We start from the raw sequence: 72,089 nt of genomic DNA on the forward strand, positions 1-72,089 counted from the left end.
CGACAAAAATTTTAAGACCACTTTTGCTTACTGTTGTCTCAGTTTGAACAACAATTGGACTAATAATATTAATGAAGTAGAAAATTGAATTTTTTTTAAAATTGCTCGTCTAAATATAGCATTTTAACGGATTACAATTAAAATCATATGTATATGAAAGTCGATATATTTTAAAAGTAAATAAAAATCGCTCACGCATTAAAACATTGTTGACTGGTGACTAGTTATCACGTCATTGCATTTGCAATGTGTAGTTAACTCGTCAGCAACAAACTGCATTTGGGTATGAAATCAATTTATTAATGTTTTATTTCTCACCATATTCAATGACAAAATGATGGCATGACAAAGTTTCTGTGTCAAATTTCCTGTCAACATGCTAAGACTGTTTTTCTAAGCTCTCTCGATGTGAGAAAAATGCTAAAAAGTGTTTTAGCATTAATATGCTATTTTTAATATGCTATATTTAAGTTCATGTCAGTTTTACATAACCTGTAAGCCTTAATAACGAAGGCTGCTGCTTCGGATTATAAAAATATGCAACATTAAAAAATTTTGAATGAATTTCATCTAGAGGGAGAAATCTCGTTAAATTTGATACCTTTTTAATAGAAAAATCAATTTTTAATATTTTAAATATTTGTTCAGTTTTCCTTTTTTTTTTAACTGGTCAGTTAGTACACATATTTGGAATAAAACTTCACTTTTATGGCATTCAAACATTGGTAAATGTAGCGTTAGGAATAATATGAATAATTAATATGAAGAAATTCTTGATTTGAGAAAGGCCATAAAATATATATACAAAGAAACCTTTTTTGTTTTCATTTATCTGCATTTTTTGAAACCTTTTTGTTAATTTTCATGAAATATTTTAGCGAAGGTTTGCTTTCACTAGTTAAAAATTAAATAAAAAAATATATACATTACCATTCTTTCCGAAACTCGTTGTAATAAGATCGGCTGAATTTTATTACCAAAGCTTGTTTATTTTTTTTCATAATTTATACGTAAGTAAAAAAAAATTGAAATTAAATTGTCACGGAATTTTATGAAACTGAAAAACTGAATTTATTATAAACATCAATAGACATTCGAAAGTATAAAGCAAAAATCTTTCTGTTACAATAACTACACAAAATATAATACAATCTTATCACAAAATTATTCCATAAATGTATGATATATACAATGTTTATTTCTCGTACTAATATATAAGGTTCGAGAAACCTCGCCTCACCCTAGGGGGATACGAAGAGATTTGACTATCGTCGGGATAGGAAGAGAAGGCTCTGACACCCAGTACACGCTCCCAGTCAAAGCCCAGTGAAGCCCCAACCGAAGCGCCAATTAAAATCCCAAATATAATTTATACATCAAATATTTTTTTCAAAATCACTGTAACACAGGCATGATCAATGTAAAAAATTAAAATCAATATTGAAATTGTTTCCAGATGACAATGGTGGCTTTAAATTTAGGTTAATTTTAATATAAATATAACAATCACATTTTCATATCCCTTAATAAATAAGAATGAGGTGTGCAATATTAACAAAACTTCCTGTATAATATTTATAGCAGTAGTTTGCTGAGAGTCACAAGATTCCAACTTTCCCACAAAATAGGTTAGCGAGGAGCAGTTAGAAAAGTTACAGCAGGTGAAATTAAAATGTTCAGTAGGCTGAGGTTGAAACTTAAACAGTAGAATATAATGGGATTAAAAACTTATTCTCGAGATATGGCGAAATATGCAAAAATTAAAACTATCATTGTGGAATGTTAATTAATTAGCATTCTATCTTTGGACCGCTCTACTGACCAAACTATGTGGACCATATTTCCCAGATTTCGGCTACCCTATTTTGGGGATCAGAAATCCAAATCCGTTGAAAAAAAGGTATGTTCATTCAAAGAGTGCACGTGTTTGTGTCTTATTTCGTAACTTAAAATATCGTCTGCACTAATTAATTAGCATATTTGAGACCACCACCTTGAACCATTAAGAATGAGTACTAGAACTTGAAGACCCGATCAAAAGTTATTCTGGGTGATCTGTTTTTTCGGCTTACTATGTGATGAGTAAGGCCCGGATTTTGATGACATTTGAATTTTTTTGCATTTTTTGCATTTTCGGACATATTTTGTCCTTTAGAGCATTTTTTTTAGATTTATAGGGCATTTTTTAAAAATTTTGGGGCGAACTTTGCATTTTACAGCATTTTTTAAGGTTTTTGTTAATTTTTTCCAATTTTTATTATTTTTTGGGGTATTTTTATTACATGAAATTCAAGATTTGTCTCATAATTTTACATTTTATATTGTAACTCTCAAAGAATGCTTCAAAACATTTGCTCCTAGTCAGCAGTCCAAGCTTGCCCCCTAAACCAGTAATCACACGATTGGGTACCTGGTTGGATGCATGCGTATACTATAGTGAAAATTTTAAGATAGTGAAGTCTATCGTAAGTAGTTTTGATTCAGAAGATGCTGCATCAATTAAGATAGCGCTAAACGTGCTACTGATAAAATCGAAGGAAATTTAGCATTTATCAAGTCTAACTTTGCTATTGTGTCCTCGACAATTACAAGCTTGGAGAAACAAGAACTGGAACTTAGCAATGCAATAAATTATATTGATGTAGCTAGTCGAGTGTTGCAAAGAGCAAGGGGGAAAATAGGACAAAGTGTAGCAGCTAAATTAAGCAAAGTTTTGGAGAACACTGACTTCCAAACAATGAAGAAAATCTCTAGGATACTAGCAGGTGAAGCAACAACTTTTCAAATTGAAGAAGAATTGTTAGTAAGTCAGACCGTCTTTTTCAAGTAGACTTTCAGTAGACATTGAAAGAAGCTTCTCCAGGTATAAAAATTTACTTTCAGACAAGAGACGCTCGTTTACATTTCGAAATATCGAAAAACATTTAATAATCCAATGTAATTCTGATATTTAGTGATATTATTAGATGTAAGTTGTTATATTAATTAAAGTTTCTATACAAAATGAAAATGTTTTGTAAAGAATGTAAATGTTGCAATATATTTTCTTTTTTTTTGTTGCTATTTTATGATATAAAACATATTTTTCAAACTTTAATGAACATAGAACAAGTATTGCATTGCTTTATAGTTTTTGAAATGACTTATAATTTTAAAGAGTAAAACATTGTTTTAGTTCGATATTTTTACTTTATTTAAGTCATGTCATAAGGCATTTTTAGCGCAATTTTAGAGCATTTTTAAGGGCATTTTTTGCACATTTTAAGAGCATTTTTTGCATTTTTTAAGGGCATTAGTTAAGATTTTTTAGGTCATCAAAATCCGGGCTCTAGTGATGAGTAAGCAATACTATATGATAAAATGTTGTCATGGTAATTAAAATAAAATTGACTTAATTAAAACTGTATAAGTTTAACATTATAATAAAAATGGCAATTTCCACAATAATCTGAATAGCTTTGGAACGAAAGGCTAAATTAACAGAGATTACATGTGGTGGAATACAGTTCTTGTTATCCAAAAAGAAAAAGCTAAGATTTCAAAGGCTTGAAATTTTCAATACATCGGAAAACAAAAATTCAAATATGATGAAAAAAAATTATTCAGGATTAGCACCTTCCTGAATTTGTAGCCTAGCATAATGTCCTGCGCAAACTAATTGACATGATTAAGGCAATAGAAAAATTAAAGCTGAATCTTATTTAGGCGTGAAAATCTAATCATTTGATGAAAAGTTAAGGGAACATTTTTTTCTCCCTCTTTTTATCCACTGTAACATCGATGATCTATTATCTTCGATCTACTTATATCCTCAAAGGCTATCATTCCTTTAAATCAATTCAGCTGTGAAATGCAGTTTGTCTCCAGAATCCTAATCTAATGCTTTATATCTAAAATTAAAATAATTCAATTTTATTTTATTTATTCCTCTATGTTAAAAAGATTTTCCTTTAAAATTAGAATCAGCACAGTTTTTGCAAGAAACGTCTTAAAATGATATTCAGGGTTAGTACCTATCTGATTTCGTAGTCTAAAATATCGTCTTCGCAAACTAACTGGCATGATTAGAGACGATAGACCAATTAATACTGCATGTTATTTAGGTGTGAAAATCTGATCATTTGAGGAAAAGTTATACAGTGTAAAATTTTTTTTCTTCTTCCTTTTGAGCCTCTGTAACATTATCTTCGATGTACTTTTATCCTCAAAGGTCCATCATTCCTTAATACCAATTCAGCTGTTAAATGCAATTTGTCTCTAGAATCCAAACTCTCTATTCTAAATTTTCGAAGAATGTTGGCCACAACAGTCTTTTCTTCAAGCATTGCAAATCTCTGACCTGAAAAATAGAAATTAATATCTCTCATATCACTATCAAAAATTAAAATAATTTATCTTGATTTTGTTTATCCTTCTTATGTTTAAAATATTTCCTTTAAAATTAGAATCAGCACATTTTTTGTAAGAAACGTCTTAAAATGAAATTTCAAATCTTGCACGACTCATCGACTGTTGTAAGGGGAACCTTGTACCTTGAAAAGTATTTTGATGTGTCTTTTTTCAATTAAAAAGTACTTTAACACAGGAAAATCTCTATTCTTTTCCTGGCATAGAACAATAACGGTATAAAAATGACCTAAAAGCAGATTGTTTAAAATTTGATAAAAATTTCTCACGTTTTCTATTGAAGGTTAGCTTACGACTAAAACGTAAATATTTTTTTTTTCACTATTAAATGAAATAAAATAGATTTAAAATTTAGTAATTCGAATAACTGAAATTTGTACAGAAACTACCTAATTATACTACAGTACCCTTTAGTTTTTATCCCTTATTTACATAAAGTATCTAAATCCATCTATTATTGGAACAGCTCGAATAATAGACGGATTTAGACACTTTATGTAAATAAGAGATAAAATCTCTTGTTAAATATATAAGATTTGAGAGAATTTCAAGCATAAAAATACATTACGATCTATTAATAATTGATTTTTTTATCAAAATAAATTTCACTGCCCTTAACAAAATGCAGCAGAACACTAAACTTTCCATTGAATATGGTTAAAGTCTGACAATTTCATTAATTTATTTGAAACTGTGTAAGATAGACCTAAAGGATTATTAAAGTTGTACAAAATAATACCATGTTTTTCTCCTGTATTTCGTAAAGAAAAATAATGATCTTATAACACCCAGATTTTAAGAGGAATTTAGTAATTACTTTTTTTATACAATATATGAGACGTAATATATGCCAAATATATTATGTCGACGTAATATATGCCGGTATGCAAGTACTTACATAAAATCTACAAATTTTTTAAATTTTAAATAAATATTTAACACATTAATGCTTAAGAATTATCAATATTTTCTTTTTTCAGAATTTAATAGTGAATATGTTCATGTTACGAAACTTGCCTGCCTTTCTCTTTTACAGATTGGCTGAGAATTGTTAATTGTAATTAGAAGAGTATAAATATTTTTTCATTAATAAGTACGCCTAATTTGTAACTTATTTTCAACTAGTATAGTTTTGTTCACTCGATCTTGACATGAAATAATAATAATAATAATTTCCAACAAGAATTTTAAACATTTATTTGAACATAAAAGATTAATATCCTGCGGAGATATTAAGACTTTATTATAAAGTATTGGTGGTAGTGCCATCTATTGTAAAAACAATTAACTATTTTTAATGCTATGATGTTCAGAAACTGCAATTGTTCATTAATTGAAATAGCTACGTTTACATTAATTTTATTTAATTACTCTATCTTATTATTATTAGCTTGCAAGTAACATATCACACATAATATGATTAATTAAAATCTTCTTAGATGCTTGAAAAGTAATGAATTATTAATTTTGAAGCTAAATAAATGTTTTGAAAATTTTCATCACAATTCAAAATTAAGGTCAAAAGAAAGAAAATATATTTACCTATACAGTTTCGTGGACCAGCTGAAAATGGCACATATGCGAAAGGATGCCTACCAGCACAGCTATCAGGTAAGAATCGGTCAGGATCAAAAACTTCTGGATTTGGATATATTTCTGGATTTCGATGAAGCATAAATGTAGCCAGCAAACATGTGGTTCCAGCAGGTATGGTGTGGCCATCTGTTGACGTAATTATGAAACTCTAACTAAAGTTTGGAGAACTAAATTTTTTCGCGTATTTTTCGATATTTTTTCTTTTATTTTAAAAAAGTTTTTAAGTTCAATATTGTTGGCCATCTGTTGACGTAATTATGAAACTCTAACTAAAGTTTAGAGAACTATATTTTTTCGCGTATTTTTCGATATTTTTTCTTTTATTTTAAAAAAGTTTTTAAGTTCACTATTAGAAATCAGCAATCTTCAATAATTGCCTTATTTTTCTTATTAATTAAATAAGTTATATTAATAAAGAAAGGACTTATTTAATAAAATAAGTCCTTTGATTGTTCATAATAGCAAATAACTTTTTATTAATTACTTTAAGTAAATTTATAAGTTGAAAAATGAAAATGCATTTTTTAATAAATAAAAGTATTAAATGTATATTCATATAGAACAGTATATATTTTTTTCTTTCCTAAAAGAAGAAAAAGCGATGTAGAGCGAATATACTCGCAAAACTTCGTATCAAAAATCGAAAAAGAGCTACAAACTTTTTTGAAAAATACTAAAAAATAGATAATTCATTTGGGTATATTGTTTTATTCTTTTAAATTAATTTTTCTGCTTTAAATTTTGTTTATAGCATTTTATAATTATTAATCAAGATCAAGTTATTTTAAAATAAACATGTCATATATTATTATATCAGTTGTTCTCATTTCAATATTTTCCTTTTTTTTAAGTTATTTATAGAGTTAATGATATGTTTTCTGTGATTATCCATGTAAATAATTTTCCGTTAAAAACAAGAATATTTATGAAGAAAAAGAAGTTGAATTATTTACCAATAGAAATATCCTCCTCTAATTCTCTGCCGATAACGGGTAAGGAAGGATAAAGGCGTTGGCTTTCCTAAAAAAAAATATATATATATATTATATGCCATTATTTATTTACTAATACTCTTTATCAGAACAACTAATAGAATTTGTGAGACCTTTTAAATATTCTACTACAGTGGTGTCCCCAGGATCATTTACGGTCTGGATTGTTGCCAACATAATAAAGTAAATATCTTTTATTTCTCGAATTTTATTCCTAAAATCGAAAAACTTGGTATTCTACCTATTTTTTCTTCAGATATTGTAGTGTAGTTTAGTGATTATACTTTACATACCCAACTTTAATGCCTCTTAGAAGTCACAGTGAAATGTTCCTGCTGTGCTTGACTTCCTTTCTTTAAGCCAATTTTTTGACTTTTTTTTAATATATTATAGACTTTTCCCTTTCAAAAAATGTTAGATCTTTGTTAAGTCAAATAAAATGGAAGTTATGATGATATATAAAAAAACATCTATATCGGTTATTAAATTTATAACTGTGTCATTTTTGTCCTTTTTCTCAGAACTAATTTTTCAGTTATTTCTCTTCATCCTAAATGCAACCTCTTAAAATATTTCAGTTCAAATTATTTTACATTTTTCTTGAATGCTATGTTTCTAGGGAATAATAGAATGTAGAAAAGTTGAACAAATTATTATTTTACATTTTAAAGGTAAAATATAAATATTTAACTGTAATTTTCGATCTCTTCGTGAATTTCGATATTTGCTGTAATAAATTGAAATATTAATTGTATGTCTAATGGTTAGTCTATTCTCTAAGGTGAACTTTCATAGGAATAATAGTAAAGCAGGAATAATGAATAAATACAAATTTTTAAAAAAGTTATGTGATTTTCAAAAAAAAGTCCATCTTTGATCTATTTTTAAACCAGTTTTCTCTCTTATTTAAATTTCTTTTCACACTTTTTTTTTAAAAATTAAAAGCATGTTTCAGTGTTTAGTACACACATTGATCTATACATAAAAGAAATTCTTAATTTAAAATTTCAAAACTTTGACTCCGGAGACTTTTGGATACCTTAATTCTCGGAGTACCATGATTCGGTTAATTTGATCCCATATTGAGATTTATAATTTTTTGTTTTTAAATTTAAAAAAAAAACTTACAAAATGTAGTTTTAAATATTCCCTTCTCAACTTGCCTCAATATTACTTTTGCAATTTTGTATAGTGCACAATACTCATGAAATAGCTTTGTTGTATAGTTTTAACCTGTACCGGCAGGCTCTCATCCGCAGTAACTGATTGGTTACATGCATTATGTGACGAAGCAGTTTCCTTATCTTATTTTATTAATGGGGTTGAAAAACCAATGCTGAGTTTATAACAATAAATGTTCAACTCCGTAATCTTGTAATTTTGAACCAAATCCAGAAGACAAGGGAAATCCTGGATCAAGCATTGGGATAACTAGTTTTCGTGGAGGATTTTTTAATGGAAGTAACCCGCATTTGCTTTACGTGGAGAGCAAAACCACTAAAACTTACAACGGTTTGTCCGAAGGCAGAGGGTCTTTAAACAATGATCCGTCTACCACCCAATTGACGTCAGAATTGTGGTCAATGTGAGCCGGGAGCAGAATTCGTAGCAACCAGCCTCCGCTGAGATTTAAACCTGGGCATCCTCATGGAGTGGTCAATGGCTTACACCCTGAGCCACCGCGGCACAAGGGGATTCTAACTCATGAGGTTATTTTAAATCTGCACTGTAGTCGGGGTGAGCCAAGACGTGATTATGTTTCAACCAGGCACCTCTGGGTTTTGACCTTGGGGCACCTCATTGATAGGTGAACGCTCTATCCCCTGAGCCACCGTGGTTCTAAGTTATCTGGATAATATAGCGAAATTTCAATAAACTTTCCTCGAAAAATCAATTTAAATGCAATATAAACTTATCGCAATCAAAACAATCCGTAAAGAGCATATTAGAAAGATATTTCAATTACTGCACTCTAAGAAAGATGGTATTCAGGTAAATAAAGCCATGTTTCTAGCGTAAATATCAATATTTCACACATTTTTCAATAAATTTCTTTCCAAAAAAATATAAAAATAATTCAAATTTAACGTGGTTAAACTTAGCAAATTATTGGCATGTTCGGATTTTTATGGTCCGGTATGCCGATTTTTAAAAAAAATCTACCAAATATATTTAATTTAGGCATATTTCCAGTTTAATTAAGTTATATTTTAATTCACATTCCTTTATATAAGAAGAATTAAATTACGAGATTTTACAATCTACGTGAACAAAATTTCCCCGATGGGCTTCATTTAGTCTAGCTAAATAATGGAATCCAATAATGGTATTTAATAAGTAAGCGTTATTTTTAGATAAAATGCCAGAGAAAAATTACGAAAGATTATTGGAAATTAATATTCCTTTCCGTTGAGCTCAGCTCGGGGTATGATAAGTAATTAGTCTGAATTGCTACAATTCAAACAAATAGCAATTTTGGTAGCAATTTTGTTAACTCAACATCTTAAATGATTAAGATTTTGCTCATTATCGAAAGATACTCTTCTAGTCATTATAAAAAATTCGCAGCACATGTAATCGCTTACAAAATAAATGATGAACAGAAAGTAATTATTACCTAAGGAAATAACTCATTCAAAACTTGCTTAGATAAAAAAGATTATAAATGGGTAAGATTTTAAAATTTTTTTTTTATAAAACAATAAACTGCAAGGAATTAAAAGTGATTTCAATAAATACAATTCTATAAGCATTGTCCTACTCTGTAAAAAATTTCGGATCAAAGTACGGCATAAAGTACCAGCACTTTGGATGCATCATACGTAAAATCTATTTTACTGTTAAATCCATATTTACCGTACAATATCGCACCATAATATTTATCGAGTTATAGTGATTCAGTGATTTTACTGTAATTATTACGGTAAAAACTACGGTATATCAGATTTTTTTGTACCGGTAAAAATGAATTATACTGTTAAAAGTACTGACAACCTGAGTGCTGGCACCTTTTACCGTAATTTGATACGGAGTTTTTTAACATTTTTATTTATATTGTACATTAGGGATGTTTTTAACGGATTAATATATAGACTATATGAATAGACAAATGGATAGACTACAATTAGCTCTTAAGTTATACATAGACTATAATAAGTTATTTTCATAAGAGAGAGAGTATGCTTTAAATGAAATTAAACATAACTGGGGTTTGTCCAGCATTTTAGTACAAGCTCTTGTTTCAGTCAAATTATTAAAAAAATCTACTCAAAATTCACAGAATGTAAACATATCGTTACATCTGTTTTTTTCCGCCTAGGTTCTGTCCATTTTTTTGTGAAAATTTTGAAAAGATAATGAAAAATTTCAAAGCAATATTGTGAAGTTAGTGGAAGACATCTATAGATTACTGTGAAAGGAGTTTTTTCTTATGAAAATATATTTTGTGAAGTGCCCGTAAACAACTTAACAGATATAAATTTCTTTTAATCAGACCCCTGATAAGATAAATGTTGATATTAAAATATAGAAACATCATTAGTAAATGCACATTTCTTAAATGTCTGGTCTTTAATAAATAGTTTTATAACTTTCTACTCTTTTACCTTTTGACGTAGAATTTTTATTAAACGTATTTTTCATACTTTTTTTCATTATTTTGTATTTATCTAGGTCAAAATAGGTGAAGCATTTTATATTTAGCATTTTAATAATTTATGGTTATGAAATTCAGTATGAAACACCGTTGTCTTTTTCTACGTAAAAGGTAAAATCTTTTGAACGTGACTCACTCCCAGTCAATAATTTTTCAAATTTGCTCTTATATGCAGATATTTAGATCTAGAAGAGGAACAGAAATTCAGCATTGAATTTTCTCTAATTTAAAAATAAATTACTGATACATTTTTGAATGTGAATGGAATATTTTTTTTTATTTTATATTTTATTACAAATATAACTCCGATAATCTAACGGAGTTCTAACTCAACACCAGTCTACTTTCTATAATTAAAAAAAATACTGTAATATATTTTTGCTTGCAAATAGAGCGTCATAAAAAATCTCTAAAAGGGACAACGATAACGATAAGGGACACCGATCTACGTCAAAAGTTCAAAATTTTACTAGATTTATGAAAACAATTACTAATGAAAGTATATATTTAGACAATACTAGTGTGTTCAACATTACTTTAAAAATAAACTTACATTACAACAAGCTTGCATTACTTTAAAAATAAATGTTTTTAAGGTTTGTTGCTAAGAAACAATAAGCCTTAGAAATTTAAAGTTCTAACTGAAAGAAACTCGTGACCCAAAAATTCATTTGTCAGCCCCTGGAATCATATAGAATCTACTTATCTGACTTTTTCTTTTTCTTATTTGTCAAATGAATGAATCATATATTTGCTAACATTGAACTTCAATGATACCACTGAGGAATAAGTTTTTATTGCATTTGTCCAAATACTTCATGCCTAATCCGGATATAGGGATTTCAAATTTGAAATCAGTTTTGCTCCTAATCAGTTTCACTACAGATTTTTTTAAATGGCATTTTTAGTCTATTTTTGTCGAAATGTAAAAGTTTAAAAACATTATACGTAACAGGAGGTCACGTAAATGTTGCGACCAGCTTCCAGGAGAGGATTACCAGGATCAAAATTTCATTGGATACGAGCCCATGCCAAGAAATGTCCTCGTACGTGGTTAGGGGCGCTACACTATTATGGCCTGTTCAGAAGCACAAGGAGAAACAGTTCATAATAGGGAAGCACCCCTTAGTGGTGCATGGCGACATTTCCGAGCATGGAATCGCAATTTTAATCCTGATGATGTCCCTCAAACTCTCCTAGAAGTTTATAGTAACATTTACGCGAACCCTCTCTTATATATAACGTTTTTAAACTCGTACATTTCGACAAAAAATAGACTAAAAATGTCATTAAAAAAGAAACTTGGTGAGAAAAATCAATTTCAGATTTGATGTGAAGGAATGGAAAATATCTTAGTTTCATTAAAGAGAAAATCGCATGCTATATATATTGTTCCCCAGTGTAGTTCATAGGCATTATAAGATGGGGCAGATTGAACGACAACTTTTAGGTCGTCCTTGATTTCGGTCAACCACGTAGTTCCTTTGTGAGGTCAAAGTTATCTGTTTGAAATTCGATGAATTTGATTCCATTGGCTTCATAGCAACACCATAGACGAATACATGAATTTTGCGATTCCGTTAATCCGCATAAGAATTCATATCTCATAATATTGCGAATCACCAACAAACATCACATTTTAACAAAGCTATTGTTTTTAGAATTTGTTAGAGCTTATACAAGGATCGAAACAGGCGAGATATGTTACTATCTATCCTTAAAAAAAGAAAAGTAGGATAATAAACCAATGTCAAATAATAAGATGTCGAATTTGAAGATATTATTAACTGAAATTTTCGAACTTGATGAAATTAATTTTAAAATTAATAAAAAATTCAAACTGTAACTTATCGTATTTTTATAATAAATAATTCAAATGCATGTAAAATAATCTAAGAATTAAACAACTTAATAAAAAACTTTCTCAGTAGGAAAACCTTACCTTAAGGACGCATTCCAAATATTTCATTTCCCTTACGTCTTTAGTTGTAATTGGGCGATTTTTATCATCCCCAAATATGCGATCAAGTTCTTCGTGAATTGTGTCTTGGATGTCTTGTCTTAAGCCTATGTTATATAGGGCCCAGCTGATACCCATTGCCGTCGTATCGTGACCCTAGGAAGAAATTTTACTATATATATATTCAATATCTAATGTCACATAGTCATGTCACTAACTTATTTGAGACAATTGAATGCTTTAAAGTTAATGTTTAAAGATAGGCAAACTTATTTTTCCTTGCATGCTTTTACTGTAGAAGGCAAATATAGTATTTTCCTTTTAGTTTAGTACATTTAATTTAGCTGTTTTTTTTATTTCTTAATGTCAAGATACTTCTCAATTACTAAGACTTTGGGTGAGATCTATTATCGCCTACGCTTTGAAAGCGATCTTTATCTTTGGATATAGCTTATTTAATTTTGGGATTTCTTTATTTCTAATTTGATTAGTGATTTCTTAAGCACCTAGACTTTTAATTAAATTTATTATACGAATCAATTAGTAAAATACTAGCCTGCAGCATCTAGAACCGTGCTTTAAAAAATATAGCATGGTCGCTAAAAAGGATCAAACATGAAAATCAAGAATCAATCATAAAGGAAAAATCATGAAAATAAATTTCATTAAAAGAGACAAAATCTCTCGTAAATTTGTCATGTGGGCGAAAAATTGCTGTTTATAATAATTGCGGTTTCGTTCCTAGAGAGTAATTCTGCTCAAAATTTCATCCATGTAATATTTTGCAATATATATGTATACTGTAATGTAATGCATTATTTTGTTTATTATTTACAAATTTTTAACCGTGAACTATAATGGCTACTTTCCATTAACAGAAACAAAATTCTCGGAAAGAAAGCCTATTGTAATCTAAGAAATATCTATAATCAAACTTAGATTTATATTAAATAATATTGTATTAAATATTTTTTAATAATATTGCAGGAATATTTGATAATAAATCAGTAATGTTTAATAACATAATCAGATAAATTAAACTCAAGAAAATAATTTTCTTGCATCGATACTATAATATTTAACTGTTTGAAGATGTTTATCAGTTTAAGCTTCGTATGAAGAAAAAAAATTAAAAATATTTTACAGCATTTTACAATAGTCAAGACTCGTTAGTGGCAAGGAAAATTACAATAGACACATGATAGTTACTAGATCTTATTACATTGGTTGCTTTTGCATATTTTGGAATAGGCAAATCACGTTTCTTCAAATGCAATTAAACACTGGATTCAAACACTGTTTAGTGTAATATATAATGGCTTACTGCAAACATGAATGTGTCCACCTCTTCTCTGATGTCTCTTTCACTTAACATATTTTCTTTGATATGGACGTCTAACAGAAGATCCAAAAATGCTTTTCTTTTCTTGTTTTCGCCAAGATCTTCATCATTAGAAACATCAACATAGCTTTTACTTAGCATTTCTTTTTTTCTATCACGAATTACCTAAAATTAAATTCGTGATTCTATAATGCGTTGGATTAAACTGCTTTCCACCAATAAATTATATCCTTGAAAATATTTCTAAAGCATTTTAACCATTTGACAAAAATATGTTTTCATTAAGACATATTTATTATTAAAACGTAGTTATTATTAGTGCACTATTAGAATTTTCTTTCTGAAATTGCAGTAAAATAACCGGCAGCAGTCTGTCTATGCGATTAATCGTAAAGTTTACGGTAAAGAGCATTTTTTTCATTTACTGTTTTGAAACCGTTTACGACTAGTGTGGCTATAGAACCGTATAAAGGAAATTTAACTGGACATAGCAGCTAGGTTTTTCGTCAGGTAATGGGCATTGGAAAGTGCTTCAAAGTTTGATTACCATTTTATTTATGGTTATTAGACTGTTTTATTTGAATAGGGTAAAATAACAATTAAATAAATTGTCTTTTAACTATTTTTTCGTGAAGTATAGTATAGACAGGGTATATTTATTATTAAGTCATCGCTTTATATGCAATACAAGAGACTGTGGAACAAAATTTTAAAAATAAAGGTTTAAATTTTCTGATGAAGTTCTTAATATCTTTTTGCTTACATTAGTGAATAGCAATGAAAAATTTAAAATTCCACTTCTTTTTCATGAGTGGCATTTTCTATCAAATGAATTTTTTGTGCCAAAAATTGATAAAAAAAAATCATTTAAATGAAAATAGATTAATCAAATAGTATGATTATTTTAAAATTTAGTGTTCAAATTAAAGTTTGAAGGAATTTTTATAATTGGATTCGAAAATAATGTGTGAAGGTATTTAACTTCAATACGAATGGTTTTAGAACTATAGTATGCCATCAGGGATGTAAATCGAAAAAAGTTTTTAAGCTTCCATCTGTTATTTAGTTAAAACTTTGAAACAATAACTATTTTACAAAATTTTTTTTTCTTTCTGAGGAAAACGCAAAAATAGCATTATAAAGTTTACATGTTTGGTTTTTAAAACAAACTAGAAAGCTCTTATACGGTATTTTCGAAGATAAATTTTTGAAGATAATTTTTTTTTTATAAATATTTCTACTCTGACTTTTCTGAGAGATTACTATGCTGCCAGAACCTATTAAAATCATGGCTTCAGAACCTTTGTTGTTATGAACCAAACAAATGTATTTATCAAAATGCAATTTATGCGAAAAATAATATAATTTTTGACATTTTTATAAAGTTAAATTATCATTTATGCATTGTCTTAGATATTTAAAATAATTTATAAATGATCGAAACTTATTTTAAATACTTATCAAAAAGTAGTTTCATTTTTCTAATTTATTTCAACATATAAGGAATTACTTGCAATAAAATGGAATATAATGCTGCATAAAAGTTTATAATGAAATGGAATATTTGGATAAGTGACTAAATTTAGAAATTTGTTGCATTCTTACATAAAAAGTACTCACAGATGAATACGTTTGTAACTAAAAAGTATTGGCAGCGAGATAAATGTTTGAATAAAAAGTACTGTCATTTAAGTACATTTATAAATACGTAGTACTCACAGTTGATGTGAATTGAAGCATTGCTGCTACATTTTTCTTATAATTTCTCCCTTCTGGTGTTAGATAGTACAGAAAATCTGTCCAAACCCAAGGTTTCATTATTCTATCGGAAAACTGCTCAGAAGCTCTAGAAGGTAACACCAAGATACATAATGTAATAAAGGTTTCACTAAGTTCTTAAAGCAGAAAATCTGCGTTCTAAAATTTAGTTTTTCATAAAGTTCTAAAAATAAATCTAAATTGAGATTTAAACTTTTACCAACACAGCCTAAAGATTATATTTAAGTTAAATAAAAACACAATATTTATAAATTATTATTTTATAACTAATTTAAATTTTGTTTCAAAGTTTATTTGGGTTTATAATAAGATCCTTTTAATCTAAATATTATCTTCATTGCTTTTTGTTTCAAAAACACAATTTGGTGAAAAAAGGGTCTAAATGATGTTTTTAAAATGGGAATTAGGATTTTTATGAGGATAGGTTTTGTTTTAGATTTAATTAACTTTAAAACTTTAATTTGGTTTGGAAAGTCGTTATAGTTCAGGAATGTCTTGATAAAAGATTAGGGGCACCGAAGTTATATTTTTGGGAGTCGACCCATTTTGCCGAATAAAATTTAGAATTTTACTAAATCATTAAAAAGTTTGTAATTCATTAGTTTCTATAAAAATTATTTTGATTCTAATATTTTCACAACATGATCATTTTTCTTCCAATAAACTGATTTAGCGAATTTATACTTAATTATTTAGTTAATGAGCTGTGATTGGTCAATCGGCAATGCATTGAACTGTTATGAGGAACAGGAGTGGCGTCTCAGTGGCGATTCTCAGTGGCGTCTTGAAGCCCGCCCAGCTTCAGATCGATGGGTAACAGTTTGCCTGGGCTCAAGTTAAGGCGGCCTGAGCGCAATGATGACCACATTGCCACAAGCAATAGCCACATTATGGAGCTCTGACCTCCGTAAACCCTCTAGCCCCAAAAGAGCCGCTATTTTTATTCCAGGCAATAAATAAAATAAATCATGAATCATTTAATAAATACAAAAAAGAAAAAAATAATAATTCGTAGATAAGAAGAAGACGATTTCTCACTCTTTCACGAATCAAAAACAATGAATTTAGCAATCGGTAAATCTCATCGAAAACTGAATAAAAATAAAAGATGCATTCTGAGAATCGTTTTTTTTAAGTGAAAATATAGTTTCAGTAGTTTTTAAGTGAAAATATAGGTTAATGTAGCAAAAAGTCTACTGATCTTATTTAAAATATTTTTATTTGTTCAATTTAAAAAGTGAACAATAATAAAGTAGATACGGATATAGTAAAGGTGATTTTATGCCTAATATTTCCAGTTAATATACATAAAAATTAATAATACTTCAATACATTAAATAAAACCATCGGTACATAAACGGAGGAAATTAAAATTATTTTAAAATTACTACTGATAATTTTTTTAAATTGATTTTAAAATTTTTTTCTCTTTACATCGAAGAGTTTTTGCATGAAGGATATCATTCTCATTCTCTTCTTCTAAGTTTATTTAATACCCTAATTTTTTTGTCTGTATTTTTTCATATTTTATTTTAATTATATTTGTGGTTTCCACCGCTGCTATATTTCTCCCCAATCGTAGTAGATTTAAGAAATTTTTACTCGAAATAAATTGAAATTTAAAAGAAATAAAAATGAGTTTTTTTTATAATTTTATCTTTGTTTTATAATTTAAATAAGATAAAATTAATTTGCTTAAATATGCATAAAGGAGAAACAAAATTTGAAGAAAAGTAAAAATGTTTGGGTGGTCACAGCAACCTCCCGTGACTTTCCACCCCATCGCCATTGATGACACGAGACAATCATTAAATGTTATCGAAGTACAAGAAGATTCCAAGAGCATGTGGTAACCAATAGTAGATGAGTAACTATAGACTGCATTTCTTTTGGCAGAAAATTAAAACGCTAAGAATTTGAATATTTTTTATGAAAGTTAGATTAATCAAGGAATAAATTATTAAATCACCCTTGATAATTTTATCAAGGCTAAAAGTTTTTATTATCTCGAAACTTGAGGACAAGGAATAAGAAAAGGAATAAACACAAGAAATAAAGATTATGCATATTGTTTATTTTATTTTATATTGCCGGTACATTAACATTCACATACCCAGGTATTTGATGATGGTCAAGATATAGTGCATTTCCGAGGTATCGTTCTAAAATATTGATATATAAGATGTAATACTTACACTTTTAAAGCCTCAAGGTACTTTGAATCTTTTCTTTGCGCTTCAATTTTAATACCCATAGCAGTTTCTGAAATTAATAAAAGTAGTTTAATTAAATTCCTGTAATTAAAATTATTTGAGCTACTTGCATACTTATTTCAAAATAAAATATTAACGAACATATAGTCAAACTAGAGATTTACTAAAATATCTTTTATTAATAAACAACATGCGATTAAACTTGTTTTAATTTTCTTATCCTACTTTCTTCCTTAATGATTCAACAAAATATAGTATTGGTTTTGTCTCATCTACAATTAGGTAACAATTTGAAATCCGTAATGTTTACACTCTCTTGACGAAAATTCTATATATATTCGTAAGTACTAAAGGGGAGAATTACAAAACAGACTTTATTTATGAAATTACTCATCTTATTAAAAAATATTTGTTGATAAAATTATTTATTCTTTCCTTTAGATAAAATAATCTTATTTTTTACAAAAAAAAAAAATAAAATAAATAAATAAAAAAACAATCCAATCATTTATTGTGTTGATTTAATAGCAGTGGGAAGAAAACTTGTTTTTAAATGAAATAGCACAATGCACCTGCACAATTTTGCTTCAAAAAAGTTAAAAACGTGAAGACTATCAGTCTATCACTGAGAGTGTAGTGTGTACTTGGAGAAAAAAAATAATGATAACATTACTGTATAATAATGATACGTAGTAAAAAAAAACATAATTTTGGTTAATAAAACTTAAAATATATGGTAATTATACCACTCATTAGGTAATTTTTCCGTTTATGTGGTAATGGTAATGGTTTTAATGAACAACATGCATTTAAACTGATTTTAAATTTTTATCCCACTTTCTTCTCTAATGATTCAACAAAATATGGTAATGATTTTGCTTTTTCTACAATTAAATATTCATTTGTAATCCCTAATGTTTGTACTCGCTTGACGATAATTCGAAAAATATACATGCGTATTAAGGAGATAATTACAAAACAGACTTCATTTATACAATTATTTACTTTATTATAAAATTATTTTTTTATAAATTTATTTATTCTTCATTTTTTTAGATAAAATAATCCTATCTTTACATAAAAAAATAATCATTTATTGTTTCTACCTAAAAGTTAGGAATTAAAGAAAACTTGTTTTTGTTGAGGATTTTTGAATAAACTAGCTTTCACCTGCCTCAATTTTGCTTCAAAAAGTTAACAGTGTAAAGAGAATCAATCATTGAGAGTGTAGGGTGTACACGAAGAAAACAAATTCTGGTAAAATTGCCATACTGTATAGTAATGATACCTAGTAAAAAACAACAACTTAATTTAAGTTAATAGAACCTTAAAATATATTGGGAGTAAAAATAAGTTCCCGCAGTTTTCTATCAAAAATTAGTAGTTTGTAGTGAAAATCCGTACATTATCTTTTATTCAAAGTATTCTCTATTATTAGACACTACTTTTTTTCCGTCTTTCTGGGAGCATTTGGATACCACTTTGGAAAATCTTCGAGGATATCCGCGAATCGACCCATTCCTTGGTTTATTCTAATGAATTAAATTCCTCTAATGAAGTAAATGTGCCATCGACTGGAATAGTTTAAAATCTGAAAGCTCAAAGTCTGGTGAATACGGCGAGTGGGATAAGACTTCTATTTGAAGTATTTCCAAATAGCATAATCAGTTTTCATGCAAAATTGACGTTTAGTGTCTCTTGGCTTCAGTTCATATGGAATCCAACTTCCCTGTTTTATGTTCATTCTCAGAGATTTTAAACGATAAGAAATTTCTTGCTGAGTCTTTATTTCCCACTGCTGTAATCGAGTGCGGATTATATATATAAGACATGTGAGTATATACTTCATGACTACTTGTAATGTAAGAGCAAAATCTTTCTGTGTTCGGGACGAATTTTTTTCCATTAATTCTTCCAATTCCTTGTCTTCTTACAATTTCGGCCTTCCACTGAGTCCTTTTTCTTCCACGTCAACTTTACTTCCACGTCTAACCATATACTTCTCCAAGCAATCCATGCGCCTCAGCTGCAGACTTCTTCCAATTAAAGAAGTAAATGAAAAGTTCCCTCAAATGACAATTATTTGGCATGAAAACAATTACGTAATGCTAATACGGAATCACTAATATTTTAAGTTTATGTTGTTTTCAGATGAACAAACTTACAATAAGACGTTCAACGCCAGTCAATTTCTGAATAACCTTCTTGTGGTGCCATCTTGTGATGAAAGACGGAAACTTATTTGTGCACCCAATATGGTAATTAAACCATTTACTTGATCATTTTTCCGTTCATTTGGTAATTGTTTCCCAGTAATTCAATTTTTCAAAATTATAGTTTTTACTACAAGACATTTATTGAAACATACAAGAATGAAACGCAATTTGAACCGAATAAATGGTTTTTAGGCCATCATATCCTTACGAATCATGAACGCAGTGTGTGACTGAACCAAATGCAGTCGCTACGATTCAAACCTGTGTCGTATGTATAATTAAAATGCTCCGCAATTAACCCCTTTATGTATGGTTTTAGAAATCTAGTCAAAAATGAAGTCAGAATGTATAAAAGAATTTAGCTCTGTAATTATATAACTTAAATACATTACTTAAATATACAGTTATATAACATAAACTGATATTTAAGCTGTAAAAAATGATATAGAAATTTACGAGACACTATTGGTGAGAAAGACAGGTTGAAAAACATCTAAAAGATGAAAACATTTGATTGTCCGGTGAAACTTTGATGGTGCTTTTTACAGTCGTCTTTGAGGTCTTTCTCTTCTAATGCTTCTCGTACAGCTTTCCTTAGTGGTGATTTATTAGGCCTTGATGGGTTTACTTTGTTTTGCCCTTACTGACATAATTGTTAACAGCCCCTTATGTGCAGTCATTGTGTCTTTGTTTCTAGCAAGAATTCTAAGTATACATATTAAGAGCGGTGATTTTGAAGCACCCAGTAGAACCTTAATTACACTTAATATATTTAGATAATTAGTTGTGAAAGTTTCGAAACTAGAAAAAAAAACTAATTCCTAAAGTTTTGGGGAAAAAAACTCTTTGTTGTATTAAACGGAATTCCGGGATCCAGAAAGAGAGAGAAATAGAAAAAAAAAATTATAAAAATAAAAATGGTCTCACCACAAAGTATGTCCAGTGTGCACAAGGTGATTGGTTGAACAACGTCGAATATTTCGCCAACTTTTTCATCCAGTACTTGAGTAAGTATTCTGGATTGTTCGTCGATGACTGGTTGAAAATCACTTAGAATGCGGAAGTGAAAAGCTGGCGTAAGCAGTTTCCGTCTAGCTCTCCACTTAGAGCCGGAACTTCAAAAGAGAAAAGAAATTCTTAGTTTGTATTTAAGGAGCATATTTTTTCTTTTATCGTACATTATTTCTTAATATACGAAACGAATACGAACGTATACGAAACCTTAAATTTGAAATTTTTTTTATATTTATGCTGAATGCTCTCAAAATATCATCAATATTATATTATTTATAAACTCCTAAATTTAATTAAGAAAAGCTAGATTTTATGAACTCAAATAAATTTTTTAATAAAAGAAAAGAAAATATCCGATTTTTCATGAAATTCCTTTGAACTGATTTCAATCTGTCTGAGGAATAAATAATTATTTTGTACGAATTTTGAAGTATCTTAAATAATAAATAAAAACTTAATATTTATAATAAACAAATTATAATTTTCTTTTGTAATAATTTTTAGTAAAATTATATATTATTTCTACTAAAAGGTAACAAAACAATTTTTAAGCTTTAACCCTAAATTATTGTCTTTTATAATTTTTCCTCAACCCTAATTTTTGTAAAAACTTTTCGGACAATATTTATCAAACTAATTAAAGGATATTTTATTTCAGCTACTCATAGTTTTAAAAATTTGCAAATGACATACATATTTTTACACCGAGGTGTATTTTGACTCTATACACTCTCAAAAATAAAACTCTCTTTTTTGATGTGTCCATAAATTAGCGTTATGCTTGTGAATTAGTTTCTTCAATGAATGCGAACCGAGGAGTAAGGTGAAAGGGTATGGTGCTGACATCTGTTAAGGAGTGGGAGAGTTGCTAGTTCTTTGACGTCTGCTGAATTTGAACCCAAGGACTTCTGTGTTCGTAGGTCTGATACTGTTACCACCAAGGAAAAAGAAGTACGTCCCAGAATTGAGTTAGTTTCTACAGTAATTGCATAAAACGCCTTATGCAATTACTGTAGAAATCAGCGATAAATTCTACCAGATTTGCCTTTTCATTACAATTTCGGTAACTAAGGCTTTTTTTCTCAAGGAAATTAGTTGGTGGCATAAATTAACGGCCTGTTCTCCGAGTTTTTCTTAGCCATATAAAAAGATTTATTTTCATTGCAGTAATGTTCAATTATGCACTTCCCTAAGGTTGTTGAAATTTCACAATTTTATAGTTCAACGAGATTTAAAATTTTTATTAATATAAGTTCTTGCTTAATATATGTATCATTCGCTTCTTCGCAAAGATTTTGTCTCAATTTGACAAATGGTTAATTAAATTACTAAAAATTAATCGAATGTTTTCAAGCATTGAACTGGACTTAGTAACACACATTTGGATTAAAATACTAGGATTATAATGTGTGTTACACGACAATGCAATTTTGTTATGCGTCATTTTTGAGACTGTTCAATTTGAGAAAGTCGTTACTGAATAATGAGTACAAGGGCTTTGCAACTTCAACAGTATTTGCTTCAGAGCTATTTTGTTTAATTTTTAGAAACTCTTTTTTGGACTGTATCACTATAAAAAGTGTATTTACGCAGATTTTAAATAAACTAATAAACTATCGAACAACTAATAATAATTTATTTTATTTTGCTTAAAGGCTTATAGAACATGCAAGTTAACAAATTCTAAAGTTGATTTCAGATTAAGTAGATATAAAATTCACCCGATTGAAAGTAAATATGATGATGGAAATTAATGATTAATACGAAACCCTTTACTATTTTATTCAACATATCTTAATTTTATTTTAAGCATTTGTTAAAAATCTATGCAGAAAAGTTTAAACTTTTTACGTGAAGATTTACTTGTATTGAGGTTTTACAAAAAATACATTTGCGCACAATACTCGCAAAAGCTTTAATAATATATATTAAGATTTTAATACAATAATATTGCTTATCGAGCTTTTAGATTTTATTTATTTCATAAAACTTTCGTCTAGGATTCTAGAACTAGTTTAACTAGTTTTCTCCCTACTAAAAAAAATGATGGACTAATGGAGTTTTTGAGAAAAACATTAAACAGTAAGATTTATAAATGTGAAGTATATAAAAACGCAACTTTAGTTTTACCTTGTTATTAAACCTTCCTTAAACCAATTGTTTAGAAATGCATACATAAATGTCTTCTTCAGTACTGTATTGCTGTTCAAAATCAGCTGAAAAAAACATTAAGGTGTATTAGTATTTCAGAAATAAATGACGCACACTCAAATTAATTAAATAAATAACTAAAAATGGAGAAATTACAGCGAATTACAAACAAATTATACATTATATGGATATGTAATATATTGTACATATAATATATTATATGGAGAATTATAAACTTAACTAACTCATCGCATATTGTTTAATTTGTTATTTATGTTTAAAAATAACTTAATTTATTGCAAAATTATAAAAAAAAAAAGATTGTGTTTTATTTTTATGCTTATAACTGGAATCTATATAAGTGTCCAAGTTAGATAACAAAATAATCATGAAAATATTTTTAAGAATTTGTTATTTTTCTTTTAATTACGAATGACAAATACTCAATTTAGTTGCAATGACTTTAACTTATGTAAGAATAAATCTACAATTGTTTTTAATTAAATTTAATTTAATATACGCAAAAAAAAGATATTAAATGAGTATCTGATAGACTGATAAGCTCATCACTTATTGATGAACAAATGTCATTCAAAGTAACAATTAAAAAGCATGTTAAAACTTAAATTTCACTTTTGAAACCCTGTTTTATAATTTACTCTTTAAAAAATACTATTGTTGTTATTTTCTATTAAGACAAGAGGGGGGGGGGTGCTTCTACTTGTTTTTCAGTGGCACCATCTATTGCTAAGAATTCGACTTTTGTCTCAAACATACGTCATAGACCATTGTGCAGATGGGACAGATTCACAGACCATCCATCCTCAAATAGCAATTTTGACATGAACCGGAGTATGATCAATCTCCGATCCTGTTCCCCCAGAGGTATTGATTTGTAAAGGGAACTTGGAGGACTTTGTGACCTCGACATAATTAACTTGAAACCAGTCACCATTTAATACACGGAGATTCTTATGCCGATGGGATTCGAACTTAAGTTCTCACGAACCCTCCCTCCTCCCATAAACACTATTATCACAGGTTACTATAAGGTGTTCGGGATAACTTAAAAATCTTTTTTGCTAGATAATATTCAGCTGGTGATATGCAATAATTTGAATTTGATTGTTGGATTTGATGCTGTCGGATACTTTAATACTGTGTGTATCTTAGAACTATAACTTTAAACCATTACTTATATACAAGATAACATCATCACCAATTAATAATTTTCATCAAAATGGTCTTTTTGCTGTTGTTTGTTTATTTTGGAGCTTACATTTTCATTGTGGTTTTTTTCTCTATATTTTTATATTCGCTATTTTTTTTCTGTAAGGCATAATAATGGGCATCCGAGCTTTTTTTTCAAAACTGGCTTTTATTAGTCCTAAAGTCAAACTTGGAATGAAGGGCTTAGATAGTCAATTTAATAATATTCCCTAATGAAATGTTATGAATACTTAATATGCATTCTGAATAAATAAATTCATCTCATACATTAACCTCTATCTCCGAAGGGGCTTTACCTATCATCAAAAGCATTAAATAGTTAATGATTAAATTGCTGCGCCATTTCTTCAAGAACTAGAAAGTTGCTAATTTTTAACTACCGATTATATGTTTTCAGCTTATGCTTGTCTGAAAGTATATTTGTTCAGTCTATATTGTTTGTTGTTTATTGTATGTTTGTTTCATTAGTTAGCAAAACTTTTGTTGACTTGTATCACAGATTTTTGTCTCACTGTTATTACATCACTTGTGTTTTGTCTTAATATTGAATGCATACCACGTGCCACCGAAATATGTAGAGGATTTAATAAATTGTACGATTTATGGTCTTCATTTGTTTTTACTCATTCTGCAAATTAATAATGCTAATTATTAATAATGTAAGAATAAATCAGAATTTGCATTTAACCAAATTTAAAGGAAACGAATGAGTATTTCACTTAAATTGTGAAACAAATCGAGCATTTTCTCCAGAGAAAGGAAATTTCCGGAATTTAGGCAGCTGCATGAACCAACACCGCAAACGGTGATATGAATACTAATATCGAATTCGTATTATTCTTCGAAGTTGTTTATGGTAATGCACGCTTTATTGATGGAATTTTGATTTCTCGCCAGTTTGAAAGTTAAACAACTAAATGTGGTCCCATGAAGCTTTATTCTAATACTTGTATAATTCGCTAAATTCCCCCTTTGATTTTTATTTAAGAATATAAGCTATTTAAAAAGTGATCTAGTGGTGTGTAATTATTGACATAAAAAATGATTTTACGTTATGTAGTTATCATTTTGCAGAATTTTGAAGGGAAAAGTTATACATATTATACAAATCACAATTTCGAACCGATTCACATCATTTTTGGCGTACAGAGCATAAAAAATCGCATATTTCTCAAGAAGAATGTGACCTCTGTCATAAATATTTAATATTTTGCTTTATAAATATACATTCTTTAATATTATGCAAAAAATTGCATACTTTGCAATTCAAAATATTTTCGACTATTATTAAATAAAATAATGCAAAAATGATAAATAATTATTAAAAAAATGTTCTTTTTTTGCATGAACCTTTTGATATAAGAATTTTATAATTGTGTGCAAAATGTTTTGATTCGCAGAAAAAGTTCTTGAGATATGGCGAAATAGGCAGAAAGTAAACTCAACATGGGTCAAAATTTTGAACCGCTCAAACTACAAACTTCTTGGAGCAGGATTAGGGTCATTTGGATTCTTACTTCAAATACTTTGTAATCATCTTTAGAGGATACTTTAGGACAGTTCAACTTTGATTTCCCCGAATGCAATCAAGACTTCAATGTTCTATAACAATAGCATATATGTATCTTTTTATCTCAAATATTTGTGTGTTCAAAGAAATGAATCGAATTAATGTTAGTCAGTTACCAAGTTTTTAAATATACTCTTAAAATTTAACAAGAAATATTTCAGAAATTTAACTATGCGAATTAACTAGTTCTACTAATCATAATTTAATTATAATTCAGAGCTCAGCTAAAAGACTACAAATCGTGCATTGAGGAGAAAAAAAAACAGGGTAAAAACTTCCAGGATAGGGTAAAACTTATTGTGTTTCTAGCTCTATAGGAACATCAAAAAGCACAGTCATTTTTTCTGAAGCACTTTGATAATAATTTTGGTAAAAATAATATTTTTTTTATAATATGTGTTAAAATTCCGTAAATGTAAAAAAAGTTTGGTAATTTTATCATGATATCTTAGACCAGGGTTTCTTAACCTGTGGTTCATGGACCCCTTAGGGGTCCATGGGTCATATTTTGGGGGTCCACCGACTGCTCCTAATTTTTAAAACGTTTGGACCAATAATATTTAAATAACATTGATTATTTTTTTCTTTCTAAAAGGTGAAAATACATACATATTTGAAACTAGGTGATCGAGATACCCCAAATTCAGTACGGACTGCACACAGCCCTCTAATATCCCTGTCATATTTTTAGCATCCTCCTCTAATCGGCTTCCAGTTTGCACCATCAGGGGCAACCCCCTGATGACGTCCGCTGTACTATTTTTATTATCCCCTATCAAGCTACGTAAATTTGACACCTTGTTCATGTTACTAGATCTAGAATTTTTTACTAAGAAGAAAGCCTAGTTTTTGAAATCTGGAACATTAGACAAACTTGGATTTGGTATTCCACAAAAACCTCTGGTTGAGACATCTCTCAAAATTGCGTATCATATTGCTAAAAGCAAGAAACCGCATACTTTTGGAGAGACGTTAATTAAGCCATGTGCGCTGGAGATGGTTGAATTAGTTTGTAGATTGGAACAGAGAAAAAAAAATTGAGGCAATTCCATTTTCAAATGATGTGACACATTTAAGAATAGTTGAAATTTCTTGCAATATCTTGAAAAAGATCATCTATGAATTGAAAGTATCGCCATTTCCCTTTAGTATGCAACTGGATGAAACTACAGATATCTCGAATTATAGTCAACTTCTTGTTTTTGTTCCTTACTTGTCTCTTGATACTATCAAAGAAGAATTTTTATTTTGTGAGTCTATTTTGTAAAATACAAAGGCAGTTGATGTTTTAGCAATGTTAAATGTTTTCTTTGCCAAACAAGACTTCGGCTGGAAAGAAAAACTTCATTCACTTCGTATAGATGGAGCACCTGTGATGCTTGGCAATAAATCTGGTTTTGCCCTGTTGGTAAAACAAAATCTCCTAATGTTCTTGTTACTCATCGTTTTTTACATAAACATGAGCTGGCTACAAAAACTCTTCCAACCAGCTTAAAAGAAGCATTATCAAAAGTTATTAGTCCCGCAGTGGACTGATCGTTAAGACACGGTTCCCAGCAGATCACCGAAGTCAAGCATCACTGGCAGCTGTCAATGTGCGGGTGGCTTACCACTTGGATCAGTGTGAGTAAGGATCGAGGGTGTGTGGTATGGGTCCTCAATAAACTGTTCTACCGTAAAGTGCTCGACTACGCGTGCAGGTCGTTGGGCTACTGAAGCGGGGGTGCCATTCCCTCTGCAGAGGATCAAAATTGTGATGGCATGTCTTCGGATCATCCTCAGGGATGCTTCCCAGACCGTCGCCAATAGCCCATTGTGCAGCTCTAGTGCGACGTAAATGAACAACAACAACAAAAGTTATTAAAACTGTAAATTTTATTAGACGTAGAGCTCTTAATCATCGTCTCTTTAAAACGGTGTGTCAAGAAATGGACGCAGAGCATGAGGTACTTCTGTACCGCACGGAATTGCGCTGCCAGTCACGAGGGCAGGTTTTGAAACAATTTTTCATGTTGAAGATCGAATTATCACTTGTTCTAGAAGAAAAAGATAACTCATTCTTCGAATATTTAAACAAAAAAAATTTTACCTATAAATTGTCTTACCTGGCCGATAATTTTAACCACATGAACAATATAAGTCTTTTAATTCAAGGACCCGATATCACCATTATGGATGCAACTGAGAAATTAGAAGCATGATAATTGAAGATGCCACTTTGAAAAAAATAGAATTCAAAATGAGATATATGCAAACTTTTAAATGTTGGACGAAGTGCTTTCTGAAAATGGATCTTGGCAAGATAATTTGCTACTGAATAACTTAAAAAATGAAATCTGTGAACACCTGGAAGTACTTCAAGTTTCATTGAAAAAATATTTTAATTTAGGTGAGATAAAGATAAAAGATGAGTTGTGGATTCGTCATCTTTTTCTTTGTGATATTGACTGTATCGATGATATGAACCTTGCCAAGGATGAGCTTATTGATCTTAGAACTAAGTCCTTGCTAAAAATGGATTTCGATTCAAAAACACTCGGAGAGTTCTGGTCTTCTGTGAAAGAAGCCTACCCATTGCTTGTAAAGCGAGCTATATCAGCTATAATTCCGTTAGCTACAGTGTATCTTAACGACGCCGGATTTTCTACAGTTGTGACAATAAAAACGAAACATCGTTATCGATTGAATGTTGAACATGTTATGCTCGTTGCTTTGTCGAAAACCATCCCTCTATTCAATTTATTAATTAAGGAAAAGCAGCAACAACCTTCAGACTAAAAATTTTAATTTTAAATATTTTGTATACTATTGAAATAATAAAATTAAATGCCAAACTAAATTAAATACTAAAAATTGATGTTTTTTAAAATTTTTTTTCTCAGAGGGGTGGTCCGTGACTTCTTAAAAAACTTTAAAAGGGGTCCATTGTATCAAAAAGGTTAAGAAACACTGCCTTAGACTGTGGTATAAAAGCTATTTACTCAATTTAGTTTACTCTCCGATTTTACTTTTTTACTGAAATGTGTGAACCATAATTTTTGAAAGCTAGAATTTTCGGTAAAAATCGGTACCATGTGTATGGAAGCCGTAAACATAGGAATGGTTTAATATATATTTCGGCTTTATTACCAAAATTATGTTTTTATCGTAAATGTCTTTACCATACAGAACGGTAATTTCACCAGACTTTTTTTCTTCTTGTGGTTGAATATCTTTAAAGAAATGTATATTTTTTTCAGTGTATAGTAAAACACTGTTTATTTTGTTCTGTGAGACACAAAACATCAACTTAGACACAAAACAAACTGGCATTGTTAGTTAGAGTTTTCAATTTACCGAAACTGACCTACTTAATCTCAAAACTATGAAATACAACTAACATTAACTTTACTATAAAAGACATTTTAAGAGAGCTATTGGTCTGACTTTTTTCAAAAACAACAAAAATTTCCATACGAATCACAATCAGCGAAAAAAGATTTTTCTTCATTAAAACTTCTTCATTTGACTGTTCTTTTCTACCTGAAACAGTGTAAAAATCTGCTTTTTAATTTACTTAAGTTTACTTAGATCGTAATGTTTATAATTGTTGAAAACTTTCCTTCATAATTGTTGGAAGATGTACCTAAGCGTTTAAAATTCGCATTTGACTTACATTGATATATTTTATACAGATATATTTTTCATATATATTTTACAAAAAAGAAAAAGAACTCTAAAATTTGTTTTTAGGTATGAAATACTTTATTTTCCCAAGGAGTAAAATGCATTTAATTTTTTAGTTAAAAGAACATGCTACATATTATAACAAAAAGTTATAAGAACATGATTTCCTTAATTTTTTTAAAATGTTTATTTCAAATATATAAACGTATTTAATTTCGGATAGAAACGTATTTAATGTTTGTTATCGGAGTTTTTACCTTACTTCAGACTATTAGCAGTTACTTTCTTAAAACATTTAATTTAATTCAAATAATTATACGTGCTTCATTTTTTTCAGAAATAATAGGACATGATTTCCGAAAGTATTCATTTAGAATAATGGAATGTTATTTAATATATTCTTTTTAAGCTCGAATTTTATTAATATGAAATTTACTTTACTTATTTCTTATTTTACTTATTATTTATTCATGAGCCGGTGAACCACTAATTTAAAAAAATGAGCTAATGTTTAATTTAGTTCGAGTTAAAGCCATTAATACAATTTTCATATTCAAACAAAGCTCCACAAATGCTGGCAAATATTTTCATGTTTAACAATCTCCTAAACCTATTAAAGTTAGTTATGCTACTTAATATAACGTGTTATATAACTAATAACGGGAGAATCCGGGTTACTATTATAATTGTAATATAATTTTAGGGAGAGCGATATACGAAAACTGGATACATATTCTCTTGGTAAATATTCACCATTGAAGTTTATTTATTGATGTTGGGGATACGGGTGAACGATAGTTATAATAATCAACTTCAAATATCATGTATGTTACAGTTTACTGAAATAAGCTATTACTATTTCAAAAATCGATATACAACAGTAATAGCGTCTAGTGTCACTCATGCTACATATTCAGAATGGTAAACTTCTAAAATTTACATTGTGAAATTATGATGAAATAACCGGGAGCCTGTCCATCCAATGAACCGTAAAGTTTACGGTTAGGAACATTTTTTTTACCTTTACGGTTTTGTAACCATTTACAACTAGCATGATTTCAAAATCATAAGAATGAAATTTAACTGGACATTGGAGTGAGGTTATGTTAGGTTTTTCGTAAATATACTCTTACGGAAGATAGATTTAAAGAAAACTTATAAATTAGTTATGAATTAACCATAGTGCGAAAGAAACTTATCAGAATTGATTCTTTAGCTATGAAATGAATGCAATGCTATTGAGGATTCGGAACATATCTTCAACAACTCTCGGAGATTTAAAGATAAAGGAAGAGAATATTTTCCAAGTAATTTTACTTATTTAAACCTTTACTTATTTTACCTTTACCTTACTTATTTAAACCTTTAAAAATTTTGGAACAACAAACAGATACTAGGAGGAATAAACAATATCACGGAAGAATGATTTAAAAACTAATAGACTGAAAAATTCATAAATCCTAAGCAGACTTTGCGACCATTTTTGAAAAAACTCTAAGATCTTTATATTTATAATATATATCGACTAATTATTAAACAGTTTTCTGTAAACTAACTAAATTTGTTTTGTAAACATGCACTCCTCAACTGTTCGAGATTTAAAAATAAAAGAAGAAAATATTTTCCAAGTAATTTTGCTTATCAAAACATCGAAAAATTTCGGTACAACAAACAGATACTCGGAGGAATTAGCAATATCATGGAAGACTTATTAAAGAGCTCATGGACTGAAAATTACATGAACCTTAAACAGATTTTGTGACTATTTTCAAAGAACTCTAAAATTTCTATATTAACATTATATCGATTAATTACTAAACAGTTTTTTTATAAACTGGTCAACATATAAGCATTTTGGAGTGTTTGCAAAAAAAAAAGAAAAAAAAAAGAAAAGCGAAATTGAAATTTAAAAACTGATTACATTTAAACTTAACAGTTGCAGCTTTATAAAAATAATAACGATTACTCTGCTTATGCAGAGTATTTGTTAATAATTGACTAATAATTGTTAGTAATTGACAAATAATCTAATAATTTGTGGAATTTAAAGTTAAATTATAAAAGTTTTTGGAACACTAAAAAGGCATTTTTTTTAGCGGGGGAGATTTAGAAACTGAATAAACCCTCTAAAATACCAGCCCAAAATAAATTGGGAGCATTTATTTCTACTTAAAGCAAAGCCCTTGTAGGATTCGTATTCTTTTTATTCGAAACTCCATTTTATTTTTAGTTTATGAATAATAGATAAGATTAACTTTTTCGAGAACTCGAGTTTAGTTTGTGAAATTCTAACACCCTGTTATTTATGTATATAACACCAATCGTAAAATCCTATTTTATTACTTCTAAATTATAGCGCCTTAGCTAAACTCTTCAGCAGGCAGATTATCTATTTGTGGTTCATTTTATAGAGTCGTAACCCCTAGAAAAATATAGTTCTCACATTTTGTTTTATCAAGGTAGTAAAATATTAAGTTTCCTGAAGATATTGAACATATTAAGCTACAAATAAAATTTAGCGATATATTTTTGAGGGTAATATAAAATTATATCATTTGTTACTTTCTTATTTTAATACATTAGAATACGTGTAAAAGAGAAGTACCATCAAGTGTATAAATTTCGCTCATGAATATAGCTTTAAACTGTTTTGCTTGTATAGGGAATGCTTGTAATTTTCTTTTAAATGCAAGTGAGAAAAAATATTGCTGTAATTATTAGAAAACAAGGCATATAACAACTAACAACTCAACATTAATTTTATCGATATGATATTTTACATGATTTTTTTTTATTTAACAAACATAAAATTGTATTACTTTTATCGGAAAAAAATATTTGTAGCATCTATAGGGAGTTTATGAGCTTCCTTGAATAGATACATGTACACTGAGGGCTTATATTTCCCATAAATTGCTTATTATTTTTTTTTCTAGTCTTATGCAGTGATTAAGTTTCACACATAAAACATCTATCTGTTTATTGGGTATTAAAGCTCAATCTGTGTATTTTACACTTGTCGATATAAATTATTTTTACATTGCTACTTATTTGTGATTATAAAATAGGAAAAAATGTCGCATAAGCCTTTTAGTGTTTAGGTTTCATACTACATATGATTGTATATGCCTCATGCACTGAGAAAAAATGTGATCAAAACTACCAAAATATGGTAAAATTTATAGTGTTACTGGCTCTTTGGGAACAACAAGAACCTGGGTAATATTTATCGAAACGCTTTGGTAATTATTTTTGTAAAATTAAGAATAAAATAAATTTATAGTATATGATAAACATTAGTAAATACTTTGAAATTTGATAAATATGGTAAAATTTGGTAATTTTATCAAGATACATGATTTTATCATATCATGATTTTATCATACCATAAAAACTATTTATTGGGTAAAAAAACCAGAACGGTAAAATAGTGATGCAATTTTAGCAGAAGTTTCTTCTTCCTTTGAGCAAAATTTATCTCTCCGTATTTCTTTTTGATTTTCGATTTTTTTCTCCGAATTTTTACTTTTTATGTAACTTTATCATTCATTGGATTAAAATTACTTACGTCATGCATATCATTACATTATGATTTCGATATTCGATTACATTATATTCTATTTGATTTCTGCTCTAAATATTATTTTAAAAAAATATTTTTTCCGATAAGTTTAAGAAATCAAACTAATTTTAATATAAAATATTTCTCAAATGATTAAAACTTTTCAACAATGAATTGTGTTTGTTTGCGATAAAAGAATGCACAAAATATTTGCTGAACCTGCTCCTACTTGAAACTCAGTTGAGAGTTGGAGCGTGTTGCTTTTTCGCATTGAAAAAAATCACTAGGGAAATCGTATTTTGCATAATTGTTTTTTCTTAAATGAATTTAATGCAGTGGAATAGCGGCTAAAAAATAAAGAACTCAACTCAAAATTCAATTTTATGTTTTAAATTTCTAGAAATTCTTTTATTTTGGTTGTGTTATATTGAAGGCCTTTAACACTTTAAAAAGTTAGAACAAAATTTAAAAAGAAAATTCTCTTCTTCTGTATACAGAATGTTTCTAAAAAGTCCTATGAAACTAAACAAATGATAATTTGTTAAACATTAGCATATTAAAGGCAAATATTATCACAACAGTATAATAAAATATAATATTTTTTTAATTTTAAGAGTAACTTCGTTAAAAACAGAAAGTTTTAATAGATTCTAAGTCTATATTGAAATACTGAGCGACTTATAATAGGTCCATGTGCATAAGTTTCTTTCAATGAGTTAATAAAAAGTTAGTATAATTTTTTAATAACCTTTCATTCACCTATATATATATTTCTCTTACACGGCACAAAAAAAAAGCCTCATTACAACTCCCCGAATGGCAACGTTAGAAAATCGACCAATGATTGCTGCTAAAAATGTCACATGGCAAATCTAGATGAGGTGACTCAACATATAGCGCTTTTAAAAACGGGAACAATAACCAGAGTGAGCATTATCAGGTTGTTCAATTCAGATTCATGCCCTAAGAACATGATAATATTTAATTTAAACTGGCTCAACATATAGCGCTTTTGAAAACGGAAACAATAACCAGAGTGAGCAATATCAGGTTGCTCAATTCAGATTCATGTCCTAAAAACATGATAATATTTCATTTAAACTCAATTAGGAATTAGTTAATTAATTGAAGTGAGAATGCTTTAAAAGGCCGCTGTTGAATTGATATTTTTCTACTGGGAGCTACCTAAACGTCTAAAAAACGTCTAATTGTTTGTATTGAATGCATTGAATCTATATATATATTTCTTTTACACGGTTACAAAAAAAAGCCTCATTACAACTCCCCGAATGGCAACGCTAGAAAATCTACCAATGACTGTCGCTAAAAATGTCACATGCCAAATCATGCTGAGGTGGCTCAACATATAGTGCTTTTAAAAGCGGAAACTGAAATAACCAGAGAGAGCATCAGCATGTTGTTCAATTCAGCTGCTGGAATCTCATACTATTAAGCTAGACAGAAGTGAGTAATCTTTGTCGATAGATCTCTATTTTAGTATTTTGTCGAAAGCGCTTTTTTTCACGAATTTATATAGACTAAACTAGTTTTTAGTCATGGACAACTTAATTTTGGCCTCTCTAGGGTTAGATTATTTGACAGCCTAACAATAGCTCCAAGTCCAGAAATTTATAATTGTGTATTTAAGGAAGTTCTTAATCTTTAATAGTAATTATTTTTTGCTATTATTTTTTTGCTAAGCCCTTAATCTTTCTCAGTATTTGTTCGCATTTAGTATTTATTGCAAATTAATGTTTAGTTTCTGCAAGTTTTTCTTTTGTATGTTAAACTTCTAAGACTTATACTTACGTTTTTAACAAAGTTGTGAATCAATCACTAATCAATTGCAATTCACTTATTTCAATTTTTAATAGACTTAATTATAGCCAAAATTTTAACATTTTAGAAGCGATATCAGTTTTAGAAATTTTATCTTAAGATTTTATACTATAGCACATTTCTAATAGGTTTAACGAATTACATGTCATTTACTTGAATTCAAATTTATTTTAATGATTTAGTATTTACTAAAAAGATGTATTTTTTTTTAAAAATAAGTTGTTATGTGGATTTGAATGATTGTTTTGAATTCTTAGAATTTTGTGCATTTGCAATGTACCTAAGTCAGTAGCGAGCGAAGCGAGCTTGGTTTGCGAAGCAAGCCATATAAGATTGCGTAGCAATTTTTGGGGGTTGGAGAGCGTCAGCGAGCTGGGGGCGCAGCCCACTAGTATATTATAATCGAGCTCGAGTTAAGAGGGTAACTCATGAATTCAGCAACAAAATTTTTTTAATATAAAACCAATAATTGAGTTTAGATTTCCTAAAATGATTGAAGTCCTTGAAATATGTCAATCAGGTACATGATTTGAGGTTATTATTTTTTAATTTTACGTTTTTTCACAAGCATTATTTTTTTTAAAGAAAAAGAGCATAAAAATCACTTTTTTACTATCTTTAAATCGAATATTTTAAAATTCACAATTGTATTCATAGAAAACAGGATGCTCTAATTTATAAGCGCAAATGAAATCTTATAAATGAATATATAGGAGAGAGAGCGCGTACCAAAAAAAATTAAATCTGTTTAATTACTAGTTGGAACTTGAAGGTTTTTCTAACAATTGCTTTTTATCTCCTTTCTGTTTAAACTTTCTCAAACATTAAAAATTTATTTGAGAAGCGAACAGGTCTCGATTCCTCGTCAATACTCCTTTGATCCACCTCCACAATAGTAATTTGTTAAATTTTCATAAACTTTAATTAAAAATTACCATATTATATCTTATCTAGCTGAGTAAACATTGCACCGACATTGCGTCCCAAAAAGTATGGTTAGAATTCCAATGTAGAAAATTGCAGAGGTGTTGAGAGATGCAAAATAGTGAAAAATTGTTTAATGATTAGGTCTTCAATTGTAAATTGGTATGAGTTTTATCACAAGAATAGTAAATATTAAAAAATTTAACTTTGAATCACTCTTATTTTTCTGTTATATCTTTGCTCAATAATATATTAGTTTCTGGTACAATACACACATGGCAACATGTCTGTCTTTCTTTCTGTTTCTTTTCTTTTCACTTAATAACCAGTTTCGCAATGTTTATGAGACATTTAAGAAATTTGTATGTTCCAGGACAAGCAATGCACGCGTCACAATTGTATGATCTTGCTTGCTTCGGAAAAGTATATGAAATGCTTCAGTTGTGACTGGTCAAAATATTTCCATACTCATGGGCCTCTTTGAAACTTTACAAATCAACACTAAAAAAAAACAATTGCTTGAACAGCGTACTATAATTACAAAAGAAACATCTGTAACACCCTTCTGAAATCATTTGCGCTGTGTAGGTACTGGTGGGATTATTTCTCTATCTTTATATTTAAAGGCAAAGTTTTTGTTCGTGTTTAAAAAAAATAATAATGAAAATTAAAAACAAATGTGCAAATATTTTTGGTTATAGTCGGTAATAAAAATAAAAGCTTTATATATTTCGTTTCGCTAGTATGTTTAGTCTATATTTATAATTTATTTCTACTAAGAATTTCTATGTTATCAGAACTTTTAAAATGATAAGTTCTTATGGTAATTAAAGCAAATTTTTACGATGCTTACTTCAACTGTTTCCGGTTTGAAGAAGACAACGACTGGCTTTATTCCAATCCACATGCGCCACAGCTTTTCTTTATAGAACAAAATGGTGGTGCCACATAACACTTGAAATGTCACTATAAAATATCATACAGACATGTTGTGATTCATATACATTTAGATACACATTGAAATTTGAAACTGAATCAATCAAAACATCAGGAAGCTGATAACAAGACATATTTTTTCTATCTACATTTATACAAATATCTAATGAATCAAATATTTAAAATGCGCAATCATCAAAATAAGAGTAATTTAATGAAACAGTAATAAAATATTTAAAATAGTTAACTACGACATGGAAAATTTTTCGATTAGAAAAAGAAAACATAAAAAAATTACTTTTATATACATAAAGATAATTGAAGGATTTGAGTTATGGGAGAATGAAGATAATTGAAGAACTTGAAACATGGGAAGATGAAGATAGTTGAAGGGACAATGAGAGAAAAATGAGAAAAGTTGCTTACGCATGAATTGAAGAAAGATAATGGAGTAAGAGGTAGCTGAAGATATAAACACTATAAACATGTAAACTAAAAACACTAAAAACATGAAAACAAAAAACACTAAGAGCCTGTCACAACCAGGTTTTATGTTTTTCCATCAATCAATTTCTTACAGGTTAGATAATTAAAAGACAAAAAAAAGGTCGGTATTGAAAAGTTTGTATCTATTACCAAGTGACATTTCGATACCAATTAAATTTTCGCTTTCAAGAACAAAATTATTTAAGTTACGTTTAAAAAGTTAATGTTATTAAACTTAGATTCCTAAAAGATGCACTTTTTTATATTTTCGTTAATTTTTTTGAGGGGAGTTGAAAAACTTTTGAAACAAGTGAAACATGTAAAATTAACTTCTACTGAATAAATTGCGTCCTAAAGATGTATTTTTTTTTCAATATTACTTTTTTCGAAAAATTTGATTTTCTTTCTTTTTTTTAAACACTTGCTAGGAGAGTTATCTGCCGGGTTTTTCGAGTCCTAAATCACAAATCTTTTGTTTTCGTTAATTTTTTTTGGAAAATCTTAAACGTTTTGAAACGAGTGCAAATATGTTGTATAAGTTGTATTGTATCGAAAATCATTCGTTTCTTTCATGTCATTTTTTGTTATTTTGGAGACTTGGAAAAGTTGTGAATTGCGGAAAAACATGAAAAATAAGTTTCTACAGGATTAATTGCATGCTAAAACATGTTTTATCTGCCTTCTTTCCCTTTGTTTTGAAAATTTATAGTTTCCGAAATTGATATGTTAATCGATCTAAGTTGGTTAATTCTACCTTTACTTTCAATACATTCACTGGAAGGAATTATGGATATGGAATTCAGCTACGGCAATGTATACATATACCCGTATCTCACACACAATATATGATCTGTCAAACTCAACAGCCCTCATTTCTCTAATTAATTGCATGACTGAGATACGTTTTGGAGGGGTACATTGTTACATAATTTGCAACACATTATGTTTTATTTCAATAAGTTCGAATGTTTCAAAACTAATTGATGTCATATTTTAGATAAATTCTTTCAGGTTGAATTATTGAACATAACGTTTGAATTTGTTTCAAGTGTTATTTTTATCAAAGAGTTCGAAAGCAAGAATTCAGCGATTATACGTGGTAAAGTTTTTGGATGGATAAAACAAAATTCAATTAGCAAAATAGTCAAAAGCTTTATCAAAATTAAAACAAATTTTTTTTTTAAATAAATTAGTTTTTCAACACTCATATGTTTCTGAAATTAAATTTTATGATGAAGTTTAGTTTAAATATATTACTATAACTTAATATGCACAGTAAAAAAAAGTTTCAAAAAAATAAAATTTTTATTTATGGAAAGTATTAAATGCTACGATAGCTGCGATATTATCTTCTATTATCTTTATTCTTTCGTAATTTTTTAATAAAACTGATAATTTAATAACTACTCTAATGCTTAAAAAACCTGTATCTTTATTTTCTTTAGAGAGTAAAATAGGTTTATAATTGTCCCCCTTAGTAATCGGGATAGAAATAAATCAGACCTCAAACGCTGTAAAAAATTCTGGATCATATTATTGTGATAATTTCAGTATATCAAATTTTATGTTCTGTAAAGATGGATGTAAAAATAGATTTTATGGTAAAAAATTCTGCACCTTGAGAGACATATTTCTAAAAGTAAACATTAAAATATTACGGATTAAATTACAGTAAAAAATACTATTTTCAGAGATAAAAAAAATATTGGGATAAAATAAGGCACAATTTTTAAGACTAAATAAATCCTAAAACAAAAATTTTTTAAATAAAATAACAACTTTTCTATGGTTCTGCACTAAAAAGTAAAAGATTGGTCGTACCTTACAAGAAAAGAGTTGGTATAGTTTCAGTTAATTTTTCAGATATTAAGCTCATTTTATACAAAGTTCATCTTATTTATATATATAAATGAGTGAAAATGTTATTTTTTATTTGTTAAAATCTTTTCTTTGGAATTTCTAATAAACTCTATTTCGAGAAATAGTATTTGCTCTAGGCAAAATAAGTGTTTGTTAAATCGGTTTCAGTTTCCACGAGATAGAAGACTGCAAAATTTATCTATTGAACACAATGATTTGCCAAATTCAAATTATTCCACTACAATAAACTGTGATCAGAATTGGGTAACGAATCCCCCCGATCTAAGGTTCAATGGTTTGTCTACCACCCTCATAAACTTCAATCATCAATTTAATTGTGGTATTAAACTATGTTGTGGGATATATACTTAAATGCAATCATGCTCATATCTAACAAGTAAACTTGTAATTTGATATTGTGGTCATATTTACTTTACAACTATTAAAAGAAAACATTGTTCCAACATGTAGGTAGTTTATAAATAAAATATGTACTATCATAGGGTTATCAATAATAATGTAAGTAGTATAAAATGAAACAAAATAAGAATTAAAAAAACTTCAAAATGTTTAAAGTGAAATCACAATAACGGTCAAATGTCATTTCTTCAGCATTAAAAAATACTTTTGTATGATTTTAAGTTATTTCATTAATTTGGTACTCTTAAAAGTTTTACATTCGGCATTTTTGCAATAAATTTTGTTTAAAAATGTCTCTTACAAAGCAGTCTATCATTATCTAAACATCAAAATCAATATAATATAAATTTATAATATAAATTGAAAATATAAATATAAATTGATTCATTTGTTAGAATTTTGATCAAAATAATCAGTGAAAAATGCTTCCGTTCATTAAGACAAAAGTGAGATCAAAACTACCAGAATATGGTAAAATTTACTGTGTCTCTGGCTCTATAGATACACCAAAAAACTCGGTAACTTTTATGGAAGTGGTAATGGTTTTGGTAAAATTATCAGTAAAATAATGTTTTGTAATATGTAATGAAAATTTGTTATTTTATCATACCTTAGAGCATGGCATAAAAACATTTATTCAGTTAAATTTACTTTTCAACTTTTTATTCTCTTCTAAATGTGTGGTAAATAGAATGCTGGTCCTGATATAGAAATGAGGGGGCCTAAGGCATAGAATTGTCAGGTCTACCCGGTCGTTATTTTAAACAACAGCTACTTGTTGTTTAATGATGAATTTCTTGCAATTATTTATGACCTAAGTAAATTACGCTACATTAGTAAATTTGAGCTTACATGTTTTTTAATCCTAAAATTCTAAACTCTGATAGACAATTCTTAATAAACAAACATAAAAGGAAATTATTTGTAACAATTAGAAGGTCCCAGTACTGAAGAGCTCCTAGGCCAGGGCCTCTTCTGCCTTATGATATATCAAGGACTAGGCAGAAGGTTAAATATGGTTTTGAAAACCAGAAATTATGGTAAACTGTTACCATAGGAACGGAAAAATTACCTAACGAATATAATCAATATCGTATATTTTGGTTTTAATACCCAGAATTTTTTCCTAGAAATGTTATTACTATACAGTGTGCCTATTTTATCCGAATTTTTTTCTCTGTGTACTCATGTCTATTAAGATATTTACTTAAAATTATTAAAAAAACAATAAATAATTATAAAAAATCAGTTCTGATTTATATTGCTTGTTATTATCAATAAACAACTATTTCATTTTTACAAAACAATTATACTTACATATGTTTGACTTGATTTGATTATTCAGTACCACAGTTTTCGCTATTGCTAAATACAGGAACAAATGATTGACATTACATCCTGGGAGCTTCCACAGTAAATTAGTCTTTTTTCTTTGTTCCAGCACCGTTCGGATCAATGGAATCACGACAAGAGACAATATTAGTGTCAGTATCCATAATTTCCAATTGTGTTCCGGTTTCCAATTGGTTGTTTTTGCTATAAAAACATCCGATGCAGCTCCGAAGAAAGAAAACATATTTTAAGAAAATGCGTTTGATTTTAGCACTCAAATCTTTTCGAAAATTTGCTTCAGGAATGAAATTGGTTGACAGCAAATAATTTCATTTTATGAAAGAATTAAAAAAAGAACGAAGAACATTGGTGAAAATAGCAGCAGTGTTACAAGAAGATGTATTTTTTAGGTGAGGGAAGTAGTGAAAGTTTGAAAAGGAGAGCTAAGTCACAACACGTGTTATGAAAGTAGGTTACCGTTCAGTTTGCCAGGTTAGATCATTCGCCGGAAGGATTAAACTTTCGTTTGTGCTTTGAGCTGCATTGACCGCAAGTTCAAGGCTATTAAGTTCTTCATAACCGTTTTCAAAATCAAAATGAAGACCTTTCGTTTAGAATAGTAACAGGTGATATCAGAATTTCAATAACAGAATATCGCCAGAAAATGCATTTTTTCCCATATTGTTTCTTTCTTTTGTTAATTTTCTGCACTCTAATTGTTTAGTAGTAACTTAATGTAAGTTGTGTTAACTAATTTAAGAAGAAAAATAAGAAAAGAAAAAACTGCAATATTTTATTTCATGTACGAACTCGCGACAACTGAAATCATCAAGGTGCTAAGTAAAACTACCTCTTTTAATAGGGACATATTTTAGTTAATGTAAGTTGTTATAAAGTTTCTCTCACTTAGTTTGTTCTATATGGGTTGTTTATTGCTTGTTTCTCACTTGCCACTTCTTGGTTGATGCCAAAATTTGAGGACCATTTAAGGGCAGGTACCAAAACGGAAATTTAGAAACCTTTTCTCAAACAGTTTTATATATTTTTTTATTTTATTTTGTAACCGTCGTTGAACAGCAGACCCAATTTTTTGGGTTTATGGCTACTAATATTTAACTCCGTAGCCTCGTAATTTTTAACCCAATCCAGAAGTCAAGAGAACTCCTGGATCAAATAGTGGGAGAAATTTACCTTCGTGGAAGACTTTTTGATGGAAGTAACCCGTGTTTGCGTTACAAGGAGAGGATGATACTTGATGGCAAGAAGACTCTAACCCATGATCCGTCTACCACTGAGGTTATTTTACGTCGGCACTGTGATTGGTGCAAGCCGGATGCGGAATTCGTATCGACCAGCCATTGCTGGGATTCGATTCCGGTTCACATCATTGGAAGGCGGAAGCTATATCCTCTGAGCCATCACGGCTCTAAAATTTTTAAATGAGCTTAATTTTTTTAAAAAAAATGAGCAATTAAAGAGTTATCGAGAATCACTAAACTATATGTCCACTACGTGCATCAGCTGCTCATGACTAAAACAATATGAAATATTTGAAGAATTTAAAATACGAGTAGTTCATCAAAATATTATAACAACTTCATATTCAATTAAAAGATTCCAAATTATCTTATTGTACTAACTTAACAGTTTTGTTTCATACAGTTACATTTTTAAAGCCAAAAATATGATACTAGTTTAAAGAACATTTCTTCTAGAAACTATTTATACCCTTATAACATATGTTTTGCGGTGTCCATTTACGAAAATAATTCGGTCAAATTGACCCAATTGCATCGTTACAAATTAAGTCACCTTTTACACATTGTGGGTGACGCAAAGTTTATGGTACTACTTAAAAATGACATTCCTGGAAATGTTTTTTGTCTTAAATAAAATATAGGTGTTATTATATGAAATTGTATGAGAATAAAAATATATGTGAAATTAATTTCGGAAAAATAAATTTTATGTTTTTAATTTCAGACAATTTCTCATAAACTAACTACCATTTTAAATGTCATTAATTGCCATTTTTTCAAACAGTAACTTTTTGAATGCAAAATGTATGGCACCATTTTAAAGAATGTTTCGCGTATAATCTAAATTATTTATATCCTAAATATTGCCGTTTTGCAGTGTGAATTTGTGAAATTAATTAAGTGTTCGTTAAAATCTAAGCCACTTTAGTTCATCGAATGCAAGGTGACCATTCAATTTTTAAAAATAACATTTCACTGAAGTTCGTATGCATTAAAAATATAGATTTATGGTGCGAAACTAGGAAATTATATTTGAAAATATCTTTATTATCGCTATATTTCCAATAAATTTTCAACAATAAGTATTTTTAAATACTATTTCTGGATAAAGATACACTTTAGAAATAAAGCGTTACCATTTTAGAGAATGACACTTATTGAAATTTATGCTGTAAGTGTAAATGTTTTCTAAAGCTAAATTCTTAAAATAATTTTCAAATTTTAAATTTTACCGTTTTCGTTAACTATTTTTGAACTATATTTTGAAAAATGATACACCTTGAAAGTAAAGTATGTGAAAGTAAAGTTTAAAATCGACCATTTAATTTTTCCATTTGTTTAACTTTTTACCAATTAGTTTTGACTAGAAACTATTTATATTTTAAAAAGAAATGTTTCACGATTTAGAAATTGTAAAATAGCTTTTCAAGTTGTCCACTTTATGGTTACCATTTATTTAATTTTTTACAAATTTGTTTTGACTGCTATTTTTTTTGGAAAAAATGCACTTTGCGAACAAATGTTAAGGTACGATTAAAAAGAATGACACTCGCAGAAATTACCCATATTTTCTTTTTTTTTTTTAAAAAAGATGTGGTATATAATCTAAATTTGTTTCTAAATCATTTTTAAATTATCTAATGTATTATTAACATTATTAATTGGCGCAGGGCGATTGTAAACGAAAACTAAAAACACGTAGTGAAGGGCGATTGTAAACGAAAACTAAAAAGACATAGCGCAGGGCGATTGTAAACGAATTAAAAATAATAGGAAAGTGAGAGAGGCAAAATATCTGGCCACAAATGGACTGAGAAAGAAAGCTATGATAGAAGTCCTATGCTCCAATTCGCAGTGTAACGGAATATGTATGTATTATTAACATTAATTTATTCAACAAATTGTTTTGAATGTTATTTTTTATTAAAAGGTACAATTTGAAATAAAAGTATGTGGTAGCATTCTAAAGAATGACTTTCATAAACATTATGTGTGATCAAAATTCAAATGATTCATTTCACGAATTTGTCAAAATATTTTTTAAGTCACTCAATACATTGCTACTTTTTATTACCTATTTTATCTATTTACTTTGACTTTTTTCTTAAAAATGGATATATTTTAGAAGCAAAGGGTGTCAAAGTATTAAATTTTAAAGACTAGCATTAATAGAAACTATTTATGTCTAAAAAAATAGGTCCAGGAAGCAAATTTCTTTCAATGTCATTTTATTGTTTCCATTTTAGTCAATTTTTCAAATAAAATTTTTTAAAAATCAAATTCCAAATTAAAAGTAAAGTATTTATAAAAATATTAAAGAAGAATGCTTGATAAAATTGTAGATGTTACGATACGAAAATAGATATTCCGCGCTGGAACTTCTTTAGAATAGTTCATAAATTTTTCTGTATTGTTTGCGGCATTTTTACCCTTAAGTTTTGGCTACTAACTCGAAAGTAGTTAATGCTTCGCATGCGATGTGAATGGTATAACATCATTCGAAAGAATGACCCTTTTTGAAACAATTTAAATCCTAAAAATATTGGCTTAACTTTACGACTTTATAAAATTATTTTTTTAAAAGTCTGATGTATTTTTAAAATTTTGATGATTTCTTTATCAGTTTTTTTACTGCCCATTTTTGGAAATGTTACGTTTCGAAATATATAGTTAATAGCACTATTTCAAAGATTTTTTTTTAGTGATTTATATATAAATAGCGTATATCTTGAACGCTATATAAATAGCGTTCAAGGAGATTTTTTTAACCGAATTAGGATGCGATTATTTTGTCCCTATAATTTAGCGTTCCGCTTTTAGATTTTATGAAATTCGAAACATATGTTATTATGAATGGTATCACCATATTGATACGCATTTATTGATTTTATGTATGAGTAAATTTATTCAGGATTTTACTAGGTTATCAGGATATAAAAATCTAATAAGAATTTTTTTTCAAAATATTTTTGAATGATATAAATATGCAAAATATTTATTACATATTTTAAATTTATATTCATAGTGAAAAGTGTGTTCATCATTGGTTTAATCAGATGATTCTCTTAAGAAAATATCAAAGTAAAAACGAAAGTTTCATTTTTTTCCTCCTGAAAAAAAAAGGACTTACGTGCTTAAAACTTATATTTCTATATGTTGTGATTTTATTTTTAGTTTATGACCTGCTAATATATATTAGCCTTGAAGAGCTTTGCTTTCAAAATTATCACACAAAATGAGCATGGCAATACCTTCATGTGTTACTTAATGATATACGTAATCATTAAATAACTTTGCTTAAAGGTAAAAATAAATTATTATTCTTATAAGCTGGGTTGGCACAGTGACCCACACATGAAAATAACGTAAAAAACTGTTTGACCCCTTTCTTTTCTGCCTTTTAAACTAAGCATTTATTTGAAGAGATTCAAGGTTGTTTTGAAATAACTGGGTCATCTTTGTCATGATGAAAGTGATAGTGAATAAAAGGTTATCAGGTAATTTAACAAACTAGCATCGGATATGATTGTTTTCAAGGATAACGGGTCATCAGATAATGTTTCAGAATATTATCCGATGACAGTAAAAATGTTACTAAATAATATTTTTTATATATTTTGTAGACATTGAATAATATTCAGAAACAAATATTATCCAATTTTTTCTTACTAGACTGATTCCTAGCAACAATTATATCTTGGCCCTAGTTGGGCTCAAAACTGGCTCAATATGGGTTTTATATGAACATGCACCGAGGGACCAATATTGGGATGTATAGAATTTTTAATATTGGTCCTATGCAATGTCAATATCGGCCTATATAGGGCCAATATAGGGCTCATATTAGTTGAATAATGATTATAAAATATCGGGTAAATCTGAAAATTCTATATAGGGCCGATATTGGTTTAAAAATGACAGTAAAATATCGGGTAAATCAGACAATTCTATATAGGGTCCATATCGGAAATATATCGGCTCTTTTGACCCTTATTGAGCCAAGATTCTTGAATATTGGTCTAATGAGGGCACAAGTTATTTTGCTGCTAAGGATGTAATAAGAAGATAGCATATAAGAATACATTAACATACGTAATGTCTTTTAATATGTCTTCTGAAACAGAATAAGAAGGCATAGTAGAATATAAGAAGAGAGGTGATGTATGATGGAAAAAAAAAGCTTCATAGTCCTAATTTAAGCACAGAAAAAGTTGTTCATTTGGATAATGAACATATACAGTATGCTCTGAAGAATGTGAACAATTCAGATTCAATATTTAATATATTTTCTTTATTGAAACATTGATATTTTTAATTTAATCATGATAAAGGGAAAAATTACCGCTACATCCCACTTTTCGGGTTGATGACCTCTCTTATAGTGCTATGGTATGAGCGCATCACCTCACTTCGGATCGAGACTTCAAACATACTGGTAAGCTCTTGGTAGGGATGACGTAGGGTGGCTCTTTACGTAGCATAGTAAGCAAATGCTTCTTAAAAATTTTGCTTATTTATTCCTTCACAACTATGGGTAAATTTGGAATATTTGATACAAACTTTTAAATCTGAAATAGGTTTCAAACGAATTCCTCATTGCAAATAACCATAAAAAGTTCGAAAATTGCTCTCCATTATGTTAACCATATATGTGCACTTAACGTCGCATAGTTTAGACTAAACAAATCTTTCGTAAAAAATGTTTAGTTTTTATTTCTTCCCATCTATGGGTATTTTTGAAAAACATTTGACGTTTACTTTTTAATCTGAAACAAGTTTCAAATGAATTTCTCATTGGAAAAAGTTAAAAAATGTTTACAAAAAAAGTTCGGTGTATGCTCTTAACTTAGCACTGCTTGGTCTAAAAATTGCATCTTGAAAATTTTGAGATCAAATTTTTTGACGCATATGGGTATTTTTGAGATAATTGACACTCATTTTTTAATCTTATTCAAGTTTCAAATTAGTTCCTCATTTCAAAATATTGTAAAAAAAATTCGCAAATCATCTTCCTTTTCGTCATACATAGGATTTTAATATATCATTGTTTGGAGTAAACAAATCCTTCTTAAGACTTTTGATTACTTTTTTCTTGACACATATGGGTATTTTTGGATAAACTGACGTTTGCTTTGTAATAAAGAATGAGTTTCAAACGGTTTCCACATTGCAAAAAATTGTAAACAATTCGAGATTTAACCTTAATAATGTTAACTATACTAATGCTCTTAACGTAGGATGATTTTGACAAAACATACGTTTCTTGAAAATTTTGGGTAATTATTTTTTCCCATCTATGGGTATTTTTGAAAATTTTGACGCTTATTTCGTAACCTGAAACAAATTTCATAGGAAATCCTCATTGCTAAAAATTATAAAAAATTCGCAAAATGTCCAATAGGTGTGCTTATTACATATCATTATTTGGACTAAAAATTGCTTCTTAAGCATTTTAAGTGCTTATTTCTTGATACATTTGAGAGTCGATTTTTTTCACAAATACCCGTATATGTCAAAAAATATGAATTCAAAATTTTTAAGAAGCAATTTTTAATAAAAACAATGCTACGTTAAGAGCATTCATTTAAAAGTAAAGGTGGACACTTTGCGAATTTTTTGAATTTTTTTCTAATTAGAAATTTGTTTGAAAATGGTCTCAGACTAAAAGAAAAGCATCAAATTTTTCAAAATATCCTTAAATGAGAAGAAATAAGAACTAAAAGTTTTAAGAAGCATTTGTTTAGTCTAAACTATGTGATGTTAAATGCACATACATGGTTAACATAATAGAGGACACTTTTCGAATTTCTTATAATTATTTGCGATGAGGAATTTATTTTAAACTTGTTTCAGATTTAAAGATTAGAGTCAAATTTTTCAAATATACCCATAGTTGTGAAGAAATATGTACCCAAAGTTTGTAGGAAGCATTTGCTTACCATGCTACGTAGAGAGACATGTTACGTCATCCCTACTAAGAGCTTATAAGTGGGGTTGATCTTTCATCCAAACAAAGGGAATGGGGTTTAGCACTAATAATATCGACAAGAGATCATTGATTCCGAAGTGAGGGGAAGCTCTCATCCCATAGCACTACAGTAAAAGAGGCTATCAACCCTAAAAGTGGGGGTTGCGTGCATTTCAACATACTATCCTGAATTAAACAAGTTGCAATAAAGCATGCCATATCAACCATAATATGGTTGATATTTGCAGCAACTTTAATGAGTTATATATATATATATATATATATATATATATATATATATATATATATATATATATATATATATATATATATATATATATATATATATATATATATATATATATATATATATATATATATATATATATATATGTATGTGTGTATATATATATATATATGTATGTGTATATATATATATATATATATATATATATATATATATATATATATATATATGTGTGTGTGTGTGTGTGCAATAATGTTCAAAAAAAATAATTCAAATAAATTAAGGCATAGCCAAGTAGGACGTTTATTGTGTTTACTGTAGGTTTTACTATAGGAAATATCAGTCAATATAGAATTAAAACTGAATGTACTGAAATATTTAAAGGTGTAAGTTGATACATATATCCAGAATATACTAGACACAGAATATACACACACATGAAAACGGTATTTAAACCATTCATTTGGTACTTTTTCCTTTATAACAGTTTAAGGAAAATTGTGGTTTCCAAAATCATAGCATTGTAGCGCCATACATAGAGTAATAATTAAAAAAACTGAAAAGTAAACTCAACCGTATAAATGGGTTTTATGTCATGCGATAAAGTATTTTGATAAAATTAACAAATTTTACCACATTTACCAATTTTGACCACTACATATGAAACCCTATTTGATAGTTAATTTTACAAAATCATAAGCAAAATGCGTTGGTAAAAATTAATGATCTTTTTGGTGATCCTATAGAGCCAGAAACACGGTAAATTTTGCCATATTCTGGTAGTTTTGACCATATTTTTTTTTTCTCGGAGCAGTTATACCTTAATTTTCCTTAGAAGTTCACACATTTCCATTCAATCCCCACCTCAGTATTATCCTCGCCTTTGGTTCTTATGTAAATTTAGGGTTATCGTATCTTTTAGATCCGTCAAAAGATAATTAAGATACTAACAGCATATTAATAAGGACTTTATCTATTTATCGAAATCTATTTTTCAATTAAGTGTCTCTAATGTTTTCTCCATCACAGATTTGAAAAATTTATGTTATATAATTGTTTTGGGACCATGGGCGTTCTTCTTTTTCAAGTTTCTAATCATATATTATTAATAATATAGATAAATTTCTATTAATAGCGTTTAGAGCCAATCAACGATAGTTAACCCAATGAAAATTTAGAAAAATGGCATTAGTAAGAAAAATATCCGAATCTTCTGTTAGTTCTGTTAAAGCTTAAAGTTCCGTTTTTAACTAGTTTGTTTCTCATTTATTATCAATTGATTAATTTCTTGGGCGTAAACTATTTGTAACTAAGTTACTTGTCTTAGTTTTCTTTCTACTTGGAAGTAATTTGAAAATTAGCTAATTAATTTAGTACGATTTAAGTACATTTACGCTGCTTAAAAAGCAAAAATTTACCAGAAAAACATTATTTTTTTTAAAAAAAAAAGACTGAGTACATAGGTTTGATTAATTGCTGTTTCTAACATGGAAGATGAAAAAACACTAAGAGAATTGTTTAAGAAATTTTTTTTATTGGGAAACAAAAGTTACTTTGTGATTTGTATCTTTTCTAGTTTTTCTTAATTTTATTTACTGTTGATGTTTCTTTAGTTTGATGTTGATCTATAGTTAATTCTTTTACTTTGTGATCCTAATATAAAATTTATAAGACAAAAGGCCTATTTCATTCGTTTTATGGAAATCGAAAATTCAATAATTTTTATAGTATTTTGGTCATTTATTCATATTCATATGTAACTAATTACACATTTATAGATCAGGGTTGTTTCAGAACATAGAGCACTTGTACATATAGCACAATGAGACGATTGCACTTCGAATTCTGGTCATGTTTTTTCGATTTGTGTAATGGTGCCGGCTTACACCAGCCACATTGCTGATTTAGAACATCTCCAAAGGTTGACTATCATATCCAAACATAATTTAATGCAAAAAAAACTTTCAGTTAATATTTATTATTTTTTATTATTTTATGTTATTTTTTAATTTTTTATTATTTTAGTCGAAAAAACTTTCAATAACAAGGTATACAATTTCTTACATCGTTTTAAAGAATTTCAATTTTACGCAGCAAAATACGAAATTTGATTGAAATTTACCGAAAAGCTCCCAAGAAATAGAATGAAATTACTTAACTTACCTATCAAAAGAAAAAGAGCCTTGGCTATAGATTAAAGCAATTAATGGTCAGTGCATTGAATCCTTAATGTTATGCATTTTAAATATCTCTAAAACGTTTGAAGTTGTGTTTGTAGTAAAAAAAAAAAAATTAAAAAAACTGTTTGAAAATGTATGTTGCTTTATGTACTCAATGCGTTTGTGTCTGATTTATTCAATATTGTCGTTATAATGCAGAAATGAAATAAGTAAAAGCAAAATGATATTTCCGGCATAAAACTCTTAGTGCTTTTATCTGCATGCTATTTAAAACTTAGTTTTATTAATTTTTAAAGATTTTATTGGAAATGTAAAAAGCTATGAAATAAGTTAAAAAGAATGTTATTGGGATTAATATTATAATTCAAATTTTATTTGCAACTATCTAAAAATTTACATCTTTACAAGTCAAATATGAGAAAAGTATCTAATGTAAAATTTTCTGCTTAATATTTATTTAGAAACAAGCAAGCCACCCCATCTAAATTAGAGCTACACAAAAATGATTCACAAAATAAAAACGAATTTGAGCACAAAATACCTTAGAAACTCGTTATTAGAGGGCAGCACTATGCCTTCTTTATGAGCACTCTTTGTTCCACTTTAAAATTCTATTAACACTCTAATCATCATATGTATTTAAGTTTTTTTTTTTTTTTTTTTTTAAATTATAAATAAATAGTTAGGGAGCATTAAAATACTACTTTTTTTTATTATAGTTATACAGGGATGCAAACTGCTCCGCTTTCTGGAATAGTTATAATAAAGTGGTAGCAAATTATGTAGTAAAATTCGTTGGAGAAGGACAGTTACGCCTACTTTTTAATAGAGTAATCAGTAGAGTAATGCTTTCACGTTGCATTTTATATGATACTTATAGTTTTTGATATTTAGTGGTGAAAAAATTACTTAAAAGGAAAAATACTAAACTGAAAGTAACTTGAATTTCGCTACCACTAGAAAATACTATTTTACAAGGCGGAGCAAGTTGGCATCTCTGTAGTTATATTCCGGATACTAATGCACAAAGAAACTAAATAATACAAATTTAAATAATAAATGCATAATTAAAAAAGAGAAAGTGCCGACCGTCCTGAAAAATAGAAATAAAAGATAAAGTAGATGAAAAAAATATGAAATTATCGGGATTAAATAATTTGCATCAAGAAGTATTTTCAATTTTTCTATCAAGAAGTATTTTCAATTTAACGGTAATATATATCATTTCAAAACGTAGACTATTGAGAGATGTCTAAGCTGACGTAACTTACCTGCCAATTTAAAATTAATCATTAATCAATCAGTAACAACCATTGTTTAAACAGTTCATTAAAATAGCAAAACAAATGGCTTATAGACAATATTATGACGGTTAATTGAATGATAATAGTCTAGCCTCTAACTTCAGCATCTATTTTGCAGTGAAATTATGACTATTTATAGTAATCAAGTGTTTACTCTATTTTACTTGTAAATGAAACGCATTCCAGTTTGTTTCCATTTGTGATATTTTGATCATTTATAAATTTTCTGTGAAGGGAAGTGCTTTCAGCTAAGACATCTATACAGGGCCTGATTATCGCCTAGGTCTCACAATTTCTGAGAGGCCTCAAAAATTAGTAAAAAATCTAATGAAAGGTGGGCTTGCTTTGTGTTGGTTTAACTACTAAATAAAAAATACTTACTTGCATTAAAAAATAATTCAGTTAATCAGTGACTTTTAACAAAACTCACTGATTTCAATTGTTTGTGGTCACCAAACTATTTTTATTTTGACATAACATTGTTTTGTTGTTTTATATTTTGCTTTAATTTATAGATACGGAAACTTTATCTCAGAAAAACAATCTTCAACTATCTGCTTTCAAAATTTCTTAGAATGTTTCTCTTGAAACATGTAGTTCAATGGATTATTTTTTATAGTTAGGACTACTCTTGAGTAATTTAATTTCAAAATATTTTGTAAGGGGCCAGGAAAATTTGGTGGGCCTCGGGCCTGAATTTGTCTTGATCGGTTCCTGCATCTATATTAGCATTATAAAATTTATTATTCATGCATTGTGAAAAATTCATTGTATTCATGCATTGCTTCATTTAATTATAAACGAAGGAGGGGAAAGGTTTTAACTCCAATTATGTTGGTAATTTCAACACTCAAAACAAACACTCATAATCTGTTCAACGCTCAAAACTTTTTTCTACTTCAACACTCAAAATCCGTTGGTATTTTAAACGTTCAAACGCTATTCAAATATGGATATTAATTATTCTTATTTAAATAAACACAACAAGCTTGAAGTATCTAAATATCTATTTCCTGTTGCATACGTGCTTTCATGACATAAGATATAAATACATAGGTTAAGAATTTAGTAAAAATTCAGATTAGAGTTTTGACTTAATTTTCGCTTATGTAACTGACATATTCCGTTGAACGGGAAACGGTGAGTACATGTCATTTCTTAACATTAAGAGAGCTCTAAAAATCCTCTTTTAAATATTTCAGATGCATAAAAAAATTTCCTGCAGCTATTTCTATGTTTTTAATTTCTCCTAATGCATTGTTTTCGTGTTTAAATAATTTTATGAATGAGTTCTGCTGTTTATGATTTTTCTACTTTTTTATTTAAAAAAATAGTTTTAACGTACGCTTTTAACTATGAAAATTCTGATCGCAATCGAGCTAAATTAAAAACAAGTTAAAAAATAATTTTTCAGATGGTTTTGTATTTTTTGAACAGAAAATGTGAATTTTTTATTATTACTGAAATACTGCAACTCAATATGCCCATTGCTTAACCACACCTAAATACGCTCCTGATATAGCGCTGTAAATTCAGAACTTTCTTCTACTTGTGAAATTTGTATACGTTGACTTTAAATAAATAATTTAGAGTAACTTGATAAAAAAAGTTGTTTTTAACCATTTCGCTAAATTAAAATGAGTGCAATGAAATAAAACTGGTTTTACTCCGTTTGTTGACTTACTTTAACATAGCAGTAAATATACACTAATGAAGCTCTTTAAATATACACGCAATTTCCTTAAATTTATGCTTATCAAGCTGAATATTTATGTAACTTATCAAATATAATAGTAATGCTTCGCATTATCTTGTGTGATTTGTGCATTTAGGATGGTAAAATAAATAGCTATTTTGGTCATTTTTAAATTAATTGTACTTTTGATGTCCTATGACTTCAAGTAATTTTAATTATTGAAAGAAAATTCCAAATAGCATTTTTGAGTATTCAAATTAATATATTATACATTTAGATATGTAGATACAAAGAAATTAGTATTTTTAAATTATGCTTGTTTATTACTTCAAAAACAACTGAATTGCTATATTTTATTCTTCTTTCCCACTTATTTAATTGCTGTTAAACCAATTATTAGTTTTTACTCAGTTGACATAATTATTGTATTAAATTATATCTGCTGAATTGTCAAAAATGGGACCCATGGCTCCCTGGGGTTAAATTTTTAGATATGGTAGCGATTTTAAGAATTTTCATTATATTAGCTGTATTATAAGGAAATGAATTTTTATCAAGATACCAATGTTTTATTTACTATTCCTATTTTTTTATGGTAAGAATAAATTATGCTTTTCAGTTTTAAATAAACATTTCTTCTTTTCAATGAACCCTGTCATCATACATCATTAACTTACATTTTCTTTTTATCCCTCTGTTACTTTTCTATTCTGTTACCATGTTCATGGTAACTTTATTGATTTTTTATTTAGTATTTCACTAGATATTAAGTTTATTAAAAAGAAGTAGATGTCAATTTTTGTGTGACGAAAACTTAGCAATTTGCAATGTAAGAATATTTGCAATTTAGTTCAACTGCAGCCTCTGTTACCTACCATTTAAGACTAACTCTGTTACCTACCATTTATTAAGACTAATTTCTCTATAAAATTTAATAAAAATCTATTTTACTTCGTAATAATATTGTATGAGCCAAAACTGTGATGTATATTGTTTCCGGTAATTCATTTTCTATTATTTAAATAATTTTGGTTGCAGCATAGGCTACAGACGGGAGGAGGGCTTAATACAGATTCGAGCTGCGTTATTTTTTATTTTATGTTTCAAATCACAAAGTGCATTGCTGTTTTAAGGTTGATATTCAAGAAATATTCTAATTTTTATAAGTAGTAATTTGAATATTTAAATTTAATGAGGAATTTTTTCAAGTGCCTCTCCAATTTGAAAATGACTTAATGATGCTTTAAATGACTAAAACTAAAGCTCAGTTGCTACTCTGTTCATTTTAATTTTACCCTCCTCAAAAAATCAGAGAGATAGAGGGGGGGGGGGAATGCGACGTCCATGAAAGGAAGAGCCCTGAAGCTACTTCTCACAAGCTTCTGTTATCGCTTTTCCTAATTTCTGCTTCTAAATTATATACATGAAGAGGCGGTATAATTGAATAAGTGAAATGCCTCACAATTTTTAATGCTTGTTTAATTAGGTTTTTATCTCAAAAAAGCAAAAAAAATATCATAAGATTGTAAAATAAATCTTTGTTCAAAGAAAATGTACATTTTTTCTTCCACTTGAGGTTGCATCTTGTCAGACAAGAATTCATTTTACATTATTTTAAATTTAAATACTATTATTGATAAAACGCTAGTTTTGCAACAACAAAAAAATTAAAACTAGAACTACATTGCCATATTTTATTATTTTTTAAAATTTTTTTAAAATTATAGTAATTTATTTGGAAAACATTATTTTAACGAAATTATAAGTGATGCTGTATAATGTAAAAATATTAGTAAAGCAATGTATGAATGATTAATTTACTTTTGAGAGGGTGAATAATTGAAAGCGACGGAGGGAGTATATTGACAAAGCATAAGTGGGTTCATTAAAGAAACCCTAATGAATCAATTGACATTATTATAAGCAGATTAATTGACAAAGTGTGAGTAGGTCTAGTTGCGAGCTGTAAGAGTAATGAAAAAAAAATATTAAACTTAAGACGTTAAAGTGAAACGCAGAATTAAGACAATATTTTGCATAATGTTAACATTTCATCATTTATTTTTTGAAAGTTTCATTTATTTTTTGAAAGTAAACTATATTATCATATTCCAATTCGAAACTTCATTGGTAATTGCAACTAATGTTTGTTTAGAACATAAGGGAAGAATTCCAAAGATCACATAGAGACCTTTGGTCTGTTTACTTACAGATGATTAACCCTTTCTTGAGAAAAATAATACGCTTTTAATTATCATTTCTTGAAGATGATTAGCATCTTCTTGGGAGAAATAATAAGCTCTTAATTATCATTTCTTGCAGATAATTAATCCATTTCCCAGAAAAATAATAAGCTTTTAATTATCGTACCTTAACTACGACATTAAATAAGAGTACTATGTTTCAAATACAATTTTGACAGCATTCAAAGTTTAACAGACAAGACTGCATACTTCTCTTACAGTTTCCCTAAACACAACTTCAAACCTTCATTACGCCATGAATATTGAAGAAAATGATTGCAGAAGCTTAAAATTCCAATAAGACTTGGTGCGCGGGTGCATAAGTAGCAATATATTAGCATTCCTTATAAGATGGGTGGCAGGAGTTATTGCCGCTGTCATTCTCAGGTGCGTTTATTGATTTATCATCATTCTCTGGAATAGTATAAGGCTCGTCATGAACGCTCTGTTAGATATACTTCTGCTCATTAATTGCAACTTGTCTTCGTGAGCGGTCGTTTCAGATAAAGTTAGTCAAACATGCATTAACATTATTCCAGTTTAGGTACTCAGAGTTAGTCACTTTGCCATGCACCTCAAATATACTTGAAATTTGCGTAGCAAAATATTTAATGAAAATGTGTCAGTGAAAGTGGGCATGAATCATCCCAAAACGTTTCGATTTTAATTAAAGTATTTTTGTCGACGTGTTGTTCTCTGGAAAATAATTCGATACATTTCTCTACATGAAGGTCTTTGGATTTTTTGAAAATTTTATTTTATGACTGTCATTGAATAGCTGATGAAATTTTGAGCGTTCAACCAATGGTCAACTCCGTAGCCTTGTAATTTTTAACCCAGTCCAGATGACAAAGGAACTTTTGAATCAAGTATTTGGCGAAATTTGCAGTTGTGAAGAACTTTTTGAGGGAAATAAACCTCATTTGCGTTACAGAAAGAGAAGAAAATCACGGAAACCTCCTGCTGTTAGCCTGGCGCAGAGGGGACTCTAACCCATGATGCATCCTCCACAGAAAATATTTCACATCAGCACTGCAATTGGTGCAAACCGGATGTGGAATTTATATCGATCAACCACCGAAAGGATTCAAAGGCTGGTTAACTCATTGAGAGGCAAACGCTCCATCCCCAGAGCAAAAAGACCTCAAAAGGCTTCGGATAATCTATGTTAAGCTAGGTTCTCAAAATGTTTAGGAATAGTTGGAAAGCTTGGTGTGGAAGTAGTGTAGTAAGGACATATGCCAGTATTGTCTTTGAAATAGAATCAAGAATGAATTACGAACAGTCGCCAAAAAGCCATAAGTGTCGATCTAGTTTGACCTTAACAACCAAAACCATGCTTAAATACCAGACCAACCAAACAAAAGCGTTTATTTTAAATGTGTTTGGGAAAAGACACCTCGATTTCCGTGCAAGAAATAAACTGTCATTGGTATCTAGATAAAATTCCACAACCTTCTAATGGAATTATTTGGAAATCATATCAAGTAGACATTAACAACCAAAACCATGCTTAAATGCCAGACCAACCAAACAAAAGCGTTTATTTTAAATGTGTTTGGGAAAAGACACCTCGATTTCCGTGCAAGAAATAAACTGTCATTGGTATCTAGATAAAATTCCACAACCTTCTAATGGAATTATTTGGAAATCATATCAAGTAGACATTAACAACCAAAACCATGCTTAAATGCCAGACCAACCAAACAAAAGCGTTTATTTTAAATGTGTTTGGGAAAAGACACCTCGATTTCTGTGCAAGAAATAAACTGTCATTGGTATCTAGATAAAATTCCACAACCTTGGAAATCATATCAAGAAAGAGTTTGTCTTAAAAAACTTTCAAAAGTTGTGGCTTATCACAATATTGCCGTAATATTGATTCTAGGGCATTTCATTAAATAAAATAATAAAAATATAATTGATATTTACTGAAAGTTATTTTTTGTACGGATTTATCTTTGGATAAACGAATTTTATAACCATGAGCAAAAATGCTTTTTATTTGCGTAAAGATTTCTCGAGATATAGCAAAAAAATTAACAGTAAGGGTTAAGAGGTAAGCGATGGTATTAAAAATAAGGGGTTAGAGATAAAATTAACAGTAATGGGACGAAACCTCATCATATTTTAAAGGTCAAGAGTCCGAACCCGTCGAATGAAAGGTTTATTCATTCATAAAAAGAAGTGCGTTTTTGCCTCTGATTTCGTAAATTTAAGTACAGTCTGAGCTAATTAATTACTATATTTGAGGTAACCCTCTAGAACCATTAAGATTGAGTTCTAAAATGTTAAGTACTGGTTATTAATTTAAAAGTTATTCAGGATGGTCCGTTTTTTATTTTGCGCACTACACCGACTATTCAGTACCTCAAATAGATCGAACTTAGGTATACACCAACTTTGTTCGAATCACGTAACGTATCTAGATCTTTCAAACAAGAGTATTTTTACCTAATTTTAATAGCTATTATTTGTCTGCGTAGATGCTAATCTGAAAAATCCTTAACGTTGTGAACTCAAGTTAAACAACTGGTAACTAAAATCTTGAAAATAGTATAAGAAGTTTTTATAATAGGATTAATAGATTTTGAGCTGAAACTATTTCGTATTTTCTCATCAAAGAAATGGAAGAAACAATTTGAAGCATTTCTAAAATGCAATAAATTCCTCATTTCGGGGAAGAGGCTTGTAAATAATACTGTCCATTTTATATTTCAAGTTCAAAAGGTTTATTTCATTCTTTTTGGTTATAAAATGCCTTTGTCAAAATTTCCGTTTTAGTTATTGCATCAATTTTTATAGAAAAAGTCATAAAAATACCTACTTGAAAAATACCTTTATTTTCCTTTTTTCAAGTTAAGTTGATTGTCAATCCTGATATTTACTTTGAACTGAAACAATATTCGAGAATTAACTTTAAGAAATTTGTCTTAGCTTTACATAAGTGGGTAATTTTTAAAATGAGAAGCAAAATGCGTTACATAACTAATAGAGTTGTCAGGAAGCATTGAAATTTTCAATTAGTGTTCTGAAATTAATAATTTTTAATCAATGCATTATTTCATGCATATAAATTTAATCTTTAAACATAGTACACTGTCAGAAATTTCTTTGAAAAATAGTTAAATAACAATTTATTTAATTATTTTACCACATTCAACCATAACAGTCTAATAACCATAAAAAATCTTATTCAAACTTTCAACTGTGGATTAATTTCACCTGATACGGTTAAACAACCAATTTTATCCTCACCAACTAGGCCTACAATTTGAATCCACTTGGTTTCATGCATTTAGATACTTACTGTAGTCAAGAGGGGCAAATCTGTCAGTCTCATGACCGACGGAACGGGGGTTCGAATTCAAGTGCTGACACTACTTCAATTCCTTCAACAAATGAAGAGTTTCCAGTGCCCTGCTCTACCCAATTGCTGAGCATGGACTATTAGAAAAGTAAAGTCTCATTTACTTGTAGATGGTAGCACCTAAGAGTTTTTTTAATTTTCTTTTTAATCATATCAATTGTTAACGGTTTCCAAACCATAAAGGTAGGAAATGTTGTTAACCGTAATCCTTATGGTTATGAATGAACGCACTGCTGCCAGATATTTTGCCTTACTTTTAGAATGAAAATTCTAACACTGTAAGGAATATAATATCTAAATTGTTACAGGCAATTTAAGAATAGATAATATCTATAAACTGTTTCAAATGATTGGTCGGATCATATTGGATGAAATGTTTAATTTGAAATATTCACTTGTTTCTTTTTTCGTAAAAATGATTTTCATTTTTGATCATCGAATTATGATCAAAATTATTTTTCCATGTGAACAAACTTATTTGCTATTTTCATGACAAAAATTTCCCCATATGAACTTATTTATAATTTATTTCATGTTTTAACATTTTCATTGGTTTCTCTTCTCAAAATTGATGCTCAACGTGAGCATATATGTATATATCTGTTTTCCCTATTTAATCTTAATTATTCCTATTTCTCGTCACAATATTTATTGTTGCATGCAACCTTAATTGTTTGTTTTACTCGTCCAAAATGACCTTCATATGTAACTTTATTCATTTGTATCTCTCTTCAAACTATCAAACCTTATTTGCTTCTATCTGTTGTCGAAAAGTAACTTTCTTACGCATTTATTTGTTTGTTTTCCCTTGCCAGAAATGACTTTCGTATGTAAATTTATCTATTTGTTTCTTCTTTCAAACTATCACGTAAGACCTTATGGTATTAGTTCAGCGACCAAAACTACTTTCATATGTAACTTGATTAATTTTTTTCTCTTCAAACTATGAAATGAACCATATTTAATAAGGTTTTTTTCGTCAGAAATGACTTTTCTATGAATCTTTATTAAATTTTTTCTCGCTTAAAAATATGGTATGATACCATATTTATTTGTTGTTTTTTTGTGCTGACTATCATATGTATTCTAATTTATTTGCTTTTCGGTTCAAAAACAGCTTTTTGTAATCTTAAAACCATACTTATATGTTTCTTACGTCAAAACAGACTGCCACGCGTAAATTTGTTTTTCCTCTCAAATCTGACTGCTACACGTGATCATACTTTTTTGTTTTTTCCCTTAAAAAATAACTATTACTTGTCGATTTTATCACTTGGTTTTCCCATCAATAAGAAACTCAACAACAGACTTCAAAAAAATGACCTTATATAAAGGATGGCAAAATTAAATTTTTATTTTAAACAATACTTGCTGATTTCTCTTTTCAATCGAAAGCAGGTCAAATTTAAGTTAAGACTTAATTTTTGTAGAATTTTTCCTTTAAAAAATCTGTTTTACCTTTTATGCTTTTATTGCTTTGATTATTTGTTTTACTTGTAATAAATTTGTAGATAATCAAGAAAATTAATTTTTTTTTTGTATAATTTGAATTTTTATAGGCTTATGTTGAAATGAAATAAATTGTATCTAGTAGACAAGTACTAAATGAAAGTCTCTTTGGCTTCCAGATAACCAGGAAAACCTGCATATCATGCAATCCAAAAAAGATTTTCTGCAAAAAATTAATCATGGAAAACATTGATAAATCTCTAATCTTTGCACTAGCATAGACACGACAACAACAACAACATTGATAAATCTTTAGTTTATTGTCACGTGAGTTGTGTTAGGGTTAAAGGTAAAAACACTAAAAACTCAAAATCTTGTTAATTGATGCTAAATAAGAAACTTAATAGATTACTATCATTATTCTCACATTTTCAATACAGGGGGAATCGGTGTTGACGTCCCCCTTACATTTCCAATTGGAAGTGCTTGGTTGCGTAGCAACAAAATTGTCCAAAAAGTGAAGATAAGTTATGCATACACGTATCAGCAGAAGTAAGTCATAAGCTCATAAGTAAAGAAAAAGTTTCAAACAGAAGTAAATTCTACTTATTTAATTTAATTTTAATAGAATTAGATAAGACAATAGTGCAGTTATGTATATAAAAGATCCTTTTTCGTTACTCACTCGAGAGAACTTTGTAAGCAAAGATTTTTTTTAAAATCCCATATTCTGATCTCTTTTAACAGGGTTTTTCAATTAATCCCTCACATATATAGGCAATTCCCCATTAATATAGGCAATTCACTTTAATCATATGAATGAAGATACCTTATTCTTCATGCTGCGAATAACGACAAAAACAACGCAAGTGAAGTTTACATAATAGAAGTGAAGTTTAAATAATAGACACTGAATAAGGTTCTTGTTTAGAAACCCTAAAGTATAGTACTACTCACCATAGTTTGGATTTTTTAAGAAATTCGGGAAGGTATGGATGATGTATCTAATGCAAATGTAAACGAAAACAAACATCGAACTCTTTAAATTCACTGTAAACTTCTGGTTAGAAAGTTTACAGCTGCTTACCACATCTTATTCTGTGAGGTAAGATTTTAAAACAGATAATTTTGTTTTCAATAAAAGAAATAAGCAGTATAACATCTGAGCTCAAACATCCAGCATTTCATAAGCTATTAATGTTTTTAAGTAGTTCTGATTCCTTATTAATAGATGCATTATTAAAAAGGTGATATGATTGTTCTGTTTAGAAAGAACCCGTTTTCTGGCTGTCCTGATTTGACCCCTTTGATTTGTTTATTACTATATTTGTTCTTGTTGCGAGCAGTAAACCATGCATATTTAGGTGGTAGTATTTAGTTAGAGTAGCGAGGTAAAGTTTATTTTGCAAATTATCAAACAGATTTAAATTTAGAATTTTTTTTTCTTCCTCCAATATCAACCTGGAGAATGACCTTCCGTCAGACAGGCTTCTGAAGAGCAGATTGGTTGGTTACTCTTTCTGGGGCACCATATTAGGCTGGCCAGCGTTGCTCCCACATTAATGATAGATAGAACAGAGAATGAAAGAACATCCATGTCTTGCCCGGGATTCGAACCCAGAACCTTTCAGATGTAAAGTTAGTTCTCTGACACCTACACAGGCCGGTCGGCGAATTTCGAAGTTAGTAAGTTAATACGGTAATAAGTGTTTTATAATGATTCTTATTCTAACATCAGTTTTAAGTTTTTATTAGCTCTCAAACCATTTGTTTACTATCTCTTCACCATACATGAAGAATTGATTTTCAAACCTGTTAGATTGAGTTCTAATCCTTGCTTGGGCTCAAAATAATTAATAGCTAACTTATAACTCACGTCTGAAAATACATGGGGGGGGGTGATTTTATAGTCTGGACAATACGAGCATATTGTAGACCTTAAAAATACTTTATAATTATTATAATGCAAATAATGTAATAATACGAAAGATTCATGTGACAAAATACTAAATTTGAACAAAATCAGTCAAATATCTCCCGAGAAATCAAATTTTAAAAAAGTTATAATTTAAAACAATGAATAATTATTGAAAAGTATTTTTTGCATGGAATCATCTTCAGACAAACGAATTTTACAAATTTTTATTATTGTGTGCAAAAATATTTAAATTCGCTCAAAAATTTTTAAACTAGAGGGAAATACGCAGAAAGTAAAAATTAACACCATTTCTCCAAATTTTGGACCACTGGGATGACCAAATTATTTTGATTATGTTTCCCGGATTGCGATTACCCCCAGAAATCCGAATCCGTCAAAAAAATTATGTTTATTCAGAGAAAGTAAATTTTTGTGTCTGATTTCGTAACATAAAATATGGTATACGCTAATTAATTAGTTTATTTGATATTACCTTCTTAGACCACGATGATTTAGTCGTAGTGAAGATCCAGTCACTAGGTTAAAAGTTGTCCAAGTTGTTCCGTTTTTATGACTACAGCCATGAAGATTGAGCATTAACCATCAAGATTGAGTTTTAGTATGTGAAAATCTGATTATTAGATCAAAAGTTATTCAGGGTGTTTCATCTATTTTTTCGCACACTGAACGTATATAGTATAAATTTTTATTAAATATAGTATAAATTTTTGAAAGCATTTTTTTTTAAATTTTCATTTTTTGTTACGTTTTAAGAAGGCTTAGAAAAGTTCTCCTCTTCTTAATTAACCAATCTGAACATTTTAAATAATTTGTTTTCTTTATATTTCATATTTGTTATTTATTTCAACAGTGACTATACAGAAAATCTTAACTACCACTATATATCCGAAGATATTCATGAAAATAAATAACTTACATTTATTTTACTTTGAAGTTTAAAACATAAGGACTCAAACAATAGTATTCTAAGGTCCTTTTTTCTAAAAAAAATTCTTTAAAATGGAAAGTATTGAAGTAATCTTTCCCCTAATCCTATTTCAGTTTTTTCTGCATTAAGAGCTTTGATATAAGAATCTTTTTGAAGAGATTCTTTTTCGGTCTTTTGTGTTTTATTGGTGGAATGAGTAACTATTAGTACTAAACTAAGAAAAAAAAATTCAATTGCATTACAGAACCTATCTTTACATGGAATTGAATTCTTATCTTTTGTAACGTCGCCAAATATATTCCTATACCGTCCATTATTTTGTTAGTTGTAGAGAGGGTTTTTCCCGTCTATTTAATCTGCGCCAAACATTTACCATTTGACAAAAAGTTTAGAGAATAGTAACATACTAATTAACAAGTCTGCTATAAAATAAAATATTTTTCCTTTTAAGTTATTTTAATGGTTACTATAATATATATATATAAATATTTTTTTACTTTTTTTAAAAAATATTTTATTTTAATAATTTTTTTTTCTTTCGTTAATCTTTATTATATTATTTCCCATGCTTTCTCTATGTTTTTAACTTATATATACTGTAAAAAGTACCGTACTATATGCTAACTACAATTCTGGTAAAAGTAAAATTTTAATTCTGGTTAATACATTCGAAATAAACAATATTTAAACAATTTGTTATGTAATATTTCCTTCATATGGCAAAAGTTTACCGGAAATTCTAGTTTTCTCAAAAATTTTCCTGCTAAAATATTTCTTTCTCGAAAATTTTTCTTTTCTAAATTTCTCCGGGTCAAAAATTCTGGTTAGGAAATTCTGGTTTCTCGAAAATTCTCTAAAGTATCACGAAAAAATTAGCAAATTTTTCCACACTCACCAAATTTTACACACATTATAAAACCATACTTTATTGTTAATTTTACGAAAATCATTTATAAAATTTAACAAATATATATATAATTAATATTCTTCATTCATGTTAATGAAGGAAGTGATTGTATTACAATCTAGACCTACGTGTATAAATTTTTTTTTAAAAAATTTAGATTCTTTCCCTACTATTCTTAAAAGTTTAGAAATATGACACTTGCTATATTTGTTATTATCTGCTTTAGATTTTAATAATACTTTCCAGTTATTCTGTCGATAAAATTGAAACGTGTTTCAAAAATAGTCTAAGCTTCGGGCTAAAAATGCTACGGGTAACTTTCTGTAGCTTTGAAATATACTGCCACCTTCTAACATTCAAAATAAAAAATGTCACTAAATCGATATTTAATTCAATTTACTATTTGCAGTTTCTAAGCGAGTGTTACACTTCCTCAGCGAAAGGTCATATTTCTTGAGTCAGTTTTAGAACAGAAAAAAATGAATTCAATTCTATGCGTATCGAAATTGTGTTTTTATTAGCGCTGTTTTGTAAAATACTGCATTTCTATTAGAATGTAAAAAATGAAGCGTAACTTGAATTTCGTGGACAAAAACGCGGTACAGAGCGAAAAAAAGTTTATGAATTGGATAACCGGAATAACTTTTGATCTAATGAACTGATCTTCATGTTCTAGTACTTTTCTCTACAGATTCGAGGGGGTGACCTCAAATGTGCTAATTAATAAGAGCAGACAATATTTTAAGTTATGAAATCAGACAAAAAAAGTATTTTCTCTGAATGCGTATTTCGCCATATCTCGAGAATTTTTTAAGCGAAATGAAAAATATTTTGCACACAATCATGAAAAACGGTAATTCAAATGTAATTCCATGCAAAGATTAACTATTAGCAAATATTTATTACTTTTTGTCATTTTATTTAATAATATTAATAGTCTAAAATAATTTGAGCGGCGAGGTATAGATATTTTTACAACATTTTAAAGAATGTAATTTCCCATGGTGAAATAAAAAATTTGAACGAAATTGGTCGAATAGTTCCTGAGAAGTCGAACTTTTAAAGAAGTTCTATATTTAAAATTCAATTCCTCAGGAACTATATGATCAAAATTACCTTACAATTCAAAATTTTTTGAACTGTTTTAAAGTAAAAAATAAATACTACTAAAAAATATTTTTACTTGGAATTATCTTTAGTTTTCTATAGGAATTTCCTTAGGAATTATTTAAGTTTTCCAATTGTGTGGAAAAATATTTCTAATTCGCTTGAAATTTTTCGAGATATGGCGAAATATGCGAAAAGTTAAATTAACTTATAGGGGCCCAAATTTTGGACCGCATTCCTGATGAAACTATTAGGACTATATTTCCCAGATTGCGACTGCCCCATTTCTTTTGAGGCTTAGAAGCTCAAATCTGTTGAGGAAAAGGTATGTTAATACATAGAAAGTACCTTTTTGTGTCTGATTTGTAACTTCGAGCATCGTCTGAACAATTTAATTATCATATTTCAGATCACCCTCTTGAACCATGAAAATCGAGTACTAGAACGTGAAAATCCGATCATTAGATCAAAAATTATTTAAGGTTGTCAGCTCTTTACTTTGCGCACTGTACACTAATTTGTTACCGTCGGGTCTTTGATGAATAGTAGTCCAACATTTAAGTTAAAAAAAACAGTAATAGTTTTTCGATTATTTTTATTCAATAATCAACATTTCCATCAGAAGCTCATATTTCAGTAATGTATTGAGCTTAATATATATTTTCCTTTAAAAGAATAATGTACAGTAAATATCCTTCTTTAAAATCTTTTTTTGACAATAAAGCGCTGAATTCTATGTCTCGTAACTGAATATAGTGCTTAAGTGTCGGTTCATGTCTGATTTATATGTACAAATAATATTTGTGCTCTTTTTTAAATGTCAGTACAATGATAAACTTTCTTTTGTGGGGGCAGTAGTTATTTATGAAATTTATTTTTAACAGATGTTTTAAAAAATATTAATATTTTTTCGTGCAAAACTTTTAATTAGGTGAAAATATATTATTTACTTTTATATATAAAGGTTAAATTTTTAAACATAAGTGTATCAGAAATATCCTTCAATTTATGGATTGGCAGATCAATAAACGCATAATAACCTAATATTCAACACACTGCCAAGTGGTATCAATTATGAACCTTACTTTTTCCTAAAAAAATTAATAATTAATGTTCCTTTTTTTTACAGTGTTACTTACCACATTTTGATTTTTTTATATATATGATCAAAACCAAAAGACATTTCTAAATTTAGATTTTTTTAAAGGTGATTTGTAATGGAACCCACTTCGCAGTTTGTGTGAAAGAAATATATTTTATCACTCTCTTTTATTTTTCAATATTTTTTCTACCTCTATAGTGCGTAATAATATTTCTCGAAATAATTAAATTTACTTTTACAAGCACACTATTAAAAAATTTCAATCGGTGTTCATATCCCCATTTGGCCGTGCAAAGATAACTTTAGTATCAGTTAAAGTAATATAGGTAATTTGAATTTATACTTACTTTAAATGAAAAATTGTGTCTCAATATCTGTAATCAATAATGTGTCTGGGTCAAATATTAATTATAATGAAATAAATGAAATCTCAATATCTTCAATACTTTAAGAACGAGAACCCACTATTTCACCATTGTTAATCGATCGTGCGGCCCCGTGTGAGGGCTTATACTCATATTACTAGCTACAGAGTATTAAGTATTGGCGCAGCTGTAATAGGCATTAAACTATTTTTAAAATACGTTGTACCTTTATAAGAGTATGTCTGGCACTTATCAAAGTTGCACCAATTACCATGATTCCAGTAGTGCCGCCCCATTACCTAATTTAAGCATCAATGGAGACAATAATAGTATGACGTCTTTTTACATTACCCCGAAGGAAAGAAATATATTTTCTCCATAATGTTTCTTTTAAGTAATAGCTTATTTTTTATTTAAATTAGCATCGATTACCAAAATTAACTAAGCATCATTCTAAGCATTACAATAATTTATATACGCTGCTGAAAAAAATATTTTTTGTTTGCTTTTGCTCAAATAATGGTTATTAAGAAGAACGGCACTTATTAAATCTTATGTTTTTTCATAGAAAAGCAAGATGCGTTGGTAAGACATTTAAATTTTCTCATAATTTATGATTTCAAAATTCATACATAATTGCAAGAACTTATATAGTATTTTCCTTTTATTAGCATTCTTCTCAAATCATCAGAAGAAAAATCAATAAATGTTTAAAAGTAAACTTAGAAACTAATGAAGAAATTAGCTTTCGTATTCTACTTTTCGACACATGAATAATTCATTACACCTCTTATAAACTAGGTTTACTCATTCACTGTCGAAATTAAGTTTAAAACTAGCCGGGTATTGATTAAATTAGGAGAAGAGAAAAAAAAAGTGAATTTTCTTTTTAGAAAAATAAAGCATTTATTAGGATTCTTACAGTTGTCCGGACTTTAAATTCAATTAGAGATGGTATCGCTAACTTGAGATTTAATCCATTTATTTAATTTGTTAAAAACTTAAATGTTAATCGTACATTTGCACCATTAACTTATTGTAAGTTTCCCGAAATTAAAAGCGGAAAAAAAAGAAATAGCAAACTAAGTACTTATTACTGATTCATTGTCTGTAACTGATTTTTTTTTAAAAAAACAAAAAAGATAAATAATTGAAGTAGTGTCTTTTTTAGTTACTTTCAGAGTATTTGAAATTTTTCACTTAATCATTGTTTACTTTGGAATTTGAATTTAAAGCAATAGGAAGATTTCGCAAATTAACATTAGCTTCTGTACGCGTTCGTACGTAAGATTTCAAGTAATTGCGCATGCAACCTTGAAAAAATATCAAACTTAAGTCATTGAAAATAAGAGATTTTGCAAAAATCTGTAAGTTATAAACATTATAGTAGTGGGATATCATTTTAACTTAAACCACAAAATCAAGACAAACATTTACAATGGGCGTAGATTATCTCGTTAAAGTAGTGGCATACGATTCAGGATGCTTTGCTGTACGTAAAACGGCGGTTCTGTGAGGAGAAAAATTTGGTAGATAATGGATTCAGATGAATTGAACTATAAGGGATGAAGCTTACTATTATTAATATTACTATTCTGAACTTAGTGGTGCTACAGCCAATAGAGAGCTAAGGCCTACTGTGCCCATCTCAGTTTTCTTGACCTTGGGATCTGGGGAGCAAGAACAGATGTTCCGGTTAGGTGGGTCAGCCGAACGTGAAGCCCCCAGTGTTTAGTTCCCAAGCATGCTTGGTACTCACTATTCGACCCACTGAAGAGATCATCCTTTGCCCGGCCCGAGGATCGAATCCAGGACCTGTGACACGGGAGAGCGAAGCACTCCCACTCAGCCACCGGAAGTCATTATTAATATTATTGATATTTAAAAGAATATTACTGAACTTCTATTGATTATTTAACTTCTTTTAACTGGATTGCATAGTTAAAATATATAAATAAAATTTCTAATTTTAAAATAGCGAAAATATATCTAGTTTCTAATGGAACTAGTGCACTTAGACAAACATAATATTAAATAAAAACCGATAAATGAACCAATTGTAAGATCACATGATTCATTTCTAAATTTCATGAATACATTTCTTCAAATATCCGTGTTTTTTGCTCAAAGGTAGGATTAATCAGAAAACAACATTTAACAGATATAAACAACGTGCTTGTATCTTTTTCATTGCAGCGTAGATCACGCCAACATAATGTAAAGATATGTATCATCTGAAATAAATGCGAGCATGCGCAGTTGCTTCAATCTTACGAAAGGCAGCGTTCGGAAGCTAACGTAAAAGTGCGAAATCTCTCTAATGTATTTAATGTATCCTTTTGAATTTTTAGATATATTTGAAGTATTGTAAAATCACACTCATTTTTTTTTTTTAAAATAATTTACGAAAGAATTTTATTTGTACATTGTTGTATTCAGAGATAATTTTCAATTGTTAATCGTACATTTGCACCATTAGCTTATTGTAAGGTTCCCTAAATTAAAAGTGGAAAAATAAGCAATAGGAAACTAAGACTTCTTCTTCGGCACGACAGCCCCTTACAGGCCTTGGCTGCCTCAACCACGCGCAGCCTCCAACGCCTCCTATCCATGGCGACTTTTCGCCAGTTGTTAATCTTTATTACTTTGAGATCTTTAGTAGTGTCATCCAGCCATCTAGGTGGAGGTCTTCCTCAGGCCCGAGTTCCAGAAGGAGGTGGCGATTCGTACTGCATTGTTTTCTGGACATCGCCAGATATGGCCAAGCCATCTTAATCTATTGCTTCGGATGACGTGCACTATCTGTGGCTGTCCATAGAATCTATATAATTCAAAGTTGTATCTGATTCTCCAACAGCCTCTTTCCAGTACTGGGCCAAAAATATTTCTGAGGATTTTCCTTTCAAAAACACCAAGAGTACGCTGAGTGTCTGCGTTTAGTGTCCATGTTTCACTTGCATAGAGCAATACAGGTAGAATAAGAGTATTAGGAAACTAAGTACTAGTTACTAATTCGATGACGGTAATTGATTTTTTTGAATCGAAAAAAGTAATTAAATCACTGTATTTAATATTTACTTGCAGTGTATTTGAAATAATTTACTTAATCATTGTTCAATTTGAATTTGAATATGAAACAACGAATGTAATATTAACGTTACTTTGATTTTTTAAGAAGTATTTGTTTGGGGTTTCAGTTAGCTTAAAACTACAAAGTAAAACTAGACTGAAGCTAATCTTAATATTTATAACCAGCAAGCGTGCAAACTTTATATTTATAACGTTATAACGAATTTAATAACGTGCAAAATTTGCATTAACTGTAACTCTGCACTAAGTTTCAGAAGTTCATGAAGTTTAAGAGTTCATAACTTCCAGACAATTACATTATAAAGATATTGCATTACAAGTGAAACTATTAGATGATATATTTTTTTTTAAAAATTTACCACTAAAATAAAATCACATTCTCTTTTTTCAAAAGTAATGTATGAAAAAGTTAATTTTATTTGCACATTTTTGTGTATCGAGATTATTTCTATTTTGTAAACATAAATATTTTTTAGAAATATTTATGCAAGGTATTAAGTAACTACATTCCTTTACATAAATTTCTAGAAGCCTTGTTCGAAATGAACTCTTACAAGTGTAAATATAATGGTTACAAAAATATTTAAATGAAGAGAAAACAAAAATGAAATCAAAACCTACCGAATCATTTACAAGAACGGTGAGAGAAAAAAACTGAACCCTTTAGTTTACCAGATTAAACTAGAAATACATTTATTTCTAGGAATTATTTTTTTATAGTTCATGAATGGAAGAATATATATTTGTTCATTCGAAATATATATATTTATAGAAATATATATATTTTTAGTTTAACATAATAATTCTTATTAATCAAGATTTTTAAATTTTTTTCTAAAAATATAATCAAAGTCAAAACTATCTCAAAATTTAAAACTTTTTTTAAGGTGGTTCGTAATGGAATCTACTTCGCAGTTTGTGTGAAAAAAAATACTTTTTATCGGTCTTTTTTATTTTAGTATAGTTTTTTCACCACTATGATGCTTAATATTTCTCGGAATGAACAGATTTACTGTAACAAGCACACTATTAAAAAATTTCAATGGGTGTTCATAATTAACCCTCATTTGGCTGTGCTGAGATATCTTGAGTATCAGATAAAATAATATAGGTAATATGAATTTTTACTTACTTTAAAAGAAAAATTGTATCTTAAGTTAGTTGTTTTGGTCATATATTAATTAATCATAACGAAATAATAAATTATAAGAAATCTCAGTATCTGCAATATTACAATAAGGACAATTCCCAATTTACTATGCCATTTGTGTTAATGGCTCAAGTGTGTCCATCTGTGTATTACTAGCTGAATACCCGTTATTCGTAAGGTGTGAAAAAAATCAATAAATCAGTACTAAACAATACTACAAAATCATGCACAAAACGGTTAGACAAATACCGGCACAAATACAAAAGCTAAAAAAAATCAAAATGTATTATTTTATTTATAGTTATTAGTTGCCCGATGACTTTACGTTATTAGATTACGTATTTAGTAGTTCATCCCTCAAAATAAAGGCAAACTGCATGAAGTATCATCTAGCACAATGCGTTGTCAAGGCAACTCTTGACATTTGAAATTTACCACAATCAATCGGTTTTAGAACCATTTGTGCATTTTTGTATATAGAGATAATTATTTCTGTTTAATAAACATAAATATTTTTTTAAAAAATATTTATGCAAGGTATTATGTCACTAAATTCTTTTATATAAATTTTTAGAACCCTTGTTCGAAATGAAATCTTACAAAAGTAACTATAAAGGTTAATAAAATATTTATAG

General features: G+C 28.7%; 1 protein-coding gene across 1 annotated transcript; it reads right to left on the reverse strand.

The window, feature by feature from the left end:
• Nucleotides 1–2,832: 2,832 nt before the first annotated feature.
• Nucleotides 2,833–41,642, reverse strand: LOC107450171 (cytochrome P450 4c3-like). Its single transcript, XM_043041980.3, has 11 exons — nt 41,136–41,642; nt 36,970–37,082; nt 23,305–23,390; nt 21,088–21,275; nt 17,927–17,993; nt 15,672–15,798; nt 13,935–14,117; nt 12,593–12,766; nt 6,957–7,023; nt 5,950–6,129; nt 2,833–4,339 (listed from the first exon to the last, which is right to left on the reverse strand). Exons 1-11 carry the CDS (start codon nt 41,392–41,394, stop codon nt 4,182–4,184), a joined length of 1,602 nt encoding a protein of 533 aa, XP_042897914.2. The 5' UTR covers nt 41,395–41,642; the 3' UTR covers nt 2,833–4,181.
• Between the last annotated feature and the right edge of the window lie 30,447 nt (nt 41,643–72,089).

This window comes from Parasteatoda tepidariorum, chromosome 6 (genome assembly GCF_982258835.1).
Source record: "Parasteatoda tepidariorum strain Cologne lab strain chromosome 6, Ptep-v5.0, whole genome shotgun sequence".
Classification (NCBI taxonomy): Eukaryota; Metazoa; Arthropoda; class Arachnida; order Araneae; family Theridiidae; genus Parasteatoda; species Parasteatoda tepidariorum.

What these genes read in the sequence shown, in the direction of transcription:
- LOC107450171 (XM_043041980.3), bottom strand. Translation starts at nt 41,394, where the DNA reads ATGTTTTCTTTCTTCGGAGCTGCATCGGATGTTTTTATAGCAAAAACA. An exon ending in ATTTGGAATGCGTCCTTAAG is followed by an intron (nt 7,024 to 12,592) that starts GTAAGGTTTTCC and finishes ATTTTTTTTTAG; the next exon opens with GAAAGCCAACGCCTTTATCC. An exon ending in TGGTCCACGAAACTGTATAG is followed by an intron (nt 4,340 to 5,949) that starts GTAAATATATTT and finishes TCTATTTTTCAG; the next exon opens with GTCAGAGATTTGCAATGCTT.